The sequence below is a fragment of the Hydra viridissima genome, unplaced genomic scaffold, assembly GCF_058129835.1.
Source record: "Hydra viridissima isolate aposymbiotic clone 2 unplaced genomic scaffold, HvirCarnegie_v1 scaffold_5, whole genome shotgun sequence".
Classification (NCBI taxonomy): Eukaryota; Metazoa; Cnidaria; class Hydrozoa; order Anthoathecata; family Hydridae; genus Hydra; species Hydra viridissima.
Genome location: NW_028324304.1, coordinates 19,777,436 through 19,838,383, shown reverse-complemented (window position 1 = coordinate 19,838,383; position 60,948 = coordinate 19,777,436). Strand labels below are relative to the sequence as shown.

Genomic DNA, 60,948 nt, shown 5'->3' with positions numbered 1-60,948 from the left:
GATCAAATTTCAACTATAACCTTTAAAAAATTTTTTGTCTTCGTGGTTTTCTTGTGAATTCCTCGTGGTTGAGCATGAAGCATCAAATACTTTTCTAATTTTAGTAGTCTGTTTTTTTGTTGCTTTTTTTTATGTATTTTTTAACTTTCTGAAATACATTTTTACTAACGACTTGGAAGTTTTAAATAAAAAAAACGTAATTAGTTTTTAATGAAAAATTCGTCGCGTTGCAAAATAAATCTTTTTCAAATTGGTTCGTCCCACAGCTCTGAATTTACTCAGCTATCTTTAATCTCTACCAAAGATCTTAGATCTTACTCAAAATCTTAGATCTTGACTGTGTTTATTCATTTCCTCACTTTTACTCTCTGCATCTCAGTTTAAGGAATGCTTTTGATGAAAAAAGGTTTAGTGAGTTTGGGTCTCTCGAGAATAAAATTATTCAGGTCATTCATCCCAAATCACCCGATGATGATCCCAATAATCATTCCAATGATTGTTGGACAACTACGAATTTCTAACGAAGTTGTCAAAATTAAACGAAAATCAACTCATAGTAGATCGTAGGCTTTAAATTGCACATCATCAAATAAATCTTTTGTTAGCTCATTATTTTGCATTTTACTTCACTCACATTAAAAAAATGTAAAAAAAAAATAGAGTATGATAGAACATTTATAAGCAACAAAATGTAACATTAAAAATGTGTATAAAGCTTCAAAAATGTCAATGAAAATCTAAAATTGTAAAAAAACTTAAAAATATCCTGAAAACTTAGCAGAGTTAAAATGTAAAAAAATATAGCAAATTTGTATGTTAAAGATTACGTAAAATGTAACTCATCATCTATTTAGTAAACATCCACAGCAACGCGGTTATATTCGGATGGCCCACAACACCATGGAGTATTGGTGTAGGAGCATTTACAACACATGCAGCATTGTCTTTCATTTATGTTTTTAGGTCGATAATTTGATTCCAGATATCTATACCCTGGAGGACCACAATAACAGCATTTTAATGTAAAACAACGGACAAATTCTACATCTACATCTCTGAAATTATCAAATAAATTGATACTTTCAATCCAAAAGTTTGAACACATTTTCTTTTCCAATCGGCTTTTAAGCTCCATTAATACTTCCCTAAATAAAAAATGGTTAAACTTTTAAAAATCATCATCCTAATCATCGTCGTTATCATCATCCTAATCATCGTCGTTATCATCATCATCATCATCATCATCATCATCATCATCATCATCATCATCATCATCATCATCATCATCATCATCATCATCATCATCATCATCATCATCATCATCATCATCATCATCATCATCATCATCATCATCATCATCATCATCATCATCATCATCATCATCATCATCATCATCATCATCATCATCATCATCATCATCATCATCATCATCATCATCATCATCATATCACAAACATATAAAATCAACTAACAAAAAGAACACTTCCACAACATGATCACAATCTGAATTCTCCCAAATGTTCTCGGTGTTTTCTCTAACACAGATAGAAAAATGCATTTTAGAGCGTAGCTTTTTATTTCTGCGCCTTTTCTGTGGAAATGACGTTTGTTGACTGCTTTTATTGCGAGAAATGTAGCTCTAGCATTCTCAGGAACGTTTTCAGACAAAATGATTTCTGCTTGAGAAAAAGAATATCGCTACTCCAAAAACTGAGTTTTTCCAAATGCGGTGTTTTCAATTTGCACTAAGAAGCATAAATGATAATTGGTAAAATAATAGTTTTAAAATCATAATATATAGAAGAGAAAACAATAAAATATCGATAAAACAATATCATATCGGTAAAATGCATTAGTTCCGTAAACCAAAATCATTTGCTAAGTTGATGAAAATGCATGCACAAACTATATCTATTACAGCAACACAAGCATCACTTACTTGAAGCTAACTGTACAAGGCCATCAGTTGAGGGTTTAGGCGTCAAGTGGCATCCCATTTCTTTGATGTTTTTTACTACAGAAGGGTCTGGCCAATTAATTCTTCTGTTAGCGTTTTCAAAAAAATCTGTGAGCATAAAAAGACAAAACTTTTTTAAATAACAAATCAAACCGACTCACGTAATTTATCTTATCCTATCCGCTCCAAGAATGCCGTTTTATTATAATCCTTCAAAAAAAATTTGAATATACCTTTAGCTACATCTGGCCAGTAAGGACATTGTATTGCCATTGTAAAGTCAGCCTCAAACAATTTTGTGGGCTTGCTGATGGAAAAACACACAAAGTTATTTTTTACTTCTATTTCAACTTTAAGAGCTGGACCTTGAAGTTTAGTCTTTATTTCAATATTCTTGTATTTAAAGTCTAACTGTTTTTTAATAAAGTCTCGAATGTTTGATGAGTTTTTTATAAGTTTTTCTACTCGCTTTGCCAGATAATAAGACGACAGGTAACTGCTGCCATTGTCAATATGTTTTCTGAGACACAATTTATCCCACTGCGTTAAGTAATGGTTGTTTAGTTTTAACCATACAAATCCATCAGGGGTACCTTGATCTTCAATTAGAAAAAGTGGTGACTCGTAATGCTGATTAGCGTAAGCTAAAACAAAGTAATGTCATTTTTATTAGACTTATTTTACTAGAATCCAAGTCTCTCTTCAATAACTTTAAAAATAATAAAATAACCTTTGATAATTTTATTATCCTGTTGTTTTAATGAGAAACTTTCGAAATATTACCCTGGCTAAAATGCACTTTTGTTCGTAAAAAAACATCAAATTAAAAAAACGCCAGTTTTTAAAAAGTCAATTTTATAAAGTTATAGGTGTTATTTTAAAAAGATAGTATATTTGTTTATAAAACTAACCAGCAACCGCATGATTAGGAAGTAGCATTACATCAAAGTCAGTTGCCAAGACAGATTTTGAAGGTAACATTTTTCCAAAACCTTCCCTCAAACTACCAGATAACAGATAAGTGAAATAAAAATCGGGCATCTTCCTACATAACGCATCCATAAATGTAATCAAGAAAGGATGTTTGATGACAATTTGCGTAACCTCCTTTAAAGTTTAACAATAAATTGATTTTTAAATAACAACAAGTTTAACAATAATTTAACAATAAATTGATTTTTAAAAAACCATTTTGAAATGCTTTATAAAATTATAAAATGTAATATTTCTATGAAATAAACGAGGAAAAAAGTCGAATAAACTCAAAAGCCCATTACATTTGAGTTTGAGTTGAAATTCAATTCTATTTTTAGGTAAGTAGCTTACTTTTAAGCATCTGATGATCATCCTGGAACTATAACCTTCTGACAATTTTTATAATATGTAGTTTGTAAGATTGCTCTCAGAATCATTAATTTTCTATTTAAACAAAGTTTTAAAATTTTAAAAAATTTCAAGCAATCTTTTTCATTTTAAAAATATCTCAGGAATTAATAGTTAAAACTTCGAATTGTTATATTTGTTAACTATTTGACATCCTTTACAGTGATTATCATTACTTATAATATTATCATTATTTTATCATTATTTTATTTATATTATATTATCAATTTGATAATGCTATCTCCTATGAGCAGCCTAACATAGTGCAAACATGTTTCAATAATGTTCGACCATTTAAAAGTTTTCTCATCATAATTTTCAGCAGTAAAGTGATGAAGTGGATTGAGGAAGTTGAAGTTGAAGTGAAAGGGATAATTTATTCGTCAAACATGAAGATAAAAATCTAAACTTCCAAAGTCTGTTTGTTAGAAAACTTCTCATGGGCACCGTGATTACTTAAACAGTGGAAGGATGTTTATTGACATCATTGTCAAAACAATCCTCAGATGAGTTCTTCCGAAAAATAACATTAATATCAATTCAAACACATATGGTTCCATCCAGCACTTCATCTCAGTTTATAAGAAGATTGTTGATGACATATTTTCAATCATACAAGTTGCAAATAACACAGGAGAATACCGCAATCTATGGAAGTTCACTGTAGCTGTTTGTTGTGAGGCGGGGGAATTAAAAAAAAAACAGCGATAGAAAAGACGTACGAAAGATGAATCGTCAACCCTTGATGTAAATAAATGATAAAGCGAAAAGAATTAAGTTACAAACAACAACTATGAAAAGACGTACACTCGGAGATTTATTCAACCTGCCCGATAAATAAATAATTAAGCAAAGGGAAGAAAAGTTAAAAACAATGACCAGAGAAGACGTACACACTATGATTCATCAACCTGTCACGTAAGTAAATGATAAAATAGAAAGAAGAAAAGTTAAGTAAAGAAACAACTGGGTAAAGACATAATATCGCACCGGAAAAAAAACAAAAACTATAAAAGCTCAGAAGATTATGGTCGTTTTAAATAAAGAAGAGACATTCATATATAAAAAAAGAAGAACAGAAAGAGGAATAATTGATAAAAACAGTATCGAACACTACGAGTGGAGTAAGAAAGTATTATTTGTATATATATAAACATAATGAATAAAAGAAAAACAACATCCTTAACCCTTTACACATAGCACTATACCCATTCCTCCCTAGATCCTAAACTATACAACCGCTACAACAAACAAACAGCTAAGTTAAGTAACAAACAATTTATCATTTAATTATTAAAAACGCCACCTTCACATTATCAATAGAAAATGTGAAACTTCTACATTATGAATTAATTTCTCATCTACAAATGATGCTGTATCTTAGATACAACATCAACTGTAGAAGGGGATTAAGTTTTAGTTTCATGAGTAAATGTCTATAGAGCATTGCGTCGGAGATGATCACATAACCAAATCTAAGAAAGACACGACACAACCACCACAACTCACCATGCATTACAGTTTGATTAAATCACTCAATGACATCGAAATTAAGCAATAATACGAAATTGAGGACACCTAAAAAAAGTTTCTGATCATCTCCAGCTCATACAATCTATTGCAAGAAAAAAACTAATCGACGATTGTGTTCTACATACATTCCACAAGAGAGACTTCATCATCGCTGAACAATCCAGTGATGAAGACTTTCATAATCTGTATAGTTCTAACAATGCTTATTTTAAAAGTCAGCGAATGGGAAGAAAATATTGCTTAGAAACTTTGGGTTAGAAGTATTAGACACTGTTTAGAGTTTCAATTTTATTATCTGTAGCAGTGACCACAAGCTAGTTATCAAGTTAATAGAGCAACTGCCAAGTTAATAGCTGCTTCATTTTTTTGCAGCAGCTTATTTTTTAGAAGCTTTTAAATATTGAGCTGATTCGTCATTAAAAGTGTGTTAAACGCACAATAGAGCTACTTAAAGTGAATGGAGGAAAACTATTAAACTATGTTTTAAACGTCATTTAACAACTTTCTTATCTTCATTAGTAGTAATAAATAAAAATTCTTACGTCCTTGGACAAAATGAGTTCCTCTTTATATCTTCCAATTGCTGTGGCTAATGTTAGATTTGATTTGAAATCACAACACATACAAAAGATCTTCACAAGTGCCAAAAAACCTTCCCTCCCTCTATACGTGAATGTTACTTGATAAATAGTACCACAAATTATCGCGATAGAGAAGAAAAGATATATGATGCCCCATTTTATAAAAACTACTGTAAAAACAAAAGCGGTGAAAATAAACGGCCAAGGACAGGCAGGAATAAAACATATAGGATAACTCTCAATGATTGGCGAAGGAACTGCTGGCGCAATGACTTGTTTAATGCATCTTTGATCATTTAACTTTGTAATTCTTTGAGGTTTTAGCTGACAAGTAGGTTCAACACCCTCGTTAGAAAATTCGATCGCGTAGCTGAACTCTCTTCTTCTAAAATATAGTTTTGAAAAACTGGAAAAAAAAAATACATGGAAGTAATTTTTTTGGCGGCACATTTAAAGTGTTTGTGTGGAGTTTTTCGTTAGGGCAATCAATTTAAGCGATGAGTCAGTGGCTCAATAAGTAGATGGCATCGCAGATTAAAAAAATATTCATCGCTTTAAACTTTTTAATGTTCGAACATCGCAATTTGCACTGCAATTTGATGGTTTAATCAATGAACTCAGAAATAAAGTTTACATGAAAAATATTTATCATAAATAATACTCTTACTTATTCATTTATGGAATAAAACTTCCTTTTGCCAAAATATCCAACAATAAACACAAAAGTAGCAATTTCTAAAACAGAAAAATTATTGAAAATACTGCAACACAATTTAAGGCAATAAAAATATAAAAATAATCTTTGCTAATAAAGCGAAGCTTGTAGTTAGTGGATCTAAATAACATTACCTGAGGTGGTAAATGGAGGTTAAGAGAAGATAGGGGAGGTTAAGAGAAGATAGGGGAGGTTAAGAGAAGATAGGGGAGGTTAAGAGAAATGTTACTTACACAGTGAAGATGAAATTTTACTTTTTTATAAAAATAAAAAATAAAAAATTTTCTAATACTAAAAATGTAGAATGGCTGCACGTTTTTCAAGTAAATGCCGAGATAAAAGCATAGTTTTGTCATAAAGATATATTCATTAATTATGCTATTTCTTGCTGTCGTCGTGGGCAATTTTCAGCAAATCTCGGACGAAAAACTGAAGAGGCATTTTAAATACAATTTACAACTCTCAAACTTAAATATGTGGCGATAGTAGTTAATTTAGAATAAATATTTTGTGATTACTTTGTAATTATCTCAGCGAACCTTCCATTCTTAGAATAGAACCTTCCTACTGCTATCTCATTACTGCTATCTCATAATACAATTAGCTCACTAAATTCACTCTATATTCCGTCGGATAATTTCAAGTCGATATTTGATAGAAATTTGGTGAAACTGTAATTGCTGAAAAATCTAATTGAGCGGCTGTGAACAAAGAAATTTCGGCTACGTTTTTAACATGTAGATGGTGCTGTCATCTCAAAATATATTATTATTATTACTTTTAATTATATGAGTAAAAAAATTGGATTTTTTTCAATTCTTCACTGGTCACAATTTGGGTATGCAGTGCACATGGCTTTGTTCACTTTTCTTTGTCACCATTTTTTTTTTTTTTTTGTATGTCAACTGCTCCTCTCTCAGATCATATAACCTTTAACGTAGTTTTTACTGAAAGAGCCTTGGAAGAGTACAACCTAATTACCATGCCAAGTCATTCCCGTATTTTAAGTAGTTTTTCCTTCTGGTTTACGATATTATCCACCTAAGTCCTCATGCTGCAATTCCCTTTCTATTGCAAAATATGAAGCGCTAGACTGAAAAAGTTTTTTGCATTCCATAACGAACAAAAAAAAAAAAGGGCAACATTAAGACTGTTTAAAACTGTCTCTGACCAAATTTTTATTTCGGTAGGGAAGTTTTTATTTCGGTAGTAAAATTTTTATTTCGGTAGTGAAGTTTTTGTTTCGGTAGTGAAATTTTTATTCCGGTTGTATTGCATATCTTGTTTACTGTTTTACAAAGCGATTTTCATCTTATCGCATTAGAACTTCACAGCCTCGAGCATCTTTTCAAGAGCTAAATTACTTCTATTTGATTTTTTTAGATTCTTTAACTTTAGTATTTAATTTCATTCAAATAAAAAAATATTTGATGTACATTTACATAATGAAAAAAGTTATAGAAGAAAGAATAAAGTTAAGCGTAGCTTTTTACTTAAATGATTGGCTTTAAGAACAGATTTTTGAACTTAAGAATAAAATCTGCTTTTAGGGTATTTGGAAGGGTGTTCAAAGAAAGAATGCACTGGTATCTTATGGATTTTAATCAGTGTTTAGTTTTTTGTTTCGGTGATATATATTTAACTTTTAACTTGCTGATCTTAGGTTACTCAACGTCGTTAATGCATGTTCTTGAAAATACACGAGTTTTTATAAAAAGGTTATGTTTCACTGTATTTTTTAAGCCCAAATAATTCTTTTTTTTAAATTTTTTTTTCTCTCTTAGCGCTTTAGTTTGTCTAAAATCAAACAAAGTTAATTTTTTTTTAAATTACTCAAGTTTAGATATAAAATTTTGCTTTATAGTTGATGAACCATATTTTGGTATTAAAATGGTGCTGCTCTCAATGAAGATAAAACATTAAATTGAGAAAACAACTTTTTCAAACAAGTTTTAAGTTATATGTTTAATTTCTAACCAGTCATATGTCTGTAAACATATTAAAGGTCGAAAAAAATTAGTTATTTCAAGTTTAAAATCCGTTTTTTCCATTTTATATGAAAGTTTTTATTAATATGAGTGTGAAGAACACACAAACTGACATACGACTAGTGAGACTTTTAAAGTTTAACCTCTTAAGGTTTATTTAAAAGTCTAAGCTCAAAATTTAAACATTACTGTGATATGAACCACCCCTATTTTATAATGCCATAAAACTATTTAACAAAAATTCCGGTCTTTAAATTACCATAGATTAATGTAAACATGTAAAATAGCGGGCAGAATATAAAATTTTAAAACTTAACATTTAATACTGTTTATAAATAAATGTTGCAGACCGGAAAAAAAGTATGTTTGTTATCACCGAGAACAAACAAGACAAAAAAGTTTGAGAACATGCATTAACAGCGTTGAGTATGCCCACATGTTAGCCTTGTACTAAAGTAGCTATAAAATATGATAGGAAAGAGATCATTTGTTGACCCCAGACAAATGAACAATCCAGGAACTGGATTAAGTTATAGAAACGAAGAATTTTGGATGTAGCATGCAAGATGCCACACGGGAAATTATTTAGGTAGGCATTAACTGAAAATTAGTATCATCAGTTAAATGAGACCTATTTGAATGTTTGATTGAAATATTAAGATCATTTATACAGATAATAAAGAGAAGAGAACAATATGGATTTCTGTGGGATACCTGTGCAAATGCTTTTAATGTTTGAAAAGATGCCATCTAAAACAAATAAAACAAAAAATTATGACTCAGGATGAAAAAAAAGTTCAATTTCTTTAGCTGTGATATAAATACAAGCTAAACCACTTGAATTTAGTTGATAGATGATATCTTATATCAGAGAGATATCACAGAGAGATATCATAGAGAGATATCATAGAGAGATATCATAGAGAGATATCATAGAGAGATATCATTGAGAGATATCATAGAGAAAATACAGTTTTTTAGCGCATTTATGTTATAACTTTATAAGTTTATAATTTTATTATTTTTATTTCATAATTTTATATGTATGTATGTGCATGTAAATGTGAATACATAATATTAATTATATTATATATACATCATATTTATTTAAAAAGTCTGTTTTATGGGTGTTATTCATAAATTAGTGTAAAAATCAAATTTTATTATGTGATTAATTTATTTATAATGTTTTTCTTTTGTCTTTTGTTAATATTATTTTAGGCATTGCATTTTATTAGTGAATTACTATTTACAATGGCCGGTATTTTTTGTAATATTGATATTGGTATTTATATTTTATGTGTCTATCAAGTTTGAATTTTTTCCTGGTATTCAAAAAAACATCTGGTTTTTGAATATTAATTCAAGTTTGAAATGAGTAAATTACAACAAAAGCGATAGCTCAAAAAATTAGGAAATTTTTTCCTCATCTACGAGCATTAGGAACGTTTGTAGGATGAGGAACTTAAAAATAGTATTTTTAACAAAGAATCGCTTGAAGGTACTCAAAAAGAAAAAAAATATCCTTATTTTTAGTAAAATAACCTTGGGCATCAATGCCTTAAATGACTACTCTCAGAAGTTTTTTAAGTGAAGTCTTACATTGGTACTATTCTTGCATGGTTGAAAAAATCGAAGCTGCAAGAAATGCCACATTGTAAAAGTAACTTCACTATTTTACCGCGAGAGTAAAGCCATGTATCTTTAAAAACAAGTTATAATTCAAGTTCATTTTAAATTTTTATTACCATAAAATAAGTTATTACTTTTAATTTTGCAACTTTTTGCACCTACTTCGTTTTCGCTCAAGGCATAAAGTTGTGTAAAAAAAAAGAATACCTGAGAGCGTTTATGTTTTGCTATATCTCTCGCTATAATCGCGTTTTAATCTAAAACCTGATACTAAAATATTCATCAATTTAATGCCTTCAAATTCATCTGTACAAAGTTCAAACATAAATAATTGCAGAAGTATGAAAATTATCTTTTATTTGACAGCAAGTGTACAGAGATTTACATTTTTTCTACTCAGCTGCACGTCCATCTGTTAAAATATAAATTTTGAAACCAGACTACCGTAAATTTATATGTAAGACTCAGATAAGGGTCAGCGACTTTTCCTTTGGGTTGGAAAACTTTCAACAGTTTTTTATTGTAATTTTTTATTAGTTAGAACTTACTAATATCACAATAAGTACAAGAAATAATTAATCTCAAAATATTTACATGAAACAAAATCAGCTTTAACATAAAAAATCTTTTTTAAATTGTCATATGAGCTGTGATTGGTTCATTTATATATCAAACTGACCAATCATAAAACACAAATTCTATAGCAGAGCATCTTTACAACCATCTGATTATGATCATTTCTGTGACATCGTTAAATAAGTGCTAAAATTTTTGTAATTTATTACTAAATAAAAGAGTTAAAAAGATTTTTAATGAAATTACATTTGGCCTACTTAACAGTGAAAGGAAAAACGTCTTGCTTAGCCCAGCTCATGAAAATAACATGTTCAATAGAAAACTCAAATTTACATTGTATACCCAAAAACCAACTAATTACCAATTAAAAATCAAGTAGAAGACAGTTGCCGAAAATGAAACACTAAACATTATTTCGAAATTACCACATCTTAAACTTTCATGGATCTCTTTCATTTTAGAGGGACTAATTTTCTTTACTTTTCCAAACTTTTAGCAAAAATATTTAAAAACACTTTCAAATACTTTTCATATTGTATCTTAAAAACTGCAACGTTTTTGAAACTGCAACATTTGTGAACAAAACTACTTTTTTTAAATATATTTTGTGCGATATGACTTTTTCATTACATGAAAACAAGTAAAGAAGTTAAACAATAAGAGGTTTGATAAACAACTTTTTTTAAACATAAATGATTAGGATTCAACGTCTATATTATATAAAAAGCGGATATTGGAAGTTGTTGCTGGCATGTGAACATTATGCCACACCATGGTCCTATGTTGCCCAGAATGGAACGTGGAAAGTTTTTGTAATTGAAACTGTTATCACAGAACGTGTAACTTGATGTCCGAATTATAAGAGATTTATCAGTTCGTCAAAATTGTATCGATCATTAAATATTTCCGTTTTTTTGAAATCGGTATTCAGACTTGTTTTAAAGTAGGAAATGATTTTACACAATTTGTTTCGTGGTTTAAAATATAAGAATATAAAAACTGACCAGAAGCATTTTTATTTATTTATTTTTTTTTACAAGTTACAAAGTTCAATTTCATAGATAAACTTTGAAAAACAATGTGACTAAAATATAAAATGTTTTTTAATAAACTATGCAAGTTTAAAAAGCTAAGCATTAAGGACAAAGCTAACAGATGAATCTTTTATTTAGTTAATCAAATAATTAACTAAATAAATTAACTAAATAAATTTGCTTGATCTGCTTTAGTATCTTAATGGTAAATATATCTTTATTTTATTTTAGTTGCAAAGAGCACTTAAATATGGAAAATGACCTGCATTCCAAGAGCAACATTGTCAAGGAAACATTTTAAAAAGAATTGCTGTTGCAAATGTGAAATTTCATGGTCGAGTTACCATATCCCCGTAGAAATTGAAGCAGAGTTAGATGAGCATAATTTGTTATTAGAATCAATATACTTTGGATTAAAGGTGATTTTCGTTTCATTCGAAATTATTGAAGCTAACAACATTAGAAATAATGTTAATAAACAAATCCAAATGGCATGCAAAAAATACTCTTATGCATTTTTGTTAAGGCATCCAAAATTGTTACGTTCATTTTAAAAATTAAGACAAATAATTAGTTCTTTTATTGAAAATTTTATGCATGCCTCAAAAATATCATTTTTGTTAAGACAAATATAGAGTAAAAATTTAAATAATCCGATTTATTCCATTTTTATATTAGTTCATTTTTTTTTTCTTTTCAGATGCCTAAACCATCTAATATTTGAGAATTCTTCAACAAGGTGGAGGAAAACAAGGCAAAATGTAAGGCCTGTGTCGAGCCAAAAACCGAGGTGTCATCAGAGCTTGTTCACTAATTCAATGAAGATCTAAACAAAAGATTCGAAGGGGAGGAAAATTAAAACCTCTTTTGCTAATTTTAAAATCCTAACAGCAAGGGCATGTGCTTTGTGGATGAGAGAGAAAAATTTGAAGTGGTCAAAACTGCAGTAAAGAAAGCTATGGAAGTACTGTCAAGAAATGAAACTTTGGCTAGCCAAAGCACTCCTTCCCCTTTAACAATGGATGATAAAGATGATGACAACTTTGATTTCACTGAACAACTGAGGAAGAAAGTGTTTGGTGCAGGTTACATTAATCCTGGAGGTGAAACAAGCATCAAGAAAGCCATTTCAGCTAAAGTTTAGGGGTATTTAAATGCAAAACCAGTTCCAGGAAGTACAAATGTACTGGAAATATGGAAACAAAACAAGTATATTTACCTAATTATTTCAAGGCTGCCTAGAAAAAACCTCTGTATACCTGCTGCATCATCAATATCTGAAAGAGTTTTCTCAACAGCGAAGAATATATACAGCTCTAGAAGAACCAATCTTTCAATCTCAAAGTTTGAGATGTTGGTATATATGAAAGAAAACACTAAGCAACTCAGCAAAATTCAATACATTGTGTGGTCAGGAAATGAATTTGGAAAATGTTTAGCTTTCAGTGTAATTTTGCCTTTTTATATTTATTAACATGGAAATCATTTCGTTTCATTTTATATTTGAATATTAGAAATAAATAAAAAAGAATCTTATTTCAAAAGCATTCCTTATTCTGAATCTGTATAAATCCATTAAAATACTATCGTCTCCGATTCCAATTCGATAAAAAATTTTTGAATTGCAATCCGATCCGAAAGTATCGAATCGGGTTGCAGTCCGAAAAAATAATCCGAAAATATTTTAACGAATTTTTTTCCGATACATTATTTTCGGATCAAATCAATCCGTAAGTAATTTGAACCGTTCAGCATAGATAATTCGGTGCACAATCCGATAATCCGATAAACAGCAACGGATCGGCGGTCTCTAATTAAAAGCCTGTGTATGCTAGTCATATTATTTTCGACGTCCTTATACAACTATAGATTTTAAATTTACTTTTTAATACTTTTTAATATTTTTAAAATTAATTCTTAAATTTCTTTTACATTTTTTTTCTTCTTTTTCTTATAATGCAGCTTACTTTTTTTTGTACTTTTCAAGTGAACTCCTGATTTTTAATTCGTTCTTATTAAAGTTGTCATTGTTAATAAATTTCAGTAAATATAATTCTTTTTTATGCCTTATTAAATATATCTTTTATTTCAGTTATTAATAATGCGATGAACAATTTGAGATTGACTTGCAAAAACCTTTTTATCCCTGTAATAACTTGCCATGCATCTTTTTGAAAACGAAACAAAGTTACTACTTTCCATCATTTACGGGATCTCTTCAATGATCTGATTCTGAATTTCTTCAATCAAAGACTGATTTACTACTGATTCAAAACAAAATCCAGAAATTATGTTCCCTGCTAGTTTATCACACTTTTGTGGCCTTTTTTGAAATGGGCACAAAAGTGAGATTTGTCCACTTCCGACTAAATACTCACGTCCTTCTATTAAACTTCCTTCATTGCATACAAATACGTTGTAATTTTTCTAGATAACATGGACTAATGTCGAACAAAGGATGATTCTTCTTGCATCAAGCAAAACCATGTTTTTGTGGGTCAGCTTGAAAGATCAAGCCTGTATCATGTTCAAAACTACCAGATCACTTAGCTATGAAACTCGTTACATAATCCGATAGTTTTAGTTATTAGTGGTCAGGTAGTAGGTCATAGTAGTGGTCAGGTAGTTTTGTGTGGAATCACCTCTAAAAAATGTTCAAAAGTGGCTCTTGGACTTTCATCTCTAGAACTAAATCAAATCTTTAAAAATGGTTTTCAAATTTTTGTTCAGCGATAAATTTTGTGGCAAAATTACATTAAAAAAAAAAAATGCTTTTAAAGATTTTTGAAGGGTCTTAAACTTTCAGTTTAATTCCCCCAGTTGGTATCTACTACTTCAAATCAGGGCAAATGCATTAGCCACGTTAGGTGGCTGAAAATACATATGCTGGAAAGTGTATATGTTTTCTTATCAAATGCAGTAAGATGATGACATGATTACTTAACGTAATCGTATAAATACTCTCTTGGCATATATACACTTGAGTTAAGCAGCCGTGTCATCATTTTATTAACTTTATTTACAAAATAACATTTTTCTTTGCTCAAAAGTGGGGTGTGTGTGGAGAGTGTTGGGAGGGGAGAGAGGCATGCTCAGAGGCTTTAGGGTAGCTCAGAATCATTTATCATAAATCTGTAAAAAATTGTTTTTAGACAGTAAAGAGAGAGGTTTTTTTAAAAGTGGGGAGAGAATTTTTAAATTTGCTTCTCCTACATTTCGAGAATGTGATCCATTTTTAACAGCATAAAATTTTATTACATTTTATTAGGATTTTAGAATTAGGATATTTTAGAATCTTAGGATTTTTATTACATTTGTTATAGTTTTTGGTGAAGAAAAATGTGATCAATCAATGGCGTAGTAAAAATCACCAAAAGGTTTTAAATCAATATAAGCAAATTCAACAGTATTTCTATTAGCAAGCTTGGCTGGTAATTCGTAACATTCGTCAATCACAATCTGTTTAAACGGTATTCGATATTTAACAAATTTGCATATTTTTCAAATGCATACTATGCGTGAAGCAAGTTATTATAGTTAGTTATATAAAGTTATAATACAAACTAGAATTACAATTTTAATCTATTTGATGTTGTACTAATGAAATTGATTGCTTAAGTTGCTGAAGAAAAATGATTATTTTTTAAATATATTTTTCCGCAAATTTCACAGATAACAACAATATGTTTAAAAAAATTTCTGAATAAGTCAAAGTAATTTATCTTGTGAAACTAAAAGTAGAAAGAGTATAAATAATAAAACAAATAAGAAACATTAATCTCTCAATGACTTTAAGAAATCGACAGATTTGACGATATTTGTACTCTTAACACTATAAGAATGAAATCTGTTATTTTAATAAATAAAAGTGATATTATTTAAAATCAGCTAAAAAATAATTGAAATAACTCTCTCACAGTACCATGGATTGTATTTCTTCGGCTACAAGAGTGTTACCATGTCAACAGCTACAAGAGTGTTACCATGTAAACAGCTTATGGATTAAAAACTTCAGAGAACAACGATTTCAGGTCTCAAGTTTAAAGTTGAATTGCATAAAAAAATGTTTTTCACATTCCTATCACGTTTATCCATTAGAGATTTCTTAAATTTTTGAATTCCCCTTTCTACAGTCTCTCTAAAGGTTTTGTTTTAAAGTTTTTGAGCAATTCATCCTCTCGTAATTTAATAATAATAAAATTTACAATGATAAAAAACTGAATATTTATTGGAAACCAGGTCAAGTTTAAAACCCGACAACTATTAAAATTCTGAGCTGAAACTTAACACATTCGTTTCTTACAAAAAATAAAAGACTCGTAAAAGTTATAGACAACTCTCAGAAGTATATTTCCATCGGCTGTGTGATTGTGGAATTACCTAATTATGATTTACATTTAATAATTAGAATGTACCGGCAAATCTAATGAAAATATTATTCAGTTACTCAAAAATGTAATCGAATAGTAGATATTGCAAATATTTAAATATCTTTGAGCACAAAAATTATATATATATATATATGTATATAAATTATTATATATATATATATGTATATAAATTATTGTTTGTATTAAGAGATTTCATATTATTTGATGTTTTCTAATAAGAAAACATCAAATAATATGAAATCTCTTAATACAAACAATAATTTATTATAAGAAATTTTCGCTGGGTTATAGTTTTTTTTTTCCAATAAAACTTAGTTTAAGAAAAAAAAATTACGAGTTGATGATATTATTAATTTATATATGCAATATATAAAATGGTACTGATATCATATATAATACATATAAATTATAATTTGTTTTACACAAAGTTTTTTGACGTCTCTGGTTTTTACCCTAAAAATTATTTTTATATTAGGGTGTTTTTCAAAATGTTCGAAATTTAACACTGGTTATGTTTATTACTCTCAAACTTTATTTTTAACAAATATTTATTAAAAAAAAAATTTCCATACTAATTAATAGATATCTCCTGTCTTTCCATCAGAATGTTTTGAAGGTAAATCAATTTATGTTAAGTTTTGTTTATTGGACATTACTTTTCTCATTAGATACGGTTTCATTTAATCCTATTATACACAGGTTGAGATGGTTTTTCAACTGCTTAACTTAAAGGACAAATAAAGTACTCTCACTTATTCAAATAAATTATGATACACATTTTTTCAAAAAAAAAGTCATGCGATTTCAAACGGAAGAGCGTTAATTGCGTTAAGAGCGTGTCTCAAATTTTTTCAAGATAAACGAAACAAAACTAGGCCGAAATTTAAGTCAGAAATTTCAATGGCAAATATTAAACTCATTAAAAGAGCAATTTTTTAAAATTAATTTACATCTAAAGGTAAACTGATCATTTTTTTCACTGATTTCATCATTTTTTTTACTCACGATTATAAGCATTTCATTATTTTTCTTTTTGGAACTTTCGCTTATAAGCATAATGTGATTAAATCTGAAATGTTTTTGGACTAATATATTTCTGGTGATTATCAAAAGACAACTTTTATTGTGTACAGGACTTTGTCAACTTTATAGGTCGTAAAAATTAAGTTTTGTTCTAGACGAGTAAGCCTTTCAGCCTGATCACACCCTGTAAGATTATGTACTATTATGTATGTTACTTTACTTTTTCCCCAGTAAGATTATGTATTGTTATTTCTGTTCATGTATTTTAATCTCACTTTCCCCAAGAAGAGAATGTTTTCCTTCTGCATCCCCAGCTGTGCAAAGAAGTGATAGGATTCCTCTGAAACAAAGTTTGCCAACTTTAAAAGAGTATAATCCGAGTAGGAGAACGGGGAAGCTTTTTGTCACAAAATTAGATTAGAGGAATATCATAAACCAACAGTTTTTGAAGAATCCTCATTCTCCTCCTGCTCCAGGTTACCGTCTGCAAGTGCAAAGAAAACACACTGGGAAGTAAGATATCAAGTGGGTCTGGAACAACTGAAATTGAGGACTTTGGCATTCAATCCATTCTTGAGAACAAGGAATCAATCATTAAATAAGACGAAACTTTAAATCATTTCAAATCATTTCCAGGAGCTTGTGATCTTATTGACTTTTCATTAAAAAAATACAATTAAAAAAAAACAATATAATCTGTTGCATCCTAAAGCATTTGCAAGTCAGAAGCAGTTGAGCTTTTTTTGAACTTAATGGTCATTTGCATGGCCAATAAGTATAGACAGCTAAGGTCACCAGCTGGCAGATATATCTGTAGTTTCCTCTCTAAAAAATGTTTTTCTCAAGAGCTGTCTCACAAAACTCTTTTGTCTCAAGTGTATAGAAGGGTTCCAGTGGTAAATTCAGGCCATTTCTATTAAAACTTTTCAAAGTGAATAAGTTTATAGGCTTTCTTTTCAATATTACTCAGCATTATGTCTTTTGCACAGATTCTTGCTAGAAGCTTTCATTTCTCTTTTTATCACAGCTTTTATTTTGAAAATGAGGCATGAAAATGTGGTGCCTAATAAATATTTTCCTGGAACACTAAGTCTGTTTTGAAAATATTTGAAGATTAAGTATAAAACTAGGATTTCGCTCTTGATACATGAGCTGCAACAAAATAAAAAGGTTAATTAAGACGTATTGCTTATGCTACTAAGTTGTATTTTATACTGTAATATCTTTTATGTGGTAAAAAATTACCTTAGTTAACAAGCTTTGTCTTGTTATTTCTTGTTATAAATGGTTAGTGTGCCGATTAAGAAAGACTACAAAATGAGAATGCAAAAAACATAAGATTACTTTTTTATTTAAATAGAAACTTTTCTTGCTTTCACATTTGCAAAATCAATAACAACATCTTGAAAATTTATATTTTTTAACAGTGTTCTTTCAGTTGTCATTAAACAAAGAGCATTTAAACGATCATTTAACATTGAGGAACGGAGATCATTCTTAACTATTGCCATTTTTGAAAATGCTCTCTCTGCACTACAATTAGTAATGGGAAGAGTAAGAAAAATCCGATATGCGATGTCAAGATTGGGAAAAACTGATTTTAACTTATTCCTACGATTTGCTTGTAAACATTCAAGTGCTGATATATTCTTCTCATTTGCCATTAACTTGGAAAACTGGATAATTTCATCAGGAAATTGCGTATCTAAGTCTTAAGGATAAATCGTACACAAGGATTTGGCAGCAGCAACAATGACAGGAACGGTCATGGTCTGAAAACTAGTTAGAAAACCAAACTTTCTCTTTGCAGACGCGTAAGCAAAAAGCCTTTCTTTTAAGCACATTTTCAACTTGTCTATGATTGGGAAAAAATACTTGATTTTAAATTTTTCATTGCCACTAAGAACCGCTTCATTCTTGCTATTTTAACGAAATCCTAATTTGCGTGTCTTCTTTCTTTTATTTTCATGCTTGTACTGATTATGAATAATGCTTGAGAACCTTTTAGCGCTTTCTTGAATGTCGAGAAAATTTTCACGAACTGACGTCACATATTCCAAAAGTGATTTAAGCAATCGAAAACCAAGATTTAGATCTGCAGTTTTATCCTGAAGTTTCATACTAGTAGCATCAAATCGTAACATTATTCTGTGCCATAGCTCCGTCATAAAAGCAACATCCAAAGTTTTCATTTTTTTTAAAAGTGCAGTGGCTTCGTTTTGTGTCTAATGTTTTTCATTTTTATCCAGAATAATTGATTTTAATGTGTCAAGGATATGATTGTAATTTGAATGTAAAACTTTGGTAGAAATGGCTCTTGCTGACCACCTTGTCCGACAGGCTTTTAATGGTAACTTTCCTGTCCTTTCCAGCACCACCTACAAGACCTGAACAAACTATCTGCCATCTGTGAGTTGAAGAAGCTTAGAAGTTATACAGCGATTGGAGAAACCCAAAGAAATCGGATGCAGCCTCACAGCTGCCAACAGCATTTACGCCAACTAAATTTAGAGAATGTCCTGCACAAGAAATAAATTCAATGCTTGGGTTCTCTTTTTTCAGTAGGGCTTGCAGGCCTTTGTATTTTCCTAACATAAATACTTTTCACTGATTGTTGGCTCATCAACTGACACTTAGTATTTTCCTGACATGTTAGATGCATTGTCGTATGACTGACCACGAGCATCTTTAATGTTTAAGCCAAGCTTATCTAATGTTTTCTTGACAGCATCTGCCATAGCCTTTCCGCTATGTCCGCATGAAGATTCAAACCCAATAAATCTTTCTTGCACAACAGCTTCCTCGCTCACATATCGAATAATTATTGCAAGTTGGTCACAGTGTGAAGTGTCAGTTGATGAGTCAACAATCAGTGAAAAGTATTTAGTACTGGCAATTTCGCTGCTAATGGAATCCAGAACTTTTTTGACATTAAGAAGACAATTTCTTCATAAGTTGTTGATGAAATGTATGAAACATTTCCTTTGCCCTGGTTTTCTCGGCTTTCTAAGTGTTTAGCAAGGAATGGATCAAATTTTGTTAAGAACTCCAAGGCCCCGAGAAAATTTCCATTACTGAAGTCACATACTTCTTCTGAATCACCTCTAAGAGCTAGACCTCGACTGCACAAAAACTTCTAGCATTCAACAACTCTTCTCAGAACTTCCCTCCAGTAACGCTTTTCATCCTCCAACTGCTGTTTTAAATGAGTATCAATTTTTCCTTTTAATGTAACTTTTCCAAAATAGCAATGGACTGCATCAGAATGCTGCATGCTTTGTTCGTGTCTATGTATAGAACGCAGTCCATGTGCCCAGTCGTTGAATCCAGATCTGATATTGTCGTCTGAATCTTGAAAAAGCAAGCAGAAGAAACAAAATATTTTTCCAGTGGATGGTGAATAAATAAGCCAGTCTCTCTTTCGAATTTCACCATTTTTCAACTTAAAAGAAAAATAGATGAGAGCAGCACCTTATTTTCGTGTTTGTTACTTTTTTAGATTTTTCAAAACTCTTGTCTTCAACATTTTGATCAGGAATTTCTTTTACAGAAATCCAGTAGCGCTGTGCTTCTTTCAAATCCGTCCACAATGCTTGGTCAGATTGACATATTAACAAACTGGACTAAAACAAAAAACAACGGTGCAGCTTAAGTTCACGATTAAAGATAATAATACGTTTAATAATATTACTCATAACAAAAATAATAACAATAATAATAATAACAACAATAACAAAAGAAATGATAATAATGGTAATAACAATAATAACAATAAATTTTATTATTTATTCTTTCCTCTAAATTCCAAAGTATTCTTACATTGCCATATGACACATTTTCTTGCTGCGCTGTTGAATTGGATAACACCGATACATTGTTCATTGAAGAACTATCTGTTACGTTCTGCTATTGTGAACTTTCTGCAGTTGGGTTTGATTCAGTTGACAAACATTGATTCTCCTCTAATGCTTTATCAGGAGATCGGAAAGAATTAGTCAATCTTGGGGTTTTTTTTAATGTTGTTTGCTGTCTGTCACATTTATTTTTTTTCAGTTTGCGTTTTAAATTTCCGCTTAAATATTTTCTGTACATTATTGTCCAATTATTGCAAAAATAATTGTAATTCTTAATTTATAATTCTTTAGTGGTAAAAAAAAAAAAAAGTAGTAAAAAACTAATATTTCAAAAAATATATACAATATTTAATACATAATTACCAATAAATATAAAAAAATAAAAATACAAACAACTATTAATTTAATTGATATTATTTGTTCTCAAATAAAATAAAAAATTCAAATCAAAATGTCAATTCGCATTTCTTGATAAATATTTAAGCAGTTTAGCATTTAACTTGTATCCGTTTATTTCACCTTTTCAAGTAAGTAAAAAAAGATAAATGTTGTTCGAACTTTTTTCCAATAAAGTTCGAACGTGTTCAAGTTCGAACTTTTTTTAAAAAGTTTAGAGTTTTTATTTTTAATTACATGAGAAATTAATGGAATTAATTTCCTTAGAAATTAATAAAATTAATTTAGAATGTCAAGCCATATATAATAAAAAAAATAATATAAACGTTAAAAATCGGGGCCCCACTGATACCCTAATTTTTGGGGCCCGGGCGCCTAGGCTCCCTGGAACTCGGGTTAATCCGGCATTGCCCAGAAAACAAAAGTTTTTGAATACTCATACAAGTTCTAAGTGACGTAATTTAATAGATTTCTCAACAAAATTTTAATAATGGATTCCTTACTTTATATAGCTATATAAATAGTTTATTGCTGTAATTTAAAAGCAAAGAATTTACCAAAACTCTTTGGTACGAATGTTTTAACAAAAAACATTTTATTCTACAATTGTGTTTTGATATGATGCCTATTTTATGCCAGATTTGATTTTTAATAAATTTTTATAAACGAATTGTTGCTAATATTTTTTTGCTAATGAGCGGGTTAACACTCATAACTTAATTTGCCCGCAAGGCTTCAAAGCTTATGGCTGAACCAATGAGACGCTCTTGTTTTATAAAAAAATTTGCAATTAGAATAAAATAACTTTAATCGCTTTCAGTCACTTCAAATTTACTATTTCTGCATTTGAGTCGGTGTGACTGTTTTCGGAACTAATTATTTACTTTTGAAATAACTTTTAATGTAATTGTTTTGTGACACATTAGAATCTTGAATGATAGTTTTTTTAATATTGTTTTATTATGAAAAATATTTTGCTTATTGTGTAAATAGCTGATGGTAATGTTGAAACTTTTATATGCACTGTTTTATTATCACTTATCTTTAGTTAAACTTTTAAAGAGAAGTTTGGCGGAGTTCCTTTAAATGTTTGCATACGTTGTTTAGAGTAGTTCGTGTACTGACAAATTTGTAAAAAATTGGCTGCCACCAGGTACCACTCTGACTAACATTTCTATTTCAATTTTTTTTTTATAGCATGTGTATAATAAAAAGAGGACTTTATAATTCTTGACGAGGTGAAGGCAATTCGTAAAAAAGATCAGCAACATTGAAGAGATACGACAATGAGGATCTTAAGCTTGTCGAATATAAAAATGATGCCAATTGCAAAAAAAAGTTAATGTTGTAAAAAATTTTATTTGCAAACCGACAAAAAAGTGAAGAAAATGTAAAAAGAAAAAGCTTAAAGAACTTAACAAAAAATGGTCGAGTGATTTTCATTTTTAATTTAGATGGCAACAAACATATGAAACGCAATAATGGAACAGTTGGGCCATCCGGTTCCAAAATGGGCCGACCTTCTAAGCCATTTTTTTAAAAATTCTTGTTAGCAAGACATTCCAAAGTTGCTTCTCTCTTTGATGCAAACAAAGCTAATACAAAACAGGACAACGAGTTCCTGCAAAAATGTTAGGCGAGTTAGATTCTATTTTTTCAAGAAGAGTAATGAAATGTTATTTGTAATTTCGTGAACATAATGAATAAAAGAGCGTTACATGTTAATAAAATTTAATTAATGATATAACTTACTTATTAATATAATTATTAAACGAGTTAGATTCTATTTTTTCAAGAGCAATCAGAGCAAAAAGAAGTTTGTTTTTAAGCCACCGAATGATCCAATCCTGGACGAAGATTCGGATTTATATGTGGATGGAGAACTTACAAAGGCATCTTATATTCTAATGCAATCTAGTGCTAAGGCATACCCATCGTATTTATGCAAAGAAAAGATTTTATCAAATCGACCCTATTTTGAAACCAGACATAGTTTTACAAATTTTAATCAACCATACAATTTCAACGTTGTTGAAACTACAAAAGGAGATTCTGTACCAAACTAAAGCTCAATACTTAGTAAGATAGATAAGTGGAAATGTAACAGTTGTAATGGCCATTCCACATTTAAGAAAAAAATCTAAGGAGGTGAATTTAATGCATCAGATGTAAATCTTTTTGCGGATTGTTTTGTTCTTTTGCAGCTCGCAGAAGGCAACAGTGTAATTGGATGAACCCGCGACCATTGTCAACTCGATTTTTTTATATTTTGCTCGTATAGGAGGTACCAAAGTTAGCCTAGCTCAATTCATATACCAGCGGAAAATTTCAGATCTCTAAATCTTTACAAATTACAGTTTTGACTTTTTTCGTGCGAGATTAAGCGTTTTTCCCACTGCAGGGTGTCGCGTTAAATAATTTGTTCGTTAAATAAGTAGAAAAGCGAGCTACGCATGCGTCACATTACTGTTACTTATTTAACCGCTGCAACAGCTATTTTGAAGCAGTAGAAGTAACTAAAGTTCCATATATTCTTCTTGCTGCATTTGCCAAAAGTACCTGTTTTATGAAAATGTGCATCCGAATTTTATTCATTTTATAGAACAGAAATTCAAAAACCAATTAACAACATCAAAACGCATTAATTTTTTTTTTTTTTTTTTTTGTATTTTTTTTTTTTTTTTAGCATTTTTTTTTTTTTGGAACTTTGATCTTCGGAGTTGTTGTTTTGACTCAGAAGGATATTATTTAAATTATACGCAATCATCAAAAAAAGGAAATCTAATGAAAAGTGGAAATCTCTTTAACATAATTTGGTTTCTGAAATGTCTCACGTAGATTTAATTCCCTGCTCTTTTGACAAATATGGTCAGGTATGGTTAAAGAAATTTGAAATTTTGGGTTGATGTTTAAACTACATGATGAAAATCTTCAGCATTTTTAATATTAGTCTTTCTGGTTAAAACTTGATTAGAAGAAATTCTTTGAACGGGTACTCCATCTATAGGTCTTTTTCCATAACTACTACAGTTCCATTTGATGGCAATCCTATATACTTATCAAAAGACTTAACCCAAAAATATCTTTTGGCAATCTTTGAATCAATTTATCAAGATTTACTAACGATGTTTCACTAACTATTTTATGCTTTGAAACCAAGCCACAGAAGTAAAAATTGTTATCTGCTGTTAATTCCATTGTGTATTTTTAGCCTCATATTTAGTATTTTTTTGCTTACTCCATTTGTAACACTGCTTTTTTAACTCAAACCATTTTGTGTTATTTTTCTTATAATCTTAACGTTTGCGCTGTTCCCTTTAAATGAAACCGTGAGTTAAAAAACTTGACATCAAAAACGGAGATGATCGTACAAGTGCATCCCTGAAAAGCTTTGAACTATTTGCTTCTTCCTTCTATTATCACCATGCCACTTTTCCAGTTAAAAATATTTTACAAAGAATCAATATAATACCGAAATAAATTCTTTTTTTGAAACCACATTCTTCATGCTGATACTCACTAAACTAACATGGTGGGTTATCTAGTCGTTGAAGACAAAAGTTTGCAAATTTGTTAGAATATAACATATTTTAGTGTTTATTTGCTCTGCAATCATTGAAAAATAGTTTTATAAAAGATCTTTGTGTGTTGAATTTTTTAAATATTAAAGTGTTTTTGATGAGTTTTTTTATCTAAGCTAGAGATAAAGCAATTGATTTACTGTTTTCAAATTTGTATACTTTTTGTTCAACTTTGAAAGCTGCCAGTTTGGCAACTTTTCTTAAGTTAAACGATGTTTAAATCCGTTAAAATTCGAAAAATATTAACTAAACAATTATGGAAGCCGTAAGAAGTTGAAACATTCTTTTTTGATCGACTTTTAAATCCGTTAAACTTCGAAATAAAAAAAAATAGTTAAACAGGAACGCCTATATAAATAGATGCAAGGGTATTATATAAATAGATGCAAGGGTATTATATAAATAGATGCAAGGGTATTATATAAATAGATGCAAGGGTATTATATAAATAGATGCAAAGGTATTATATAAATAGATGCAAGGGTATTATATAAATAGATGCAAGGGTATTATATAAATAGATGCAAGGGTATTATATAAATAGATGCAAGGGTATTATATAAATAGATGCAAGGGTATTACATAAATAGATGCAAGGGTATTATATAAATAGATGCAAGGGTATTATATAAATAGATGCAGGGTGTTAGCATATCTTTTGTGTTTTATCCTATTACAATTACAAAAAATTACTTTTTCAAAAATAAAACCATAAATCTATTTTTTGACGCATTTCCTCAGATTTCGGTCCCGTGAATAACGGTTCAATGTCAAGTAAATAGCAGCTTTATGTAAATCAACATTAGCAGTCATTTAAACTAGAGATAAAATAGTGGAGGTCGACGTGTTTTGAAGTCTCAGACGAAGATTCGTACAGCAGAAGCTGTTGCGGATGTAAAAAAGTAAGTTTAAACTATATTTGTATTTACGGAATGTGACATTCCGTATCTATTCACCTTTTCACTATGCATTAACCTTTGGTATAAGTTTTTATTGCCTAGGTAGCTACATACTTTATTTATCATTTTTCAGCGATCGAAAAAGAGTAATTGGTGCATCAAAGCATTATGGCATTCCTAGAACAACCTTGAGAGACAAGATTAGTGGAAAAGCCCCAATGGTCAAAAATATGGGGCCCTGCATTTTTTTGACCGAAGCTGAGGAGCAAGTGTTGGTTGAAATTGCAATCAATACACAAAGGAGAAGTCATCCTGTCACCTAAGACATCATCATTTGTGTCCCGTCTATTTCCTGATGAACGTTTAATGGGGACAAAAAACAGGGATAGAACTTTTCAATTTGGTAAATCAAGGTTGTTAAAACCTGGAGATAAATGGTAATGTGTCACAACAAGTAATTAAACAGTGGTTAACAGGTTTGAGAGACAGACTGTCTAGATACCTACATGAACCCAAACGTATTTTTAACTTTGATGAGTCCCAGTTTCAACTTTCACCCAAAGCTGGAAAAGTCTTGGCTGAAAGAGGATCAAAAAATGTTCCTTATGCCACGGTAGGTAAAAACATAGAAAGAATTACAGTTTTTGGTATGTAAACTTACATTAAATTTTTCCGTTATTTTTTTAATAACAATGTAAATTGCTCTTAATTTTTTACATAATTACTTAATTTTCACTTAATTTTTACTTAAATTTTACTTTAACAACAAATTATAATTAAGAATCTTTAAACATTAGGCAAACCAAAGATAACATTTAATATGCAATATATATATATATATATATATATATATATATATATATATATATATATATATATATATATATACATATATAATATGTATATTGTAAATTAAATATATTAAATAGATGTTGTGTATATGCATATGCATGGGCGCCGGCAGGATTTTTTACGAGGGGGGTAAAATATGTAGTTAAATAAATATCTGATATTTCAAAAACTACATAAATGCATCAATTAATCAAATCACTTTATTAGACCAGTGACAACAGAAAATTAAAGAAAATGTAAGAATAAAAACACAAGAATTAAATCATTGTTATTCAGTAAATAGAAATTGTAGTCGTCTGCGTTCACTGCCAAACTTATTTAGAATTTGTTCGATAAATTCAGATTTTCTGGAGCGTATTTTTTCACGATACACGCTCAGCATGCAAAGCCCAGACAAATGCTCATAATGCTAATTCTAAAATATACCTTATAATGCTAAATTATATAATAATATAAAGATTAGTTATAAAACATTAAATGATTTATTAAATACAAATTAGATATATTCCAAAAAACAAAACAAAAATTAAAATACAGCAGGTTAATGCAAGTTAATCAAATTAAATATATATATATAATCATAGCAGCCGAGAGAAATTTTAGGTCCCGAGGAAGTTTTCTTAAGGGGCCCTCATTATGATCAATTATATATCCAGGACCAAAAAAAGCGTGCTCTGGTCATTGAAAATTAAAAATCAAAATTAATTAAATCTTTTAAAAGTCAAAACTATTTAAATCTTTTAAAAATTTCTTTAAAAAATTATTTGTATACACACAGGGCCCCGGGAATCTTCCCCGTCCACCTTCCGCCCCCCCCTCTCAGCGGTCATGTATATAATTATAATAATCAACATTTAGCTAGCAAAAAACACAAGGTGATAGTATTATTTAATTGAATATAACACAATAAATTTGAAAAAAAATAAATAGAAATGCAATACAAACAAGAAACATTTGCAAACAATCAAAAAAACAACAGCATAAAAAAGTAAATGAAACTGACACATTAAAAAGTAATTTTAAAAATTTGATCACTGTATCCAATTCTTTCTTCGTTTGTTCGAAGTTTATTTGTTTGCGTAAGAACTTTGTTAATGTAATTTGATTTCTTTTTTTTTTATTATTATTATTATTATTATTTTCTTTATTTTCTTTTTTTTTCTTCTCTCTACTTTTTGGTTTCTATACTTCTTTATCTATTGTTTTTTTCTATTTATTCCTTTTTTTTTTTTTTCTATGATCAATTTCTTACATATTTTTTCTAAACTTTCATTCAAACGTCTTTTTTTTAAAATATAAAATATGCTTTTATAAAAAAGCTTCCGCCATCGTGGAAGTTATTGCATTTGATAGTAATATTTCATTTAAACTGTAGTCATTTACAATACGGTGAGTATAAATGAGTTAAATTGATGAGATATTGAAATAAAATCTTTTAACAGCTAAAAGAAATTTTGTGAAAAATAAAATTTGTTATTTTGCTTTTCCAGGGGGGGGGGGGGTAAATGCCCCCACTTGCCCCTGCCTGCCGGCGCCCATGTGCATATGTCTATTTTATGTAGAAATATTATATAATATATACATATATATATAAAATATATTATATACATAATTTATATACATATATATATATATATATATATATATATATATATATATATACATATACATATATGTATGTATATAACATAGTATATAGATATATTATGTAATATATTATAGATATATAATATTTCTACATATTATAGATTTAATATATTTACACATATCTTTTACATGTTTAATCTATAAAATACCTGTAATATATATTAAAAGTATAATTTTTATTAGAAATATATGATATATATTATAGATATGTAAAGTTATACGTATTTAGTATATGCGATATATATAAATATTAAAAAAAATACAATTTATTTCTCCCAAAATTTTAGTTTGACCCGGGCTTGTACCGTGGACCTTTCGCATGTTAGGCGAACGTGATAACCACTACAATATGGAATGATAAGAATTCTTTAATATTTATAAAAACAAGATTTTACTATAGCAGAAATTAAGATCACCTTGTTTATCTTAAATACGGTTTTCTTTTGCATCCGAAATAAAAATTTAGAGCATTCCTTTAGCTACTTCTGTCCAGTAAGGCGTGTGGCCACGATAAAGTCAACATTAAAGAATTTAGTGCTCCAGCTCTTCGAACAACAGAGGATCTAATATGACTTCAACTTTCACATTAAAAGCTGGATCTTGTATATTCGTGTTCTTTGGAAAAAGTTTGTCTTTTGAAGCCCAAAGTATTTTTGATATATTTACACATGTATGATGATTTCTCAATCATTTTTTTTACACGCTTTGTCATGTAATAAGACAGCAGGTAACAGCTTCCATTTCAATATATTCTCTAAGGTACAAATCATCCCACTGCACACAGTGGAGTATTAGGGTGGTCCATTTTAAACTTTTTTTTTGAAATTTTAATCGAGGTTTTTACCAGTAATAAAATTTGATCTAAAAATCCTAAATACAAAAAATTTTGATCCCCGACAAAACATTGGAAGTTAGAATAACGGATTGCACAAGTGTTGTGCAACTTTTTTATTCACTATTTTTACAGTTACTTAGTGGGGTTTACAAAATTTAATTATTAACCATTAGAAAACAATAATACAAAATTTTATCAATTTACGACAATTTGTTCATATCCCACAAAATATTTATTGAAATATCAATAAATATACAATTAATAACGTCACTGAAAATTTATTCGTTTGTTCGTTGAAAACTAATTTCAATTGATTTCTTTGAGAAATATGCACTTTTAAAGCTGTTTCGATGCTTTTCCACAACTTGAGCAAGTTGCTCTCTCTCTACTGGATCAAAACATTTGTCTTTGATATCTCCTATAAGCTTGATACCTTGCTCTGCAATATCTTTGACACAAGAAAGAACGCATACAAATTTTTTTGCGGCGTTAAAATCCTCGAATTTGTTACAATGTTCTGATGGAACGTTTAGCCATTCTTGGGGTCTGTTTAATTTCAACAAATGAAAAAGCAACCATGACTTTTCACAAATAAAAGACGATAAAAAAGGTTTTTCTTCGTCGCGCGAAATAATAATCGAAGTCTTCGGTTTATATGGAGTAAATACTTTTTTATAACTTTCTGATCCATCATAGTCTTTTCTGCATAACTCACAGAGTCGTCGAACAAGGAAAAGACTACTAGCTCCTCAGATAAGTATCCAAGGTGTCTTTCAAAAAACTTGATGGTTTCCTCTGAACTTTCAAGGTCGATTGATTTAAATTTCCTCATTAAATAAAAGAAATGCAGGTCACTAGCTGGAGCAGCAGAAGTAATAGCAGGTTGAAGAAAGTATTTTGCGTAAAAAAGACAATGTACTCAGTCATCCTCTCAACCTTTCTTGCTTCTTTATCAGTAGTTCAAAAGTACGAGATAGTAGGAATATTTTTGTATAATAAATGACTTTTGACATCCACCTTGCATGATGATCAGAACCAGCATACCGAATGCGGAAACGTCTTTTAATGTCCGCCGAAAAAATATAGAGTAAGCTCCACTAGTTCGCATTAGTCCTCACGAGGAAATGTTTTTCTCTCCAAGCAATCAATTGCCCATTTCTTTACTTCAACTGCTTAATTAAAATAAAAAACTATTTTGATCATGAGGCCAGTCCCACACTCTAAGTTCTTTTATATTCTTGTTGAGGTTATGAAACTCTTCTTGGAACCTTTCAAGCAACTGAACTCTTGGTGATTTGTTCGGACCACAAATAGAATTGGATCTTGCATTTATAAAGAGCTCTGGAATATGATTTCTACATTCAAGCCGGAGTAGAGAACGACCAATTTGCTTCTCAATTAGAATTGCAGCTCCATTATATGCTCCACTGTTTGCAGACGTTGTATCATTGACAAGTGCAACAACAGATGCTTTTAATTGCCATTTATCAACTAGGTTCATCACTAAACAACATTGCGTTTGACCAGTCCCGTTAGCAATTTGAGCAGTACCTAGCAATTTAGGAGGTGGTCCTGCATACACAGCAAGTCGCTCTTCCTTTTTTCCAGTAGCTTGCTTGAAAGTTTTTCCATCCCAATGAATTTCCAAATATTCAGGTGGAATCCAAATTTCTTCAATTAATTTAGCTTCTTCAATTCTCTTAGCTGATCTTGCTCTATGAACTGATGACTTAGAAAGTGTAACATCATTTAAAGCTACTCCACCTAATGCTAAAGTCTTTCCCAAAATAAGTAGCTGTTGTCTTTCACTAATACCGGATCCATCAGCAACTGTACACGTTTCTTTTAATAGTTCTCTTTTTGAAATTTTTATCGTTATCGCTGATTTGCAATGATGTTTATTTTTCTCTTTCACTGAAAACTTTTATCTCTTCCATCTTCTCCCGTAATATCTGAAGAAAATTCGTCGCCCTTGTTGACTTCATTATTATCAGTAATGGTTAAACATTTGAGTTGCTGTTTCTTAATAAGAAGCAATTCCTTTCTTTTCTTTCTTTCCTGATACTGTAGTTTGATGTAGCGTTGTCGCTCTTTTTTAGCAAGTATTTTGTCAACTCCAGCCATTGGGCCCACTTAAGGAAACTTTCGTTGGCTTTTTAGAAACTCCCAGTCAATAAGCCACTCGTCGTTACCAGAGTGTTTCAGCAATTTGTAAGTGTCTGTATGTGATATATCAAACAGACTGTCCAGTGTAATTGTAAAAGATGTAGCTTTTTACTTTTCTTTCTTGTCTTCTGCTTTCAGTAATTTTTTTCAGTGTCTCATTTTTTACCAAACGGACAATCTGATCACCACAGTCCTTCTTGTTATGCTTCGTTGGAATACGAGCAGGTAACCAAAAGTTTTCAATAATTTCGCTAACTAGATAATTTGCAATGAGTCTTATTTCTTTTCTAGGATTGTTTTTTCTCTCAAAGAGATATTTTTGCAATACAGCTCTATTAAATGATAGCTTTCCTCCTTTAAAGTTTTCTAAGGAAAAACCAACAATCCAATGATTTAAACGAAAAAAACGTCTGCTTTTTTTATCGACAATATTTTTGTTTATAGCAGCAGCTTGAATATGTATCGAATGTAGTGAACGTTTTTTTCCTGATCTAAGCACTGACCCTTCTGCATCAATAGATACATTATTTCCAAAACTTTTACTAGGTCTATCAATCTTTTTTAGTATGGGAGCCATTGTCGTGGTTTAAATCAAGACTAAAGCTTTTAATTTAAGCGCTGTTATTGACTATACGTTTAGATATATACTTTGCAACATTAAAATGATACAGAATAAGGTTCATTTAAAGCGTTGTAAATTAAACTTATTAACGTTGCGGCATGTTTTTAAGAACTATTGTTGTCTCAAGAGAATTAAGACTTAATGACTTCCTTAAATGCAGTTTCATGGTATTAAATTCATTATGGAACGAAGGTATTGATATTATAATGTTTGAAATGTATTGGAATAAGAGTAACTAAACTGAATTATGTTACGCAATATCTGTGGTGTTTTAAAACAAATCTCTTGTGGGATAAGTACAAAAAGTCGTAAATTAATAAATTTTTGTAGAATTATTCCTTAGTGATTGTCAAATAAATTGTGTGAACCCCATTAAGAAAAAACAACAGTTTGTTAGTAAAAACTTTGCGCAACATTGCGCAATCCATTACTTGAACTTCAAATGTCTTGTGGGGGATGTAAAATTCGTTCTAAATTCGAAATTTTTGGTATTTAGCGTTTTTAGATAAAATGTCATTACTGATAAAAACCCTGGTTAAAATTTCAAAAAAAAAGTTTAAAATGGACCACCCCAGTGGAGTATTTGTATGACAAAATCGCTCAAAAGTTAAAAAATCAAGTTCGTATAAAAAAACTTATTAACTTTATTATTTTCAAGCTAGATAATTGCTTCATTAGATTATGTAACAGAAAATTCTTCTCGATTTTTCCTTTTGTCGAACTATTTGAGTTTTAATTTTCAAATAAATTTGTAAGATAATAGTCTTTTTGTTAACAAGTATGGTCATGTCGAGTTACAATTTTTTTACGAGCAATAATTATAGGCTGTAAACAACCAGATACTTTTGTAAAATTATCCGCCAACGTCCGTCACTTTTTATTTTAACGCTTCAAAAGTAGTGTGTAAACTATTTCGTAATATACACAATCTCGTAAAAAGTCTTAATATAGCTATAAAATAAATTCTTGTTGTCTAATTTTTAAATATTTTTGTACAAACTTAACCAAACTACGTAAATCTTAAATTGTAACTAATATATTAAACTATTAAACTATAAAATCTCAAACAAAAAAATGTATTTTATTTGTCGTTCATTAAGGACACACCACTATGTATTACTTATTTTATTATTTATCATGTAGATTCAACAGAAGTCAAAAAGTTGTTCACTACAAGAGAGTTATATGAAATAATGAAAGATAGTAAAGGTAAAAAATTTGATGAAAAGTTTTCGTTGTTGGAAGAACACCTTATAACAGTTATGAAATATCCAATAGATCAAAAAAGTACCATAACAAGAAACTACTACAATATGCGGATTCTGGCTCATTGATACTTTTCCATACTTAAGGAATTCAAGATGGTGTTGTGTTTTTAAAATGTAAAAATGTTATTAGATTTCCATCTCATTGTTAATATCATGCCGGAACCTGCAAAGAAGTATAAAACTGTATCTTTTTCGTAATTTATTCTAGACCAAAGAGTTGATCATAGTCCATAAATGTAAAGCACGGTTTTAGTTTGTAGTGTCCAATGGCTAGGGTATGAATACCGTCTTGTAAGATGTGTCTTTTGTCGTCGTTAGCGCTGAGAGCGACTTTGTTGATTTCTTCGGTGTAAATGTTATGTTCATGTGATCGGAAGACGTTCATGGTTGCAAGTTTTTCCATCTTATTCATTAAGCAGTCACCACAAGGTATTGATAACTTCTTGAAAGTCATCCCCTTCCTGTAATTTTTTCAAGACGTAAAGACACAAGTGACCACAATAAGACGTATCACCAAACTGAACTCTCTCGCTGTTATAATAAACCGGACTTTTCAAATAATCGACAAGTTCGACAAGAGGAGGCTGAGCGTAAGAATCAAAGCTGTATTTTTTATCTCTGTCTTTATACCAGCACACCCAATGAAACCCAACAGTGCTTGAATCTCCTGTATTCACAATACCACATTCTTTTTTTCTTGGCTTTTTTGGTAACTCATCCCTGACAAACACGCCTTGAAAGTTTTTTAATTTTAACTGTTTAGCAGCCTTTATCAATTGAAAGTTAGTTAAAGCTTCATTAGGTAAAACAATTCCTTCTACGTCAATCCATTGAAAGTCGATCATTTTTTTAATTTTCTTAAAAAGTTTATCCGAATTTTTTAACAAGCGATTTTCATAGAATAGCACCTAAAAAGGGTATACTATTAAAGGGTGAGTTAGGTCCGAGTAATAAACCAGCTCCAACAGATTGATAACCTTTTCCAGTTTTAATGAAGAGTCCATCACCGTGAACATTTTTAGTCCATGGGGTGATAAACAATCCTTCTCCACCTAAAGTTTTTATCTTCATTCCATTTCCATTCTTTTTCAAGTAAACGATACCTCTTCCTGCAATTTTGTCAACCATAGCAGAACCAGCAGAAGATCCTACACCTGCTAACAATCCAGTGGCTAGAGCAGGAACTACTCTTGTGGCAAGAGTGCTGCCTAACATACCTAATAACGGTAAAAGAGCTCCGATGAAGCCTCCTTCTATTTTCGAGTTGTATGATAATTGTTTTCTGCTCAATTTAAGAGTGATCCCTTTCCAGCTTCATACGCTTTTTTAATTTTGTTCAATTGCACATTAGTGATAGCGAGAACATGTTTACCGTTCAAGTCTTGATGAGAAAGCTTAATGCTAGTATCGGTTTTGTCTTGAATGGCTTTTTTAATTTTATCAGATTGGCTCTGCGAGATATTAATTTTGATATTTTGATAATTGCTCATTTTTTATGTATTAAAAATTATTTATTTCACTTCTCGAATATGATATCGTATTGTAATATCCTCTCCACGAAAATCAACCAAATCTCCATTCTGATCAATGATGCGAGTAACCATTGTTGAAATTTCAAACAGTTTAACAGGAAGATAAATCAAATGCATTGGTCTCTCGATGATTTTATAGCCTGGACTAACATTTGGATAAAACGAGTAAATGCAATTTAATTGGGTTCCATTAATATAGGATGATCCGATAACGTTGTTAACGATTCTGATGGTGTTAATGCTTGAAATTCTAACGATATGATCCGACTCGTATTCGGAATTGGAATTTAATTTTCTTTTAGTAAATCCTAAAACTGAAGAGATGCTATTCTCCACATTAAAGTCAATCAAATAATTCAAGCCAAGTTTAATGGTTGATTTTAAAGTATTAAGATTGATTCCAATTTGAAGGTTGCTTGGTGAGTAATTAATTTTATTTGCAATAATATAACTTCCACGTTGAGCTGATTTTATTGTGCTTAAAATAGACCTTTGCAAATACTCATTGATGTCTTTAATGTCATAGCTTCCTGATGGAATGATAATGTTCTCCCAATGAGCTCCATTGTTTATGCTGTATTTGAAAGAATTGTTTTTACTGTTTACATTTGGAATGCTGTTGTAAGTCTCAAGACCGAGAAAAGCCATTTCATAACTTTTTCCTTCGTCAAAAACGATTTTATCCAAAAAATCAGTGGTGATAACACTTGATTTTCCATCTACATCGATGATTATACCTGTCATTTTTAAAATAAGAATTATTTTTTAAATTGTTTTAGAAAAATAAAAAATCGTCAAATCCGCTTCTGTACTTTCCCTCGTTCTTTTTAGAAGAGAGATCGATGACAGCAAATCCGTGAGGTTCATTCCAGCAATGATTGCAAAAAGCTTTAAAATCTTCTATTTTCATATCGCAGGAAACGTGGTCTTGATAAATGTGATTAACGCTTTTTTGGTCTTGTTTAAAGAGGCAAATAAAGTTGGCATTTTCTCTGATGGTATGTCTTGGAATCTCGAAATAGTTTTGAGCGAGATAAAAGCAGTCGACGTTAGAATGTCTTCCTAGGATATAATATTTTTCACATTTGTTTTGATTGGTCAATTGCAAATCATCAAAGATCATTAAATTGTTTTTAGATGAATCAAGATCTTCTGGTTCTGGAATATCGTCTGCTGTTTCGAAAAATTGACATTCCATATCATAATTGTCAGAATATTTTTTTGAAAGATCGTTAATAACATCTTCATGGATTAAATTCAATTTTTCCATTTCATCTTGTACATCATCCGTTAACAAATCAACAATATCCTTTTTAGGAAGTTTATTTTCGAAAGACCTTTTGAGTATTTTGTATTCGGGTTGGAAAAGAGATTTTCCAAACACTTGTAAATGATTGTAGTCTAGCCATCCAGGTCTTAAAAGTAAATTTAAGAGCAGCGTTGTTTTACCATATCCAGACTTTCCAACGATGATTCCTCGAATGCTTCTCGGTAAAAGCTTGCTGTTGTTTCATTTGGTTTTCCCAATTTAACACGACAGTTTCATCACTTCCATATTTTTTATATTAAAAAAGTTTTTATATATGTTAAAATGTACTGCGTTAAGTGTAGAAGAGAGACTGAAACCATTCACTTGAAAAAGGAAATGACAAAAAACAATAGGTCTATGTTGAAAGGGAATTGCGACTCTTGTGGGATAACCAAATGCAAGTTTGTTTCGGCTGCAAAAGGAGGAGACTTGGTGGAATCGATCAACAATTTTTCGTAAAAAATAAAGCTTCCATGGGCAAAGTTTCCAGGAGAAATGCACGTTCCAGGTATGAACTTTGCAGGGCCTGGAACCAATTTAGATAAAAGGCTCACTTCCACGGATATGTATCAAGAGTGGAGCAAACCGGTGGATAGAGTGGACAATGCCGCATATCACCACGATTTAGCTTACAAGTATTTTAACGACAAGCAAAACAAAAATTTAGCAGATCGAATGATGCTTGAAGAAATGGATTCTATACAAAATCCTACTCAGAGAGAAATAAGCGAGCGAAAAATCATTGAACCCATCATCAAAGCTAAAGCTAAATTTGGATTGGGTGTGAGTGATTTGAAATGGACGGATCAGCTTGCAGAGGAGCTTCATAAACCGGTGATTCATCATTTTAAAAAAAGAAAAGTGATTGTAAACGACATTGATGAAATATGGGCTGCTGATTTGGTTGATATGAAATCGTTTTCAAAATTCAACAACGGAGTAAAATATTTACTCATGGTGATCGACGTGTTTTCAAAGTATGGATGGATCGTTCCGTTAAAAAGCAAAACAGGTCTTGATGTAGCTATCGCTCTAAGCAAAATATTTGAGGAGAGAAAGTGTGTCAAATTGTGGGTAGATAAAGGAAAAGAGTTTTACAACAAGCACGTGAGAGCGTTGGGTGTGCAATTATACTCCACTGAAAACGAGGAAAAAAGTTCTGTTGTCGAGCGATGGAACAGAACGATGAAAGAGAGAATGTTTAAATATTTTTCAGCCAACAATACCAATAAATATATTGACGTATTAGATGAGATGGTGAAAAATTACAACAACACAAAGCACTCTTCTATCAAAATGACACCAGTTGAAGCTAGCGATGAAAAGAATAAAGGTAGGGTATGGTGGAATATGTATGGAAAGGATCAAACATTACCAGCAAAACCAAAATTTTCCATAGGCGATCAAGTGAGGATTGTAAAAAAGAAGTCTCATTTTTAAAAGGGGTATACACCGAGATGGACAGAGGAGGTTTTTACAGTGTCAAAAGTTCAGAATACGAATCCACCCACGTATAAAATCTCTGACGCTAACGGTGAAGAAATTCAAGGCACCTTTTACGAGCAGGAGATGCAAAAGACACATCAAGACATATTCAGAATTGAAAAAATCATTCGCAAAACCAAAAGCAAGTCGTTAGTCAAATGGTTAGGATATCCAGACTCGTTTAATTCATGGGTAGATAATAATGAATTGTTAAGTTTGCAAAAATGATCTAAAAATTTATTTTTAATATGTAAAATGCATGCTCCTCACAAGTTTTTTAGAAATGTTGCCTCAGCAGAAGTTCACAGTTTGGATTTGCAATTAAAAATTTTGGAAGAGAGGGTTAGAGAGTTGGAGGAAAGAAGACCGAACAACATTATTGTGTCTACGAAAACGTTAGATCATCCACCTTATTTCAACGTTAATGAACAATATGAGATTTTTGCTCAGAAAGACATTAAATTTGCTGCTCTCTCACATACAATGATAGCTTTATCCATTGGGTTGAATTTGGAGAAAGGTGTTGCAGTGATAACATTAATGAATAAAATTACTGATCAATTGAATTATAGAAAAAACGAAGTTATTATTTCAGAGTCTGTAGATGATGTTATTATGGACGTGAATAGTAACAGCTAACAGGACGTGATTGTTAAAAAAGGAGAAAAACTTTGCAAGATTAACTATATTGATTTAAAATAGTTTTTTTATTGATAAAAAAATGGAAATATTGAATGAAAAACTTTATCCAGTTCTTCCAACAGCTCCTGCAGATGAAGGACATAGTTACCGGCTTCAGAAAATAAGCGAGATACAAAAAGAGATAGAGAGTGAAAAAGCAAAAAGAGTTCATCTAAGCAAAAAGTATCATCGCGTGTTTAGGATCATTTCTAATGTAGATAATACAATGCAAACCTTATGCATTGCTTTGGGTGTGACTGGAATTGGTCTTTTATCAACCATCGCTGCTGCCCCTGTTGCAATTGCGTGTGAAGGTGTGGCTATTGGAATGGGGTTTTTATCCATTGTGGGAGGACAAGTCAAAAAAAAACTAGCATTAAAAGCGGAGAAGCATGAAAAGATCAAAGTGTTGGCAGAGTCGAAATTGAATACGATTAGCGAGCACATTTCCAAAGCGTTGATGGATGGAAAAATAAACGATTCAGAGTTTCAATTGATTCTTGATGAGCTTCAAAAATTTAAATCCTTGATGGAGGAAATACGAACCAAAACCAAAAAGGGAATAGATGAAGTTACTAAAGAAAACGTGATCCAAAAAGGACGAGAAGACGCGATTCAAACGTTTAACAATTTGTTTAAGAAAGGATCAACGTAGTCGTAAAAACCAATTTATGTATTTTTCCACGTATTTTAAGAAAGGATCAACGTAGTCGTAAAAACCAATTTATGTATTTTTTTCAACGTATTTTAAAAAGATGTTTTTCTTTAAAATACAAGACCTGAATAAAAGGGATGAAATTGTGAAAGAAATTAATGACAGACGAAAGAGGATTTATCAGAACAGCGTGAATGACAACATTTCAGATACGAATTTTCAAGCTGATGTGAGCAAGCTATTTAAACCCATCATCGAGAGCAATGAAAAGATGATCAAAAGCCTGTCAGTCGATCAAAAAAAGAAAAGACCTTTCGAAATGAACAAAGTTGAAGATAAAATGTACATTGGAAAAATGGAGGTTGAAATAGATGGAAATGATATCATTGTCGGTGAAGAAAAGTATAATGGAACAAAAGGTCTTTGGGAACTGATGACTGAATTAACAATACCAAAGAGCTATACCGATGAAGATTTGCAAAATTATGAAAAAATTTTAATGGATAGTGATGCTATAAGATCTGATTCGCAACCGCATAAACCGAAATCATCAAGAAGACCAAAGTATCAGCAACTTATTGCTCCTATTTGGGAAAAAATGATGCGTATTGAAAAAGGTAAAAAAGGTCGTGGTGTTATTATTCTTCCAGGTGATCCTAATGCGCTGGTGGAAAAGCTTGAATTGAGTATTGCTGCTTGGCATGCTGGGAATAAAGAGTCGAGAAATGTGGCTGTTGCTATTTGCGATGAGCTGTTGAGACAAGGAGAGATTAATAAAGAGGAATATAAATCGTTAATGAGCACTATTGATAAAATTATTTAAAAAATTGTTTTATTTAAAAAAATGCTCATTGTGAACAAAAGAAGATATGTGAAAAAGAACGTTGTTGGTGAGGTGGTATTGTAGACATGATTAAAAATTTCATAAAAAGAGCAGCTGCGTCAAGTGTGTCAAAAGCAACAGTGAATTTGCTTAAAAATGCTGCAACAAGCAAAATTGGACAAGAAGCGATTACAGCTGCAAAATCTGCTGGGACAGAGTTAGCCCTTTCAGCCATCTCTGCTGCTAAAGACGTGGCTATTGACAAAGGTAAAAAGACCATTGAGAAATTAAAGACTGGTTCATCTATTCAAAGTAATAAAATGTCTAAAAAGAACGCGATTCGAATTCAAGACCTGGTGAAAATGGGATAGGGCATGAAAATAGTATGAAGATTTCTGTTGCGATGGCTTGTTATAAAATTGCAATGTCTTGCGATGAGAGACATTTAAATGAATTAAATAATTTTTTTATTATATAAAAAATGATAAGTACTGAGCGATTAAGAGTTACTGAGAACCCAGAGTATGATATTGGTATTGAAAAAGTTGATTTTTTTTTAGTATCTTCCAACCAATCTCGATTTAAATTCTTCAGGCACGATTACTTTTGAGATTGACTGCCAATCGATTCAAACAGTACCATCAGAGGCTTACATTCTTATTGAAGGAGTGTTGAAAAAGAGCGATGGAACCTTTTACGATGCTAAAGACAACATTGCACTGGTGAACAACGCTTTGATGTATTTGTTTAATGATGTGACTTATGACTTGTCGGGAGAGCAAGTGGAAAGAGTGATGTATCCAGGTCCAGCCACCACCATACTTGGATTGATGAAATATCCTTATGGATTTCAGTTTGCTGATGGATTAAAACAGATGTGGTATATGGATACGTCAAATCTTGTTGAAAATGAAGGATTTAAAGTTAGACGAGACCATTTGTTTGCAGACACTACATCCGTTGGCGCTTTTTCGTTTAAAATTCCGTTGAAGCACATTTTTGGATTTTGCGAAACCTATGACAAAGTTGTTTATGGGTTTAGACATACCATCACCTTTACAAAGAAAGAATGTGATGATGCGATTTATAGAGCGGAGAGCGTTAGTGCAGGAATGATCAACCTTAAAAAATTCAGACTTTATATGCCTCGCGTTGAATTAGATATTTCGAAAAAGACTGATTTCATGAATTTAATGGCTCAAAAAATTCCCATTTAAGTGGCTTATAAATCAAACAAATGTGAAAGGCAACTTATTCCAGCTGGTCAGACAGAATTTACCTGGTCGCTTGGAAGAGTCACTGACAAAAGCATTCCAAGATTTATCCTGTTCGGACTTCAGACAAACAGAAATTCCAGTCAAACAGTTAATCCATCACTATTCGACCATTGTGATGTTAGCAATTTTTACGTTACTGTTAATGGAATAAAGTATCCAAATTACAATTACGACTTGAATTTTGGAGAAAAGAGAGTGGTTATGGCTTATTCAGATGCGTTCTCTTTTGATGAAAATTATTATGGTACAAATGAACTTGTTTGTCAATCTGGGTTAAGCTTGCTTGAATATATAAAATTATATCCGTTGTTCTTTGTAGATATCAGCAAGCAAAAAGAAAGAATGACGTCGGAAACAGCTGAATTAGTGGTAAACCTTAAATTTCGAACTTCAACTATTGCAAATACCGTTATTTTTGCAGTGGTGATCTCTGACAAACTGCTTAAATTTGTTTCAGACGGAACCAACATGACTGCTGTTTATTAAGATATCTTTTCGGGAAAAAATTGAATTGACTTAAAAAAAAATCTTGGTATAATAAAATGAGATATACAACATCGTATTTGAAAAATTTGTTGAATGAAAACGGCGTTAGTAAAACAGCAGATGATTTAATAACGTTGATGATGCTTGCGGTTGAAAATAATTTGATCAGTAAAGATGAGATATTAGAAAGAGCAAAAGAAAAAAAAGTAAAGCTTCCTCCAAAAGAAAAAAAACCTGTTGATCCAAAATGGGAATGGCTTAGTTTAGTTAAGAAAAAGCCCATCACTGTGAGAATAACCGACATAGAAACGGGTGAGGTGACTGAATACAAGTCTCTTTACAAAGCGATGGCAGGAACTGGACGTGGATGGAGATATTTAGAGCGTCGAGATGGAAAGGTTGATAATGTAATCAAGATTGAATTTTTAAATTCTGAAAAGCTTGAAAAACGTAAAAAGCAGCAAAATTGATTTTTTAACTTTTAACATGTTAAAAAATTGACTTAAATAAAATTCTTGGCATAAATAAAAAGATGGAGAGGAAGTATGTGATTGAATTTGATACCATAGGTCGTGCGCATCTGTTTGATGAAGAAAAAGAAATTCATGCGACTGGATGCGAATTTACTGCACATGACGAGTGGGGAAGAAAGTATACGATTAGATTTGATGAAATGGGTCAAGCACATGTATACGACTCAATAAGCGAAATTTTTGCCAATTATCTTGTTTCATAAGTTTTTAATTCTCCCGCAAAAAGAATTAAAAAACGGTAAAAACTTTTCGAAGAAGAAAATATGCTGAAAGTGTGCCAAGATTTAAAAAAAATTGAATTGACTTAAAGAAAATCACGGCAGAGATAAAATGAGTCTCCATTCTTCAAAAAAATTAATTGCTAAAGAGCGAAAAATTGAATGCATCGAAAAAAATTTTATTTCCCTTAATAAAATGGGTGATAAAACTGATGCTAAAAAGCAAAAAGCAAAAACTACCGCCAAAGAGCGAAAAATTGAAAGTGACATAAAGAAAAATCTTTCCGTAATAAAAATGGAAAGTAAAACTGTGAAAGAATTAAAAGAAATTGCTAAAGGGCAAAAAATAAAAGGGTACTCTAAAATGAGAAAGGGAGAACTTATAATGGCTTTACAGCCTCCTAGAGTTGTCTCTGCTCCTGCTGCTTTTCGTAGACGAACGACTGAGGCAAGACTGTTGTCTGTTAATATAAGACCTACCGTGGTGAGGTTTGTTCGACCAACTGTAAAAGTTTCTGTAAAGCCGGTAAAAGTTTCAATAAAACCGACAAAAGTAAGGCTTGCTGTTGGTTCTGAAAGGCCTGTGCCTGTCCCAAGACCGGTTCCAGCACCTAGACCTGTGCCTGTTCCAAGACCAAGGTCTGACGACTTGATTTCATTCGAACCTTCTACTCTCTTGCAAAATCGGGTGACTGGAGATGAACCCTCTATTCTTAACACACCGGTTATAGATTCAACAAACGTTATTACACCTAGACCGGTTCCAGCACCAAGACCTTTATTTTCAAGTCTGACGGCAGCTACAAAAAGTGTGGCATCCTATGTTAAAACTAAGTTTAATGATATTAAAGAATGGGTAGAACCCTACGTTCCTGAAGTAGTCAAGAATCAGGTAAGCAAATCAGTAGAACAAATCGATAAAAAAATAAAGTCTATCAAATCACTTGTATTAAGAACAGAGTATAAACAACCCGTGCCAATTATAGTACAGCCTGTGCCAAAGCCAATTATAGTAAAGTTTAAAATGACTGAACATTTGGCAGAGAGTTCTGTGAGACAATTTTCTTACACACCTTCTTCTCGATACCAAGACATTGCATCCTTTTTTAATTTGGTAAGAGAGTCTAGCATTCAAACCATGGAAGGGGAAAGAAACACCAGAGTAAGAATTATTTTAACGTGTAAAATGAAATCTGTAAGCATCATGACTGGTGAAGAAGTGACTCGGGAAGCAAGCTTTTCATCAAGATCAGAGATTATTCTAGCAGCTACAAATGTAAGAGAGTTAATGAGCGAAATGGAAGAGAAAGTCTTGGAAAGTAGTGTTAAATACAATGCTTTAGGATCTAATTGCACTATATCTAAGATTTTAAGAATGGATATTAACTTTACTGATTATGAACCTCTCAGCGGTGCTTCCTACATGGAGCTGTCTAAAGAGCTGAAAGGCAAAAAGGCGATCATCAACATGGAAAACGAGGACGATCAATGCTTTAAATGGTCAGTCGCTCGAGCGTTGAATCTGAAAAATAAAAACAACGAAAGAATCGATGAAGACTTGATTAAAAAATCAGAAGAGCTGAATTGGGATGGAATAAAATTTCCCGTCAAGCTTAATAAAATCAACAAGTTTGAAAAGAATAATCCAACTATTAGCATTAACGTCTTTGGGTATGAAAATAAAAAACCTTACCCTTTGCGAGTATCTGAATTTGCTGATCGAAATAACTGTGTTGATTTGTTGTTTATTTCAAACGAAGACACTGACCATTATTGCATGATTAAAAGTTTGAGTCGGTTATTGTCTACACAAACATCAAAAGGTAAAAGAAAACAACATTATTGCAGAAATTGCTTGCAAGGCTATGACCAGGAAGAAAAGCTTCAACATCATCAACCTTATTGTTATGATAACACCTCAGTAAGAATTGAACTTCCTAAAGAAGGGACGACCGTTCAGTTTAAAAACTATCAAAAGGGTATGAAAGTTCCATACGTTGTATATGCAGACTTTGAAAGTTTTATCCAACCCTTCGATGACATTAAGCAACATGGTGAGTCTCATACTAAAAAATACCAAAAGCACGTTCCAAGCTCCTTCTGCTATTACATCAAATGCTTCGACGATAGCCTTTACAAAGGAAAACCAGTCATGTACACAGCTGAAAGCGATGACGATGACGTAGCTCAAAAGTTTATAACCATGCTTGAATCAGATCTTATAAAGATTTTCGACAAGATTGATTTAATAAAAAAGAAAGTCATGACTGATGAGGATGAAAAGAGTTTTAAGGTTGCAACTCTATGTCATATTTGCGAAAAAGACCTTAACGGTGATAAAGTCTTAGACCACTGTCATTTGACTGGAAAGTATCGAGGAGCTGCTCATAACAAATGCAACTTGGATTATAAACTTCCAAAATTCATACCTATCATTTTACATAATTTGTCTGGCTATGACAGCCATTTGTTCATCAAGAAATTAGGTGGAAAGCTCAATTGCATACCCAACAATGAAGAAAAATATATCAGCTTCACAAAAAGCATCAAAGTGAGAGAATTTACTGATAAGAAGGGTAAACTAAAGGAAATATGGAAAGAGATGAGGTTTATTGATAGCTTCAGATTCATGGCTGGTAGTTTAGACAGTTTGGCTAAAAATCTAAACAACGATCAATGCAAAAACGTTGCTCAATATTACTCTGGAGAGCAGTTTGATTTATTAAGAAAAAAAGGTATTTACCCTTATGACTGGGTGGACTCGACTGAAAAGTTCTCTGAAACGCAATTGCCTCCTATTGAAGCATTCCATTCCAAACTGAATGATGAGGAAATAAGCTGTGAAGACTATGCACATGCTCAAAACGTTTGGAATATATTTGGATGTAAAACATTTAAAAACTATCACGAGCTGTACAACATGTCTGACGTCTTGATACTTGCCGATATCTTTGAAAATTTCAGAGACGTGTGTCGTAACTATTACAAGCTTGACCCTGCTTGGTATTACACCTCTCCTGGCTTGGGATGCCATGTTGAAACTAACTGGAATTCAGTTAGAGCTTCTGTCTGATATTGATATGCTTCTCATGGTTCAAAGAGGGATACGCGGTGGAATTTGCATGATCTCAAACCGATATGGAACTGCCAATAACAAATACATGAGTGATTATGATCCTTCACAACCTTCGAAATTCATTAAGTACTTAGACGCTAATAATTTATATGGATGGGCTATGTGTAAGCCTCTTCCTGTTAGAGGATTCAGATGGATGGCTGAGGATGAACTTTTAAATTGGAAATCCATGCCTTGTATTCTCGAAGTCGATTTAACCTATCCTGAAGAGCTTCACGATTTACACAACGACTATCCTTTGGCTCCTGAAAGAATGACTATTGGAAAAGTAGACAAGCTCGTTCCTAATTTAAACAACAAGGAAAAATATACTATTCACAATGAAAGCCTAAAACTATATGAACGACTTGGATTGATCGTTACCAAAATTCATCGTGGTATCACCTTTGAAGAAGAACCTTTTATGAAACAATACATCGATCTCAACACCGCATTAAGAGCAAAAGCTAAAAACGAGTTTGAAAAAGAATTCTTCAAGCTTATGAACAACTCTGTCTTTGGAAAAACCATGGAGAATATTCTAAAACATGTTGATATTAAACTTGTCACCACAAGAAAAGAAGTTCTAAAATTGTCAAGAAAACCTAATTATGATAGAAGTACCATTTTTGATGAAAACCTTGCTGCGGTTCACATGAAAAGAACAAAACTCTTTTACAACAAGCCTGTTTACTTAGGATTGTGTGTTCTAGACATAAGCAAAATTCTCATGTTTGAACATCATTACGACTATATCAAACCTAAATACGGAGATCGCGCGAAATTACTCATGACCGATACTGACTCACTCTTTTACGAAATCGAAACGGATGATTTTTATCAAGACATTGCCAACGATATTGAAGCTAAATTTGACACGAGCGAATTCGCGAAAGATCATCCTGCCGTTCAAAACTTTGGATTTGATATTGGGTTTAAAAATAAAAGGGTTATAGGCAAGTTCAAGGATAAAGCTGCTGGTAAACAAATTAAAGAGTTTGTTGGACTTCGTCCTAAGCTATACTCCTATAAGCTCTTTAATGAAAAAGAAGAGAAAAGATGCAAAGGGGTTAAAAAGAAAGTTGTTGATAAACACATCACTCATCAAGATTATAAAGACTGCTTAATGAATAAGATGGAAAAGCTTGCAACCATGAACGTCTTCCGATCACATGAACATAACATTTACACCGAAGAAATCAACAAAGTCGCTCTCAGCGCTAACGACGACAAAAGACACATCTTACAAGACGGTATTCATACCCTAGCCATTGGACACTACAAACTAAAACCGTGCTTTACATTTATGGACTATGATCAACTCTTTGGTCTAGAATAAATTACGAAAAAGATACAGTTTTATACTTCTTTGCAGGTTCCGGCATGATATTAACAATGAGATGGAAATCTAATAACATTTTTACATTTTAAAAACACAACACCATCTTGAATTCCTTAAGTATGGAAAAGTATCAATGAGCCAGAATCCGTATATTGTAGTAGTCAAGAATTTTAAAATTCTTTTAGAGCGATTTCAAGAAAAGATGGATAGCTGCAAGTTATAAACAAGAAAGTTTCATTAAAAACAATAAACAATGGCTCAAATCAAACATTCAGCTACCTTATTGGTCAATCGACAGAAACCTGGACGGCCATCAAAATCATTTATAGAACTAAGTGATTGCAGCAAGCGTCGAAAAACTATGGATTTGCACAAACAGGTCTCTGTTGATGAGTTGACGTATGCAGCCAGAATGAGCCAGCACACTTCAGGAAATACTGTGTTTCAAAATTTAATAAAGAAATTACTGCCACGCCTACCAGAGCAAAGAAATACCGAAAAGCATTTAACTCTGCTTTTAAAAAAGTAACTGTCAATAAATTAACACCTCAAGAGACACTGGCACTGTTTGTAGAAGGCGATTTTACCAAAAAACAATGGGAACTTATTTAAAGTAGAAACAAAAATGTCTACCCCTGCTACTCAATAATACAACAAGCCAAAAAAGAATGTTACCTTAATAAGGAATTGATACAAGTAACCGAAACAACAGCTGAAATTCAACTACAAGCATTACTTGACCACACCACATTACGCTTATGTAAATATGTCTCAATTGAAGAACAGAAAAATATAGTTTAATATCAAAATGGGGCTGTGATGGATCGCAACAAGCAAAAATTTCAAAACAACACCGAAAATGATGCAAATATTTTTCAAAGTTCTTTAGTACCTCTGAGAATGATTGTTAAAATTGATGGCCAACAGGAAAAAATTATATGGCAAATATCTGGTGTTAAATTGGATTTGATAAAAGGTTTACACGTTATTCTTGAAGTCATTTCAAGTGGATATAAAGTTGGTGCTGTCATTTCAAGTGGATATTAAATTCGAGGCTTTTGCTCATGAAACTGCTAAACTGTATATCAATCTGTATGGTTGGCATCTCATGTCTCCAACCATGCATAATGTTTTGATGCATGGTGCCGAAGTAATAACTCATGCAATCCTCCTTATCGACCAGTTATCCGAGGAGGCATATAAGCCCGAAACAAACACTTTCGGCAGTACAGACAAAACTTTAGTCGAAAGTTTTCTCGTATAGACTGCAATACAGACGTATTAAATAGGCTGCTGTTGAGTTCAGACCCATACATAAGTAGTTCTAGATCAAAACGGCACAAAAAAACGTTGCCTTTTTCCAAAGGAGCAGTCAATATGATGATCTCAGCATGAAGCTTTGATAAGCGAATATGTCTTTTTATTAATAATAAATTACTCTTTAAAAAATTTTATCTTTTTAATTAAACATTTAATTTTGATAAAATTCTGTGTTTTAAACTAATAAAGTGAAAAAAAGCCCATAAAATATTTTTGAGCGGTTTTGTCATACAATACTCCACTGCGCGTTGCATTGTTAAATGTTACGCTCTGTTTTGTCATACAAATACTCCACTGTGCTGCGTAAGAAAAAATGGTTATCAAGTTTTAACTATCCAAAACTTAAGAAAAGACATTTTAAAAACATAAAATGAGTTTTTGTATAATTAATCAACAAAATGCATTATCAGGAATTAGCATAGTATCAAAATCAGAAACTTAGAAGATGAAGAAAATAACTCTTCAAAACCTCTCGAACTACCAGATGATAGATATGAAAAAAAGAAATTGGGCATCTTCATACACAATGATCCCATTAAAGTAATCATGAAAGAATGTTTTATGGCATGTTCTGCGACCTCTTTTAAATTATATTAACAAAATATCTATTTTAAAATTCATTTTAAAATGGATATTTTAAGATTTATTTTAAAATAAATATTTTAAAATTTATTTTAAAATAGATATTTTAAAATTTATTTTAAAATAGATATTTTAAAAGAGTATTTAAAATGTTTTATAAAGCTTTAAAATTAGTTGTTCGCAAAACAAAAAAAGGAGAAACGTTGACTAAACTCAAAAAAAAAATAAAAACTTGAATTTTTTTTGAGTTTCCAATTTTTTTTAATGAAACTTTTTTCTAAGTTCGGCAGCTTAATTAATGCAATATAAGTCTTTAATGCTTTCCCTCTAAAATGCGTGCAGGTTACCAAACCGCAAATGCGTTTCAATTTTAAATCGATCACCAAAAAGTATACCATTCATAAATTTGGTATAAAGTTTTTCGTTAAATATGAAAATAATTTGGAATGAAAGGGTGTCTTGCAAAAAATGCGATGTTACTGAGTCTTGCAAAAAATGCTTTTACAACTTTTGTTAAAATTGTAAAAGCATTATTTGCAAGACTCAGAAACATCGCAGATTATCCAGGAATGCCATGCTCATCATTGATATTATGGGTATTTTCAATTCATCATTGCAGGTAAGGTTTCTGCATTATCAATTGAATAGCCAATCATACCATAAATACAGATTAATTTGTAATTATAATGTGATCCGTAAGTAATGAATTGTAAATGTTGTCAGGCACGTTAGCGATTAAAAGGGTTTGAGAAGTTGAATTCTTCCTTTCTAAATTAAGGTTATGGAGAAACATTTGAGAAAACAAATTAAAATAGTTCTTTAGCATTGCTTTCAAAACGTTAGTGTGGAGCCCTTAGAGTGGACAATTCATTTAAAGCTACGTATACGGCTCAACAACTCTTTTGAAGAAGAGTTGTATTATGTAAACTATAGAATTTCAATTTTTTATCGAGAAGGATTTCATACTTTTCCTTTTTAGTGCGAACTACCATTTAAAAAACTTAAAACTGATTTTTGCAATTTATTTCTCTGTTTTATTAAAAAACTTAAAAGTTAAATTTATATGAAAATATAATAAATATTAAATAATCTAACCTCATTATCACCTCGTCATCACCTCGTCATCACCACGTCTTCGCCTAGTCATTCTTGGAATAAAGCTTCCTTTTTACCAAAGTCTCCGAGAACAATTTAAGTAAAACTTTGTAAAACAAAAAAAAATGTTATTATGAATACAAAATTTGAGGCATAAAAAAAGTAAACTTTTCTTTTAGAGAGAAGTTAATACCAGAGCAATCAAATGCTCCAAGAAAGAAAATAAATGCGTAGGAAACCAAATTTTACTTTTTTAACACTACATTAGTGTTTCCCTTTTTTCAACTTCTTTGTTGTTGTTTTTTTTACAGTTTTGAAAAACTGCGAAACTTTTGTACATGAATTTCAGCCAATTTGTTACTTAATAATATTTCTATCATCTTATGTTTGGATGATTTTTCTTTTACTTTTTCCATTATTAGATAGTGATGCGAAAGTTAAGTTTTCAGATACCCTTTAAGGCTGGTTTCAGTAGCACCTGTAATATAAATAAAATCATCACACCTTGTACTGTTATCACTGTATATATTAGTATATAAAGTTGATAAAATCCTGGATTAATCAAAAATGTTTCGAGATCATAACGTACTTTTTTTAAATTTATTTTTACAGAATTAAATTTACAAAAGTGAGTCTAGTGGTTTAGCACTTTGCCACTCAATTTAAGGAATGATTGATAAAAGATGAATAGGTATATCGAAATTAAACAAAAACCAATTTAAACTAGAAATTAGGCTTGGCTTTTTTATTCACTAACGTTGAAAAAAAAATTTTTTTAATAAAACATAAAGCGTGATCGAACAATTATCAATGACGACATTTATCAATGACGACATTTATCAATGACGACATTACTACTATGAAAAGCGGATTCTGAGCCATTGATACTTTTCCTATATTTAAGGAATAGTAGATGTCGTTGTGTAATTAAATGTAAAAGTGTAATTAGATTGTGTGAGTCATTGATATTTCCATTTTTGTATAAAAGTGTAATTAGATTGTGTGTGTGATAGTGATTAGGATAAAAATGTTTCTTTTTTTTTTCGTAAGCTATTCCAGAGCAAAGACTTTATCATAATCCATAAATGTAAAACAAGGTTTTAGTTTGTAGTGTCCGATGGCTAGCGTGTGAATGCCGTCTTGTAAAATGTGTCTTTTGTCGTCGTTAGCGCTGAGTGCGACTTTGTTGATTTCTTCGGTGTAGACATCGTGAAGATGTGATCGTATAACGTTCATGGTTTGTTATTTTTAAAAAACTTTATTCTTTAAAAATTTCACCACAAGGTATTGATAACTTCTTGAAAGTCAAGACCTTCATTCAATTTTTTTAAAATATAAAGACACAAATGACCACAATAAGACGTATCACCAAATTGAACTCTCTCGCTGTTATAATAAACCGGACTTTTCAAGTATTTAGTCAATTCAACAAGAGGAGGTTGAGCATAAGAGTCGATGCTGTATTTTTTGTCAACGTCTTTATACCAGCACACCCAATGAAACCCACCAGTGCTTGAATCGCCCGTATTCACAATACCACATTCTTTTTTTCTTGGCTTTTTTGGTAACTCATCACTGACAAACACGCCTTGAAAGTTTTTTAATTTTAACTGTTTAGCAGCCTTTATCAATTGAAAGTTAGTTAAAACCTCATTGGGTAAAACAATTCCTTCTACGTCAATCCATTGAAAGTCGATCATTTTTTTAATTTCTTAAAAAGTTTATCCGAATTTTTTTAACAAGCGATTTTCATAGAATAGCACCTAAAAAGGGTATGCTATTAAAGGGTGAGTTAGGTCCGAGTAATAAACCAGCTCCAACAGATTGATAACCTTTTCCAGTTTTAATGAAGAGTCCATCACCGTGAACATTTTTAGTCCATGGGGTGATAAACAATCCTTCTCCACCTAAAGTTTTTATCTTCATTCCATTTCCATTTTTGCTCATGTAAAAAAGACCTCGCCCAGCAATTTTATCAACCATAGCAGAGCCAGCAGAAGATCCTACACCTGCTAACAATCCAGTGGCTAGAGCAGGGACTACTCTTGTTGCAAGAGTGCTGCCTATCATACCTAATAACGGTAAAAGAGCTCCGATGAAGCCTCCTTCTATTTTCGAGTTGTATGATAATTGTTTTTTGCTCAGTTTGAGTGTGACTCCTTTACCAGCTTCATACGCTTTTCTAATTTTGTTCAATTGCGCATTAGTGATAGCAAGAACATGTTTACCGTTCAAGTCTTGATGAGAAAGCTTAATGTTAGTATCGGTTTTGTCTTGAATGGCTTTTTTAATTTTATCAGATTGGCTCTGCGAGATATTAATTTTGATATTTTGATAATTGCTCATTTTTTATGTATTAAAAATTATTTATTTCACTTCTCGAATATGATATCGTATTGTAATATCCTCTCCACGAAAATCAACCAAATCTCCATTCTGATCAATGATGCGAGTAACCATTGTTGAAATTTCAAACAGTTTAACAGGAAGATAAATCAAATGCATTGGTCTCTCGATGATTTTATAGCCTGGACTAACATTTGGATAAAACGAGTAGATGCAATTGAGTTGGGTTCCATTAATATAGGATGATCCGATAACGTTGTTAACGATTCTGATGGTGTTAATGCTTGAAATTCTAACGATATGATCCGACTCGTATTCGGAATTGGAATTTAATTTTCTTTTAGTAAATCCTAAAACTGAAGAGATGCTATTCTCCACGTTAAAGTCAATCAAATAATTCAAACCAAGTTTAATGGTTGATTTTAAAGTATTAAGATTGATTCCAATTTGAAGGTTGTTTGGAGAGTAATTAATTTTATTTGCAATAATATAACTTCCACGTTGAGCTGTTTTTATTGTGTTTAAAATAGACTTTTGCAAATACTCATTGATGTCTTTAATGTCATAGCTTCCTGATGGAATGATAATGTTTTCCCAATGAGCTCCATTGTTCATGCTGTATTTGAAAGAATTGTTTTTACTGCTTACATTTGGAATGCTGTTGTAAGTCTCAAGACCGAGAAAAGCCATTTCATAACTTTTTCCTTCGTCAAAAACGATATTATCCAAAAAATCAGTGGTGATAACACTTGATTTTCCATCTACATCGATGATTATACCTGTCATTTTTTTAAATAAGAATTATTTTTTAAATTGTTTTAGAAAAATAAAAAATTGTCAAACCCGCTTCGGTACTTTCCCTCGTTCTTTTTAGAAGAGAGATCAATAACGGCAAATCCGTGAGGTTCATTCCAGCAATGATTGCAAAAGGCTTTAAAATCTTCTATTTTCATATCGCACGAAACGTGGTCTTGATAAATGTGATTAACACTTTTTTGGTCTTGTTTAAAGAGACAAATAAAGTTAGCATTTTCTCTGATGGTATGTCTTGGAATCTCGAAATAGTTTTGAGCGAGGTAAAAGCAGTCGACGTTAGAGTGTCTTCCTCGGATGTAATATTTTTCGCACTTGTTTTGATTGGTTAATTGCAAATCGTCAAAGATCATCAAATTGTTTTTGGTCGAGTCTAAGGATTCAGGTTCAGGCACATCGTCCGCTGTTTCAAAAAATTGACACTCCATATCATCATTGTTGGAATATTTTTTTGAAAGGTTGTTAATAACATCTTCAGGGTTTAAATTCAATTTTTCCATTTCGTCTTGTACATCATCCGTTAACAAATCAACAATATCCTTTTTAGGAAGTTTATTTTCGAATGATCTTTTGAGTATTTTGTATTCAGGTTGAAAAAGGGATTTTCCAAACACTTGCAAGCGGTTGTAATCTAGCCATCCCGGTCTGAGAAGTAGATTGAGCAGCAACGTTGTTTTTCCATATCCAGACTTTCCAACGATGATTCCTCGAATGCTTCTCGGTAAAAGCTTGCTGTTGTTTCTTTTGGTTTTCCCAATTTTACACGACAATTTCATCACTTCCATTTTTTATATTTAAAAAGTTTTTATATATGTTAAAATGTACTGCATTAAGTGTAGAAGAGAGACTGAAACCATTCACTTGAAAAACGAGATCACAAAAAACAACAGACCTATGTTGAAAGGGACTTGCAACTCTTGTGGGATAACAAAATGCAAGTTTGTTTCTTCTCATACGCCCAAAGGATCATCTTCGCATGCGGTCAATGGAGGAGACTTGGTGGAATCGATCAACAAGCTCTCTAACAAAATAAAGCTTCCATGGGCAAAGTTTCCAGGAGAAATGCACGTTCCAGGTATGAACTTTGCAGGGCCTAGAACCAATTTAGATAAAAGACTCACTTCCACAGACATGTATCAAGAGTGGAGCAAACCGGTGGATAGAGTAGACAATGCAGCATATCACCACGATTTAGCTTACAAGTATTTTAACGACAAGAAAAACAGAAATTTAGCAGATCAAATGATGCTTGAAGAAATGGATTCTATACAAAATCCCACTCAGAGAGAAATAAGCGAGCGAAAAATCATCGAACCAATCATCAAAGCCAAAGCTAAATTCGGATTGGGTGTGAGTGATTTGAAATGGACGGATCAGCTTGCAGAGGAGCTTCATAAACCGGTGATTCATCATTTTAAAAGAAGAAGGGTGATTGTAAACGACATTGATGAAATATGGGCCGCAGATTTGGTGGACATGCAATCGTTTTCAAAATTCAACAAGGGCGTAAAATATTTGCTCATGGTGATTGACGTGTTTTCAAAGTATGGATGGATCGTTCCGTTAAAAAGCAAAACGGGTCTTGAAGTGGCAGAATCGTTGAAAAAGATTTTTGGTGAAAGAAAATGCGTCAAATTGTGGGTAGATAAAGGAAAAGAGTTTTACAACAAGCACGTGAGAGCGTTGGGTGTGCAATTATACTCCACTGAAAACGAGGAAAAAAGTTCTGTTGTCGAGCGATGGAACAGAACGATGAAAGAGAGAATGTTTAAATATTTTTCAGCCAACAATACCAATAAATATATTGACGTATTAGATGAGATGGTGAAAAATTACAACAACACAAAGCACTCTTCTATCAAAATGACACCAGTTGAAGCTAGCGATGAAAAGAATAAAGGTAGGGTATGGTGGAATATGTATGGAAAGGATCAAACATTACCAGCAAAACCAAAATTTTCCATAGGCGATCAAGTGAGGATCGTAAAAAAGAAGTCTCATTTTGAAAAGGGGTATACACCGAGATGGACAGAGGAGGTTTTTACAGTGTCAAAAGTTCAGAATACGAATCCACCCACGTATAAAATCTCTGACGCTAACGGTGAAGAAATTCAAGGCACCTTTTACGAGCAGGAGATGCAAAAGACGCATCAAGACATATTCAGAATTGAAAAAGTCATTCGCAAAACCAAGAGCAAGTCGTTAGTCAAATGGTTGGGATATCCAGACTCGTTTAATTCATGGGTAGATAATAATGAATTGTTAAGTTTGCAAAAATGATCTAAAAATTTATTTTTAATATGTAAAATGCATGCTCCTCACAAGTTTTTTAGAAATGTTACATCAGCAGAAGTTCATAGTTTGGATTTGCAATTAAAAATTTTGGAAGAGAGGGTTAGAGAGTTCGAGGAAAGGAGACCGAACAACATTATTGTGTCTACGAAAACGTTAGATCATCCACCTTATTTCAACGTTAACGAACAATATGAGATTTTTGCTCAGAAAGACATTAAATTTGCTGCTCTCTCACATACAATGATAGCTTTATCCATTGGGCTGAATTTGGAGAAAGGTGTTGCAGTGATAACATTAATGAATAAAATTACTGATCAATTGAATTATAGTAAAAACGAAGTTATTATTTCAGAGTCTGTAGATGATGTTATTATGGACGTGAATAGTAACAGCAAACAGGACGTGATTGTTAAAAAAGGAGAAAAACTTTGTAAGATTAACTACATTGATTTAAAATAGTTTTTTTCTTAATAAAAAATGGAAATATTGAATGAAAAACTTTATTCAGTTCTTCCATCAGCTCCTATAGAAGAAGGAGGGCATGTTTACCGTCTTCAGAAAATAAGCGAAATTCAGAAAGGCATAGAGAGTGAAAAAGCAAAGAGAGTACATATGAGCAAAAAGTACCATCGCGTGTTTAGAATCATTTCGAATGTGGACAATGTGATGCAAGCCTTATGCATTGCTTTAGGTGCGACTGGAATTGGGCTTTTGTCAACCATTATTGCTAGTCCTGCGGCGATTGCATGTGAAGGTGTGGCTATTGGAATGGGTTTTTTATCCATTGTAGGAGGACAAGTCAACAAAAAACTAGCATTAAAAGCGGAGAAGCATGAAAAGATCAAAGTGTTGGCAGAGTCGAAATTGAATACGATTAGCGAGCACATTTCCAAAGCGTTGATGGATGGAAAAATAAACGATTCAGAGTTTCAATTGATTCTTGGTGAGCTTCAAATATTTAAATCCTTGATGGAGGAAATACGAGTCAAAGCCAAAAACGGAATAGATGAAGTTACTAAAGAAAACTTGATCCAAAAAGGACGAGAAGACGCGATTCAAACGTTCAATAACATGTTTAAGAAAGGATCAACGTAGTCGTAAATACCAATTTATGTTTTTTTTCCACGTATTTTAAAAAGATGTTTTTCTTTAAAATACAAGACCTGAATAAAAGGGATGAAATTGTGAAAGAAATTAATGACAGAAGAAACGGCAACATTTCAGATGCTAATCTTCAGACTGATTTGAGAAAGCTTTACAAGCCTCTGATTGAAAGCAATGAAAAGATGATTAAAAGCCTGTCAGTCGATCAAAAAAAGAAAAGACCTTTCGAAGTGAACAAAGTTGGAGATAAAATGTACATTGGAAAAATGGAGGTTGAAATAGATGGAAATGATATCATTGTCGGTGAAGAAAAGTATAATGGAACAAAAGGTCTTTGGAAACTGATGACTGAATTAACAATACCAAAGAGCTATACCGATGAAGATTTGCAAAATTATGAAAAAATTTTAATGGACAGTGATGCTATAAGATCTGATTCGCAACCGCATAAACCGAAATCATCAAGAAGACCAAAGTATCAGCAACTTATTGCTCCTATTTGGGAAAAAATGATGCGTATTGAAAAAGGTAAAAAAGGTCGTGGTGTCATTATTCTTCCAAGCGATCCTAATGCGTTGGTGGAAAAGCTTGAATTGAGTATTGCTGCATGGCATGCTGGGAATAAAGAGTCAAGAAATGTGGCTGTTGCTATTTGCGATGAGCTGTTGAGACAGGGGGAGATTAATAAAGAGGAATATAAATCGTTAATGAGCACTATTGATAAAATTATTTTAAAAAAGTGTTTTATTTAAAAAATGCTCATTGTGAACAAAAGAAGATATGTGAAAAAGAACGTTGTTGGTGGAGGTGGTATTGTAGACATGATTAAAAATTTCATAAAAAGAGCAGCTGCGTCAAGTGTGTCAAAAGCAACAGTGAATTTGCTTAAAAATGCTGCAACAAGTAAAATTGGACAAGAAGCGATTACAGCTGCAAAATCTGCTGGGACAGAGTTAGCCCTTTCAGCCATTTCCGCTGCTAAAGATGTAGCTATTGATAAAGGTAAAAAGACCATTGAAAAATTAAAGACTGGTTCATCTATTCAAATTAAGAAAATGTCTAAAAACAACGCGATTCGAATTCAAGACCTGGTGAAAATGGGAGAGGGCATGAAAATAGTATGAAGATAGCATTCTGTTGCGATGACTTGCAATGAGAGACATTTAAATGAATTAAATAATTTTTTTATTATATAAAAAATGATAAGTACTGAGCGATTAAGAGTTACTGAGAACCCAGAGTATGATATTGGTATTGAAAAAGTTGATTTTTTTTTAGTATCTTCCAACCAATCTCGATTTAAATTCTTCAGGCACGATTACTTTTGAGATTGACTGCCAATCGATTCAAACAGTACCATCAGAGGCTTACATTCTTATTGAAGGAGTGTTGAAAAAGAGCGATGGAACCTTTTACGATGCTAAAGACAACATTGCACTGGTGAACAACGCTTTGATGTATTTGTTTAATGATGTGACTTATGACTTGTCGGGAGAGCAAGTGGAAAGAGTGATGTATCCAGGTCCAGCCACCACCATACTTGGATTGATGAAATATCCTTATGGATTTCAGTTTGCTGATGGATTAAAACAGATGTGGTATATGGATACGTCAAATCTTGTTGGAAATTCAGGATTCAATGTTAGACGAGACCACTTGTTTGCAGACACTACATCCGTTGGAGCTTTTTCGTTTAAAATTTCGTTGAAACACATTTTTGGATTTTGCGAAACCTATGACAAAGTTGTTTATGGGTTTAGACATACCATCACCTTTACAAAGAAAGAATGCGATGATGCAATTTATAGAGCGGAAAGTGTTAGTGCAGGAATGATCAACCTTAAAAAATTCAGACTTTATATGCCTCGCGTTGAATTAGATATTTCGAAAAAGACTGATTTCATGAATTTAATAGCTCAAAAAATTCCCATTCAAGTGGCTTATAAATCAAACAAATGTGAATGACAGCTTATTCCAGCCGGTCAAACAGAATTTACCTGGTCGCTTGGAAGAGTTACTGACAAAAGCATTCCAAGATTTATCTTGTTCGGACTTCAGACAAACAGAAATTCCAGTCAAACAGTTAATCCATCACTATTCGACCATTGTGATGTTAGCAATTTTTACGTTACTGTTAATGGAATAAAGTATCCAAATTACAATTACGACTTGAATTTTGGAGAAAAGAGAGTGGTCATGGCTTATTCAGATGCGTTCTCTTTTGATGAAAAATATTACGGCACAAATGAACTTGTTTGTCAATCTGGGTTAAGCTTGCTTGAATATATAAAATTATATCCGTTGTTCTTTGTAGATATCAGCAAGCAAAAAGAAAGAATGACGTCGGAAACAGCTGAATTAGTGGTAAACCTTAAATTTCGAACTTCAACTATTGCAAATACCGTTATTTTTGCAGTGGTGATCTCTGACAAACTGCTTAAATTTGTTTCAGACGGAACCAACATGACTGCTGTTTATTAAGTTTATTAAGATGTCTTTTCAGGAAAAATTGAATTGACTTAAAAAAAATCTTGTTATAATAAAATGAGATATACAACATCGTATTTGAAAAATTTGTTGAATGAAAACGGCGTTAGTAAAACAGCAGATGATTTAATAACGTTGATGATGCTTGCGGTTGAAAATAATTTGATCAGTAAAGATGAGATTTTGGAAAGAGCAAAAGAAAAAAAAGTAAAGCCTCCTCCAAAAGAAAAAAAACCTGTTGATCCGAAATGGGAATGGCTTAGTTTTGTTAAGAAAAAACCCATCACTGTGAGAATAACCAACATTGAAACGGGTGAGGTGACTGAATACAAGTCTCTTTACAAAGCGATGGCAGGAACTGGACGTGGATGGAGATATTTAGAGCGTCGAGATGGAAAGGTTGATAATGGAATCAAGATTGAATTTTTAAATTCTGAAAAGCTTGAAAAACGTAAAAAGCAGCAAAATTGATTTTTTTAACTTTTAACATGTTAAAAAATTGACTTAAATAAAATTCTTGGCATAAATAAAAAGATGGAGAGGAAGTATGTGATTGAATTTGATACCATGGGTCGTGCGCATCTGTTTGATGAAGAAAAAGAAATTCATGCGGCTGGATGCGAATTTACTACACATGACGAGTGGGGAAGAAAGTATACGATTAGATTTGATGAAATGGGTCAAGCACATGTATACGACTCAATAAGCGAAATTTTTGCCAATTATCTTGTTTCATAAGTTTTTAATTCTCCCGCGAAAAGAATTAAAAAACGGTAAAAACTTTTCGAAGAAGAAAATATGCTGAAAGTGTGCCAAGATTTAAAAAAATTGAATTGACTTAAAGAAAATCTTAGTATAATAAAAATGAGTATCTATTCTTCAAAACCAGAATTAATTGCTAAAAAGCTAAAACTTGAATGCATCAAAAAAAATTTTCTTTCCATTAATAAAATGGGTGATAAAACTGATGCTAAAAAGCAAAAAGCAAAAACTAACGCCAAAGAGCGAAAAATTGAAAGTGGTATAAAGAAAAATCTTTCCGTAATAAAAATGGAAAACAAAACGTTGAAAGAATTGCGAGAAATTGCTAAAGAGCAAAAAATAAAAGGGTATTCTAAAATGAGAAAGGGGGAACTTATAATAGCTTTGCAGCCTCCTAGAGTTGTCTCTGCTCCTGCTTCTTCTCGTAGACGAACGACTGAGGCAAGACCTTTGCCTGTTAATGCTACCGTGGTTAGGTTTGTTCGACCAGCTGTAAAAGTTTCTGTAAAACCGACAAAAGTTTCAATAAAGCCGACAAAAGTAAGGTTTGTTGTCAAACCTACTATTGCTCCGAAACCTGTCATTGCTCCTAAACCATTGTTCATTCCACCAAGACCTGCTGTTGTAAAACCTCCTATTGCTCCGAAACCAATTCATTTGCAAAATCCTAATATTCAAAGACCTGTCATTGCTTCAAATCACATCCTTGATGAGCAGGTTTTAGATTCATCGCCTGTCATGGCACCAAAACCAGTCATTCCACCAAGACCTTTATTTTCAAGTCTGACGGCAGTTGCAAAAAGTGTGACGTCCTATGTTGCAAATAAGTTTAATGATATTAAAGAATGGATAGATCCTTACGTTCCTGAAGTAGTTAAGAATAAGGTAAACGAATCAGTGGATCAAATCGATGAAAAGATACAGTCTATCAAATCACTTGTATTAAGAACAGTGTATAATCAGCCAGTGCAAAAACCTTATAAAATAGAATTCAAGTTGACTGAACATTCGGCAGAGAATGCTGTTAGACAATTTTCTTACACACCTTCTTCTCAATACCAAGACATTGCATCGTTTTTTAATTTGGTGAGAGAGTCTGCCATTCAAACCATGGAAGGAGAAAAAAACACAAAGGTAAGAATTGTTTTAATCTGTGAAATGAAATCCGTAAGTATCATGACTGGTGAAGAAGTGACTCGGGAAGCAACCTTTTCATCAAGATCAGAGATTATTCTAGAGGCTAAAGATGTAAGAGAGTTAATGAGCGAAATGGAAGAGAAAGTCTTAGAGAATAGTGTTAAATACAATGCGTTGGGATCTAATTGCACTATATCTAAGATTTTAAGAATGGATATCAACTTTACTGATTACGAACCTATTAGCGGTTCTTCCTACATGGAGCTGCCTAAAGAGCTGAAAGACAAAAAGGCTATCATCAACATGGAAAACGAGGACAATCAATGCTTTAAATGGTCAGTCACCAGAGCTTTGAATCTGAAAAATATGCATAACGGAAGAATTGATGAAGACTTGATTCTAAAATCAGAAGAGCTCGATTGGGATGGAATGGAGTTTCCTGTCAAGCTTAATAAAATCGATAAGTTTGAGAAAAATAATCCAGACATTAGCATCAACGTCTTTGGGTATGAAAATAAAAAACCTTACCCTTTGCGAATATCTGAATTTGTTGATCGAAAACACTGTGTTGATTTGTTGTTTATTTCAAACGAAGACACTGATCATTACTGTCTCATT

General features: G+C 31.7%; 2 protein-coding genes and 1 pseudogene across 2 annotated transcripts; all 3 read right to left on the bottom strand.

Moving 5' to 3' along the window:
• Nucleotides 1–620: 620 nt before the first annotated feature.
• Nucleotides 621–16,491, bottom strand: LOC145189270 (uncharacterized). The gene is made up of 8 exons (XM_090088210.1): nt 16,363–16,491; nt 6,122–6,189; nt 5,416–5,839; nt 2,869–3,064; nt 2,191–2,601; nt 1,940–2,065; nt 1,473–1,745; nt 621–1,145 (listed from the first exon to the last, which is right to left on the bottom strand). The coding sequence occupies exons 2-7, from the start codon at nt 6,127–6,129 to the stop codon at nt 1,699–1,701; spliced, it is 1,212 nt and encodes a 403-aa protein (XP_089944336.1). The 5' UTR covers nt 6,130–6,189; nt 16,363–16,491; the 3' UTR covers nt 621–1,145; nt 1,473–1,698.
• Nucleotides 16,492–18,202: 1,711 nt separating this feature from the next.
• Nucleotides 18,203–19,128, bottom strand: LOC149889238 (uncharacterized; annotated as a pseudogene).
• Nucleotides 19,129–19,446: 318 nt separating this feature from the next.
• Nucleotides 19,447–20,695, bottom strand: LOC145195227 (uncharacterized). Its single transcript, XM_090089211.1, has 4 exons — nt 20,633–20,695; nt 20,305–20,436; nt 19,991–20,255; nt 19,447–19,733 (listed from the first exon to the last, which is right to left on the bottom strand). The coding sequence occupies exons 1-4, from the start codon at nt 20,693–20,695 to the stop codon at nt 19,447–19,449; spliced, it is 747 nt and encodes a 248-aa protein (XP_089945337.1).
• Between the last annotated feature and the right edge of the window lie 40,253 nt (nt 20,696–60,948).

Coding starts and splice junctions, on each gene's coding strand:
- LOC145189270 (XM_090088210.1), bottom strand. Junction 2,602..2,868: donor TCCTAATCATGCGGTTGCTG/GTTAGTTTTATA, acceptor ACTTTGTTTTAG/CTTACGCTAATCAGCATTAC. Junction 2,066..2,190: donor CTGGCCAGATGTAGCTAAAG/GTATATTCAAAT, acceptor TTATGCTCACAG/ATTTTTTTGAAAACGCTAAC.
- LOC145195227 (XM_090089211.1), bottom strand. CDS start 20,695: ATGAACAATGTATCGGTGTTATCCAATTCAACAGCGCAGCAAGAAAAT. Junction 20,437..20,632: donor AAAATGTGTCATATGGCAAT/GTAAGAATACTT, acceptor TTTTTGTTTTAG/TCCAGTTTGTTAATATGTCA. Junction 20,256..20,304: donor GTTTTGAAAAATCTAAAAAA/GTAACAAACACG, acceptor TTTTCTTTTAAG/TTGAAAAATGGTGAAATTCG.